General features: G+C 42.2%; 5 protein-coding genes and 1 non-coding gene across 6 annotated transcripts; 5 read left to right on the forward strand and 1 right to left on the reverse strand.

Annotated features, from left to right (window-relative positions):
- The first annotated feature begins 4198 nt into the window (after positions 1-4198).
- On the forward strand, positions 4199-24363 carry cplane1 (ciliogenesis and planar polarity effector 1). The gene is given in 51 exon segments (XM_030768047.1): positions 4199-4279; positions 4425-4560; positions 4655-4774; positions 4871-5103; positions 5189-5295; positions 5392-5548; positions 5654-5757; positions 5847-6029; positions 6825-7074; positions 7204-7362; positions 7544-8271; positions 8418-8608; positions 8710-8790; positions 8897-9049; positions 9306-9473; positions 9768-9996; positions 10333-10481; positions 10727-10944; positions 11089-11253; positions 11365-11500; positions 11655-11764; positions 11885-12031; positions 12112-12241; positions 12469-12787; positions 13071-13632; positions 13634-14050; positions 14311-14465; positions 14688-14876; positions 15134-15175; positions 16243-16429; positions 16581-16727; positions 16815-16982; positions 17095-17766; positions 17907-18061; positions 18281-18368; positions 18713-18764; positions 18947-19081; positions 19320-19391; positions 19516-19637; positions 19909-20128; positions 20358-20599; positions 20726-20810; positions 21823-21856; positions 21971-22102; positions 22545-22698; positions 22857-22912; positions 23052-23201; positions 23342-23490; positions 23627-23725; positions 23811-23997; positions 24252-24363. Coding segments are annotated over 51 exon segments (9237 nt in total).
- Positions 24364-27590: 3227 nt separating this feature from the next.
- LOC115807886 (tubulin alpha chain, testis-specific) lies at positions 27591-30567 on the forward strand. Its single transcript, XM_030769076.1, has 5 exons — positions 27591-27825; positions 28172-28320; positions 28416-28568; positions 29555-30082; positions 30274-30567. Exons 1-5 carry the CDS (start codon positions 27705-27707, stop codon positions 30565-30567), a joined length of 1245 nt encoding a protein of 414 aa, XP_030624936.1. The 5' UTR covers positions 27591-27704.
- A 1689-nt stretch (positions 30568-32256) lies between these two features.
- vps37bb (VPS37B subunit of ESCRT-I b) lies at positions 32257-35341 on the reverse strand. The gene is made up of 4 exons (XM_030768048.1): positions 35228-35341; positions 33145-33316; positions 32678-32760; positions 32257-32556 (listed from the first exon to the last, which is right to left on the reverse strand). Exons 1-4 carry the CDS (start codon positions 35339-35341, stop codon positions 32257-32259), a joined length of 669 nt encoding a protein of 222 aa, XP_030623908.1.
- Positions 35342-44717: 9376 nt separating this feature from the next.
- Positions 44718-44800, forward strand: trnal-cag (transfer RNA leucine (anticodon CAG)). The gene has a single exon. It is a non-coding gene; the product is annotated as a tRNA-Leu (tRNA).
- Positions 44801-52149: 7349 nt separating this feature from the next.
- npffr1l3 (neuropeptide FF receptor 1 like 3) lies at positions 52150-55150 on the forward strand. Its single transcript, XM_030768049.1, has 3 exons — positions 52150-52513; positions 53411-53510; positions 54199-55150. The coding sequence occupies exons 1-3, from the start codon at positions 52150-52152 to the stop codon at positions 55148-55150; spliced, it is 1416 nt and encodes a 471-aa protein (XP_030623909.1).
- A 7001-nt stretch (positions 55151-62151) lies between these two features.
- Positions 62152-64601, forward strand: bmp10l (bone morphogenetic protein 10, like). Its single transcript, XM_030770006.1, has 2 exons — positions 62152-62509; positions 63583-64601. The coding sequence occupies exons 1-2, from the start codon at positions 62152-62154 to the stop codon at positions 64599-64601; spliced, it is 1377 nt and encodes a 458-aa protein (XP_030625866.1).
- The last annotated feature ends 5963 nt before the right edge of the window (positions 64602-70564 follow it).

A 70564-nucleotide genomic window follows, 5' to 3' on the forward strand; every position in this document is an offset into this window, starting at 1 on the left:
CCTTTTATGCACATCAGTGTGGGAGTAACTTAAGATCTGCAATTACTTTACCTTCCAGAAAAACATACAGTGTACAGTGTATAGACATACAGTGTGCCTACAATAGCCAACTACTCACAAACCTTAAACTTTGTGGCTAGGAAAACAGCAACTTGTGGAACCTCAGTATGGTGGTATTTTCAAATCTACATTATATTACATTTCAGAAAATGTGCAGATCATATTTATAGCAGCCACGGTCTATTATGCACCAACCCCTCTAATATACAGTAGGTTGTATAAATCTAGAGCTGATGCCCAGCCAAGCACTGAGGTGGAATTCAGTAAGAACCAGGATCGAAACAGTCTTTTCCTTAGTTTCGAAAGACATGGTATTGACCATGATTCTGTTACAAAAGCTCAGACAGCAGTGCCAAAACAATGTATGGGTAGTACAGGTGTCCAACAATGTAGAGAATCCTATCTCTCAGTTTTAGCACATTCTACATCAACTCTCAAGTACTTCTTAGCTCATTGGAATCACTTTTCATCAATTTTTGATGCATTCAAGAGACTTGGGAAAACATGAGGAAAACGTCTGGCATATCACCTTCTACACTTATATCCCCAGTTACTTATGTCAGTGTTGTTCAGGGTACTAATAGTTTTATTAAGCACATCTTCAAAATGAGCAGAGTTCACGAAAATGTACATCAATTTAAGGTAATGAATTCATATAGATACAAACTGTGTGATGATGTGCCTGCTAGGAAAGTTGACTGCAGTAAATATTATACCACAACTATAAATGACATCTATGCAAATGCAAAAAAACAGCATTTCAAACCAGCAAAAAGATAACTGAACAGATAAAAAAAAAGCCTGTATCAAATATAACCACAGAAATTTCAGTAAATGAGCATGTTATGTTATGCATTTGCCTACCTTAGTCAGCGTGGGCTTTTTAGAACCAAACATTTACTAACATGACAATATTCTAATTGGCATGATCTTTAGGAGACACACACACAGAATATGTAGCTTAATGGCATTATTGCCACACCAGCCTTACATAATGATGTTTAGAAATGAACAAGTAACTCATAACTGGTATGTTGGCAAAAATATCAGACATGAAATAAAATGGGAGGACATACACAACTTTATTTCAGAACATACTACCATAATATCAGCATATGATAAGTATTCAGAACAACATCTGTGTGATTATATTTTTATAAAGCGGAGGGCCACATCTGTGAAAAGGAAAGTGTTTTATATGATAAAATTTGTGAGAACATCTGACATTCACTAAGAACTTATGTACACATTTAAGTGTAAAAGACATTCAAAGGTTAAAAGGGTTAGACAGATGGTTAAATGACTTAATTATTGATTCCTACCTTGAACTACAGAAAAGCAGAAAAAGTAAACCAAACACTGTACAGCAACAGTGGTTTTCCAGACCTTAGGTAATATTTACATCCATAATTATCATGTGTTATCATTATCTTCTAAACTAAATATTTACTGGTAGCTGTTTGATACAATATTTCCCCCATAAGCATTGCTTTGCACTGGGCATGTGCTGTTTTCAACTTTTGTGCAAAAAGAAAAACAGATGACATTGTTACTGTTTCTGTTACAGTAATGAATTCATTGTGCAACTTCAATTATACGTATAGACAAAACATCAGGATATTACCAGTGTACCTCAACCTTCAGTATTTGGCCATTTTGGGCGAAATTATAAACAGTTCTTTGCGGTTAGTCAATACAATTAATGTCAAAAATTTAATAAACAAAAGGACAACAGCAGTTGTGGGTCCTAGGTATGTTTATTTGCCGTATTATTTTTCGCAGGAATAAATCAAGTGACTGGTGATTTGAAAGAAATGTGCAATATCATATTAACTGATTTTGAAATGCTGATTTTGTTACATTAAATAAGACACGACCATGTGCAAGCCCAAAACATGTTGTACAGACAATTAAAATGTCACATACAGATTTAAGATTTAAACAGCATTGTGTATTTAATAGAAAACATACCACACCATTACTCTAGTCCTGCTTAAAAACTAGCATAGGCAACGTAATATTTTGAAATATCAGTGTCTGAAATATCAGATGCATTGCGAGTATTTACATGCTTTGAAACGAACTGAACATTTAGAATATGTGTTTATTCGGAATTTTATTACCATTATTATTATGGTCTGCTACGTGAACTTGAAGGCTCAGATGATGCCGAGAATTAAGCAACGAACTCTGAGAAAACGGCGCCCTCTGCTGGCAAGAAAAAATGCTTCATAAGTAGCACTATGCACAAAGATTACAGACTGTATATTTTCTTCTCTTTCTTTTCTATTCATGATTGAGGCACTCTTGAAAAAGTGGTTTCTGCATTCATCTTGAATTATAGACACTCAGACAAGGAGAGATGAACATCAGATACACAATACCAAAATTAAAGTTAAATTATAATCATTTGGAGGATGGTGTTAGGTCACTGAGTATGTAATGGAATTACTATCTGTCATGCCAGAAAATGGACAACTCTCATCCCCAAAAGAAAAAAAAAGTATGAAGAAATAAACTAAAAGAGAGGTTTGTTTACATTTTCTGTATGTTTGAGATGAAAATTACTGTGTGTTTAGTGACATTAAAAACTATCCTTGACTTCACAGGTTTTAAGGAACAGATAGGATTGTACATAAGAGGATGAAGACCCTGAGATATTCTACTGCCCACTGATAATCCTTCAAGAATGAACCAGGGGGACTGATTTTGCTTCAGATCATCACCCCCCTCTGGGAGTTTGCCTTTACACTTTGATGTATTTTTCAATAAATGCAATCAGCTACACTATTTGGTTTGTTTTGTTTAATTCTTGATAAGTTTACACTTGGTGTTAAGTTATACAATTTTGGGAAATTGTCATTTTCAGTTTTATGATCTGAAAAAATGAGAGATTAAATGAAAACTATTCCAGCCAAACCTTACAGGCTTCAGAATGCAGGGTTCATTATAAGGTTATGGTATGTGATTACCTATTCATCTGTTTCTTTGTAATATTACTTCAGAGGTCACAATGTTGTCACAAGTGCATGTGCCTTTGATCATAAACTATAATAAGATGTTCATTCAAAATATTGTAAGTCAAAATTATACAACAGAATTGTACAAAAACTTGTCACCTCTAATATAAGTTTGCATGTTAATATATCTGATATAGGTTCGCGTCTGGCATTTTATATTGGGGTTTTGGATTGGTTCACACCAAAAACACCAATCAGTATTTTACACATTAATAAAACAGCACTTTTAAATAAAACAGTATTTTTACACATAGACGTTGTTAAACATGTAGTGCAACATTTGGTATAGTGTGAAAAATTTAATGCAGTGCAGAAGGTGTCACGTCGGAGTCTGGGTACACATTAGCGATCAAAAGTTGATAATTCAAACAATGTTAATACCAGTTTTGTCAATAAAACCCCAGAGCCGGCTCTGTAAAAACCGAACATGTCTTGTTACCTGGCAACGTCTCTGGAATCATGGGAATGAATGACGCTTTTGTTAACTCCGGAAGTGGAGGGAGATTCGAATTATTTCTGTTAATAAAGGAAAAAGGCCAAAAGGTTTCTCCTTCTGTAGAACAATAGTAAAAATATTAAAATGGTACTTTTCTGGAAAACGTTTTTAGTTAACTGTTTCTCCCTTTCTCACTTGGTCTGCTTCACTTAACATTATTGCTAGCCTTCCTGCTAATCTCGCTAGCCTAGTTTGATGCGGTCCCGTTATAGGGAGTGTTGTGACTGTCAGACATGGGGGCCGGTGCTACAACACATGGTTACCGTGTTTTCATATCGGTTCGGGTTTTACAATATGGACTCTTTAAATAATACAAGGTAACAATGTTATTAATTTGCTGTTGGAAACCGTTGATTGTGATGATGGACAGCTGATGCGCCAGTCAGATCACATACCCAATATGTAGCTAGCTTGCTAACTTAGTGGAATGTCTTTCGAACAAACTCAGAGTTTATAGATCAAAACTTTTCAAAGAAACCCTTACTCTCAATCCGCAGTCTGGTGAAATCTCTTGTCTGTTTACAGACTACGTGGTCGTCTTTATAAGTAGATGACGCGAGTGTGTGGATAAAACAACGCTGAGGGTCTGGGCACGTTCTCGGATCTTGTTTCTCCGCTAAATATGAATCTGAAGTTGGAAGTTTTGTTGTCCTCTAGCATTAAACGAAAGAAACCATGGCCGAGGTTCTGTTGGCTTGGAATGGTGAGTGACATGGACAGAATCTGCATTGTAGTGACTGTCAGTTTGTTGTGTATGAATTAACGGAATTTCTCTCCCATACATGTTGGGAAGTGACTCGGACAAAGTGTTTGTTGAAAATATTAAATAGCTGCATTGTCTGTTTCAGGAGAAGGAAGGTGTCTTCCTCTTGGACGACAAGCGAATTAGTGAAATCATTCTTGTGTCGGGACACACCAAAAAAAAGACGCCAAAGCTGCAACCACTTCTACCAAGAGTGTTGACTATGTCCGCATCTCAAAATGGTGACCGAGTTTAGTTTAACAGCTGATGCACCAAAACAAATTTACAGTTATGCACTGATGAATCATAGTTTAAATGATTTATTTTCGTGTGCAGGTGTTTGGCTGAGTGGGATACTGACTTCTGGAGAGCTGTTTCTATGGAACAGGGACAAGGACTCCCTGAAGATGATTTCGTCTGTAGCAGCAGTTTCTCAGCTAGTCGCCTTTGCTCAAGGTCTGCATATTTGTTCTTGGCTTAGTCTGCAATGGTCTTCTCTCAGTGTCATATTTCAGCTTGGAAATGACTGTAGTCTGTCTGATCCATGTTTAGAGACGTCAATGCGTCTCTCTCTGCTGGTGTCTGGGGACGGGCAGAGGGTGCTCCTGGTAATGCTCACAGGACAGGTATTCCTTTGGGAGTGCTTTAGACCTCAAGACTTAAGTAGTGTTAGAGACACCGCTGTGGCCGGACGTTGGAGTCAGATAGAATCCTCCGGAAACACAGCATTGCCCTCATCGAAGAACAAGGAAACATCCCATCACAGTGTTTTTGTCAAGAGTCAGGTGAGCAATTTGTTTCTCTCATTGTGTGTAGAAGAAATTCCAGAACATTCTCTGAGCTATATTCCTATCCATTTTCTTGTACTAGGAGGTTGGTGATGTGTGTATGAATGCTTTTGTCTTCACGTCTGAAGACCAGCTGATCGTCAGTTTCCTGAAGATTCAGTGGGAGGAAGGCTGGGAGAGAAAACTCAGGTATGTGGTTATATGTGAAAGGATATTTAAAAAAAATGTTTTTTTTTTTATGGTGTTGGGATCATTTCATTAATGACATGTGTTTGTCCTTTGCAGTTCAGTGGGGTACAGTGTACACTGGGTCACAAAGACCTACCCGCTCAAGTGCCTCTCCCCGCCATGCCGACCCGTAAGGTCAAGAGGGGCGCTGGTTTCGGCTTTTTCCCCGGACGGTCTGCTCCTGGCCGTCGTCCTGAATCAGAAAGACCCGAGGGTATGATATCTCTTTAAGACAGAAAAATAATTATTGTGAACGCTCACATACGGTATAAGCCTTTATCTGTGGCTATTTTATTTTGTGTGTGTTTCCCCTTGGTAGGCTACCCAGGCGTTGTTTATCAGCACACAGAACTTTGTGTCTCTGTCCAGCTCCTTAGGGGGCTGCGGCAGTAAACAGCTCAACATCCCACCCAAGTATCTGAGGTTGGTGCAAAAACGGTAGCACGGCTAACCTTGGCTCTCCTCAGTGTGGGGGTAGAGGTTAACGCGATGGCATCTTCTCCCTCCTCCAGGTCCTACTGGGTAGGCTGTGTGAGCTGGACTGCAGGGGGGCTATACTTGGCCTGCGTGTTAAAAAGAGGCTCCCTCCTTTTGCTGGCCCGGCTGGGCGGACTGGTCACGCTGTCTACGACAGGATGCAACATTGAATTTGGTCCAGCCCACTTCTTGCCCCTTCATCCGCTGATCACCTATAGGTATTCAGCATTCTCACGGGTTAAATATCTCAAAGCTACGTGCTGCCTGACGAATTTTAAATACATTTAGACACATGTCATTTTCATGTGTTTGGAGACATTATTGAGCTGTCGTGTTTGTAAAATCATCAGAGAGATGAATATGTTTGGTGTCCTTTCAGGTTCTGGTAAAAAAAAAGAAAAGAAAGAAAGAATTGTGTGCTGTTGTGTCACTTATGCATCCCAAAAGACTCACTCACCTATGGGTGTCAGATTTGAGTAAAATCTAATTCTTTCTTGTTTGCCTTAAAAGCAATGCCTATTAAGAATTTGAAAAAAGGAAACGGATTCCATTGTGGTACATGATTTTCATCGGAAAAAAATCAAATCCATTGAACATTCTGTCATAGTTTACGTTCGCTAGAGTTTTTCCTTTATCTTGATCTTTCTTCGTTTCCCTCTCTTTCCTCTCTTTCTTGTCTTCCATCCCTAGTCATCTGATCTCTCTTTTTCTTCCTTCAACATGGTCATTGATTTTATTTCCATGTAAGTACTTGTGAGGACAGAGAATTGTTCTTTGAATGAGTGTTTGCAATACACTTACCCTCAGTATCTGTTACCTCACCACTGGCATGGCAAATCCCAGAGCAGTGCCCCCTTCTACTTTGTATGCCGTCTCACATGAAACAGATTCTACCTGAATTGTGCCAACACTCAGTTATGTATGCATGCATAGTACTATGCATGAGTAGGGAGGTGTTTTTAACAGTGTAATGATATAATGTGTTTCTTGTTTTAACACTGCTTCACCTTCAGACCTCCAGTGGCTTCACAACAACAGGATGGAGCCCTCTCCAGTTCCAGCGTGTCTCTCCGTGACGCTCTGAGACAACGATATTCGGTCACCTGGCACCCGCGCTTGCCCTATCTCATCGTGTCTGATGGGTACATGGCCACCATGCTGAGAATGCCAAGTCACCCCTCCCCCACCTCACTCATAAGTGCCCACCTGCTGGACGCAGCCGAGGGCTTGGAAAGAGTTCGCAAGGCCCTGGTGAACTCTGAGGTGAGAGGGGAGGTGAGAGCAGCTGTTGTAATATTTTAGTAGTATTTTGTATATACATGAGTTCACAGCAGTCATGTGACTGGTAACTGGTTCATCACATTGCTCTCTTTTATGCATGTTGCGTCACAGCCCCGAGTCAGGAGTCGGTTGGAGTCCATGTCCACTCTGAAATTCACAGCTAGTTTACAGTTACTGAGACAGAAGGAGATTCCAACAGCCACACTCCCCCTGTGCCTGCAAGATGAGAGAGGCAGTGACGATATCAGAGAAAAGTTAAAGAAAATCCTGGTCAGTGATCAAAACCTTTCCCAAATAATGTTTTCTCTGTTCCTCAGTTCTCAGGTGTACAGAGTCCATAGAATTACCAGGACCGTATTTGTATGACTGGAGTGACAGTATTTGTATGACTGGAGTGACAGAATTTAGATGCCTGAAGCCTTTATTTTAGTAACTGTCTGTGGTTTCACAGGTTCAGGATGAGGATGAATCTGATTGCAGCCAGTGTGCCGGCTCACGCTTAGAGGAGGGCGGCAGGCTGGAGTTTGCCTCGATGTTCGACACGCTTCATGCCCATTCGGACTCTCAAAGTGACCCTGAGGACCCAGAGTCTGAGGAGCCCTTAACTTTGCGGGGGGATCTAGAGGCGGTTCAGCGAAGTCTGCTGACAGCGTGGGCTCTGGGACTGTCTCTGGGTGGGGTCGCGGAGCAGAGAGAGCGGCTTTTGAAATACGCGGCCCGTTGCGCTGTGCGTCTGGCAGCCCTCCTCGGACTTTGTCCCCCTGGATCTCAGTCTGGTAAAAAGAAAAGCGGAACCCGGGCCTCAAACGTCTTTCACCTCCTTAAATCTCTGCTTTCTTTCTTACCCTGGGACGCTCCGCACACGAGAGGAGGCAGCTGCCTGGGCGTAGCTGTGGATCTTATCAGGCAGTTTGTGTTTCTGGTCCTCAACCCTTCTTCAGAGCGTCCTCTCTCCTCCCAGAGCCTTTCTGCAGCACTTCTCATCCTCCACAAGGCATCCCAAAGTCTGAACCTTACCTACAGGCTCCCACAGAAGGCGGTGTATGGTCCTCCAGACCTCCATCAGGCAGACGCCTGTCCCTCCGATGTCTTCTCCCTCCCACTGCTACAGGAGGAGGGAGGAACTCAGCTAGTGATATCGCAGGAGCCAGGGCTGGAGACACAGCTACCCTCCTCTAGGTAAATCTTTTGACATTTGAAGACACTGCAGGGCTCCAAAGCGGTTTACACTTACATCACGCAATGCATTTTGTTCAGAGGATCTGATTAAAACTTTGTGTTGTCTTCCAAAGTTTTAAGTGAAGTTGTTATGTTATGCTCTCCAGATTGCTTGCTGTGTGGCAAAGTGTGTACACGCAGGCTGTCCATTATCAAACAGAGCTATGCCAAAACGGCGGCTATGGCAGCAGAGCGAAAGAGTTGGAGAGAGTATCTGAAATTCTGTCCAAAATCCAGAGGGTTCTTCAGAGAGCTGGGAACCGTTTGGAAGACAGCCCTGCTCTGCACAGTTTCGCAGGTCAAGCTGAACGGTCGAGGCCTTTCACAGGATTACACGTTTATTTTGACATGATTGATGAGGCAGAGCAGCGCATTCAATTTGCACTTTTCTGTTTGCAGGAGAGCAACACTTTATTTTGGGTTCATATGGTGAAAGCACTCAGATATGGAGAGCTGAGCTTTGGGCAGAGAGAGAAAGATGTAAGTTTTTCAGCATGACAATAGCGAAGGCAAATGCATTAGACCTGTGCTCAGTGTCGTTAGTATCATGGCTCCTTTCCCCTCTGTCCTTTAATGTGTTCCACAGCTGGCCCAAGAACGTGTTTCCTAGAGACACGATACTGCCTGGCCTTACTGTATAGTCACCTGTTTCTGTATCGGCTGAGGGAAGCACAGGGCCTGTGTGACTACCTGGCCAGGCAGCTGCTGCCGCCGGCTGAACAGGGAGAGGACATAGTTGGTACGTTGTTCACTTTCCCAATATTGTGTAATGTAGAAACAGTAATATTACTAATGGTTACGCATAGCTGAGTTGAGTGATACTTCTCTCAGATTCTCTTAAATTGCAGTTAATAATCAGTGATCAACTACTGTGTATATAAAGAGCGTATTGGTATAATATACATAAATTCTCTGTACTATACTGATGTTACATTTGTGTAACTTTATACTGTGGATGGTTAAGAGAGTATGTCTGCCCTGACTTTCATCTGTAGAAGATGCTCTGGATGAGGGCTGGCTTCCAGGACAGGTGAACAGTGAGGCAGCCCGTGCAGTGGTTCAGTCTCTGGGCAGGTTCATGGCCTCTTACTTCACCAACCAGCCTCTGAGCATTCTCCCCCCTCACAACGTGGATGTCCTGCCTCCTCTGCACTTTCCTCAGAGTGAGTAAAACAGAGTTTATCATCATTTTATCAGCTCCCCAACTACTTTGCAACTATGACAAATCGAGGAGGCCATAGAGATGTGGTCTGTAAGGTATATTTGTGTGTAAAGTATATTTGTCTGTAATGTATATTTGTCTGTAAAGTATATTTGTCTGTAAGGTATATTTGTCTGTAAAATATATTTGTCTGTAAGGTATATTTGTCTGTAAAGTATATTTGTCTGTAAGGTATATTTGTCTGTAAAGTATATTTGTCTGTAAGGTATATTTGTCTCCGTTTTTTTCGTGTCAGCCTCGGGCCGACGGCTGGTGGTCTTGTCCCAGAGCCGCGTGGCGGGGGCGGTCCGCTCCCAGCAGCTCTCTGAGGTGTGGACAGTGGACTACGCTCTGGAGCTTCTCCTGCTGGGGGGGCTGCTGCCCGAGGCCGTGTGGCTGGCTCACCGTTTGGGCGACTGGAAGATGGCTGCTTCCCTCAGCCTGGCCTACACCACTTACTGCAAGGAGCATTACGACTTCAGCAAGTGAGTGAATTATTGGCCTAAATCTGGCCATAGCTTGGAGAATTGGGTCGCTGCGCACCTGTGGACCATAATGATCGGTTTGAGAAATACTAATCTAATTTCTATTGTCATGAATCTGGTTGTAATTAAAGGTTATGGACCATGGACTGCTTGTTCATTGATTTTGCACAGAAAATGAACTCAACATGGCATTTGATTTTTGCAACTATAACAGTGCTGGTAATGATTTGTTAGCAAGTGCAGTGTGAAAATTCTCTGGTAGCATTGATTGAGCAGTGGTTGCCATGGTTGTATGCATATATTGGCTATGCTAAGAGTGTGTACATGTGACTAAAGGTTGAAGTGGAGAGAACTGCATCTACCAACAGAGCTGCAGCCTGGTCACATCTTCCAGTGTCAGCTTAAGTCCTGTCTTGGCCAAATGTCACCTTCTGATGATGATGGTAAGTCACACATTTAATTAGAAAAAACTGACCTCAGTTTGGGTTTTGTGGGTATGGTAAATGTATCTCTCTTAATTCCTTGGTATATGTGTGGGTTTGTGGTTTTTGATATCATTTTTGAAAAGAAGTTAAATGCTCTGCACATCATTACGTGCTGCGATTTCTTGTCTCCTTGCTGACTTGTGTTGTTTATGTTGCATAGCGAACCATGGTGTGAGTTTTATAACCGTGTATGAGTTAAGGGTTGAGCATGTTCATTAGTGTGCGTAACTCTGTCTTCCTCTCAGACTCTGTGAATGCGGAGGATACTGAGCTCCTGCAGGTGTCTGTGCAGGAGATCCTCAAGGCCTCCGTCATGGCGGAGGTGGATGTGGTGTCTCAACCTCTTCGTCTGCTCCTGGACTCAGCCAAACAGTCGGCCTCCTCTCTTTCTCCCCTCGTGTGTCCCGGCCTTTATCTTCCCACGCCTCCTCTGTACTGTCCACAGCCTGCACCCAACACGCAGGTGCTCAACAAGTGTACCTCACCCACGGGTTACAAATAAGTCCCGCCCACGTATTAGTTAATTGGAACTTATTTAATGTTGTTCAGGGAACTCTGTAAAAACTGCTCTTACTGAATAATCCATACGCGTCTGCGTCTCCCGTAGGATTCCACAGGGGATTTGTCGGCGCTTACGGAGGAGGCATCCCGTAGGGGCGTATCTGGAGCTTTGCAGAGGGTTCTGTTGCTCTTGAGGGCTGCGCACTGTTCTCGCCCAGCCGCTGAGTGGTACGTCAGGAACCTGCGCCACTGCCAGCAGCTCTCACACAAGGTCAGTCCTGTCTCTTCCCCGTCGGTCGGTCTGGTCTCTTTGCCTTTTTTCAGTTTCGAAACGTCTTTTGAAAGTGTAATTTTTTTTAATGGCGTGTGAAATGGATGACAGATCCGGCAGAGGTTTGGTGAGCCCAAAGACGCACCGTTTTCTGAAGGACTGATGAAGTTTGCCGCTCGCTGTGGATTCTTCCGTTCAGGGGCCAGCGGAGATGGGAACATAGACGCCGTTACAAAACAGATCATAAGTATGTTCATTGTCGATGCCAAGCCAGTGTTATCAACACTGTACAATATTTTACTCGCATGAATGTAAGCGTGAGCAACGAAAGGTTTAAAGGCCTGTTGAAAAGCTCACTGGCTCAGGTAAGGTACATCACAGTGTTGTTTTCTTTTTCCCAGCATGCTTCAGGGAGCTGTGTGGACTTTGCTGGATGCTGCATGTCAGAGACCGGCTTACTGTTTCCTGCAGGAAGTATCAAGCAGCAAGAAACAACAGGAGAGACTCTCAGGTACAGGGCACGGACATACGCATGAAAGTACTAACATGAATTTTTGAGGAGGACACACTTAGGCATGACTGCATCCAGTGTTAAAATCTCGGAATGCGTGTGTGTGTGCGCGCGTTGCAGATAAGAGACGAAGATTTGAACGAGCTTTGTGTGGAGGCCTTGCGTTGGGCCTGCCGCCTTCTGCCATTCTCTCGTTTTCTCAACGCCGAGGAGATACTGCAAGACCTGGTCCTCAGCCTGGTGTCAGAGCTGCCTCCTATTGCTATGGTAACCGCCACACTCGCGTTTTGATCGGCCATAAACCGGGGCTCTGATGTGTAGCTGAGCTCTCCTGCCTCTGTGCCCAGGTGGCGGAGACATTGGCCAGAGTGTTTGTGGAGGAGGAAGAGTCTGTGCGAGTGCCTCTGAGAGAGAAGTACAACTCCCTGCTACACAGGTTACGCCCTTGTCCCGTCCAGAACTTCACCTCACTGCCAGGTAATACTCTGTCCTGAGGGTGTTCTGTCCACATAGGGCTGGATGGTAGAACGACACTGACAGATATCTGTGCTAGAGTAGGGATTTTACTCTTCTGTTTATGCCAGTGGCGCTTTATACCATAATACTACATTTTGAGTGAACCTCCCTGCCTGATGTCCACGTACCAAACCTCCTCTTAGCGCTGTATTTTCAGATTTTGTCCACGTTGTCTCCCATGCATACAGACGCACAGGCAAACGGTAAGACGGAGGCTGGGGAGCCAGAGACGATGCTCCTGCTGATCCAGGACGAGCTGAGGCGGCATCGGAGAGAGCTGAGGCGTTTGGGCAAACACCTCGCCCCCGTGGAGCTTCACATTTGGGAGAGGGAGGAAGATGACGACAGAGGAGGCGTTCATTTTCTGGAGCGTTTCTCTCTGGGCGCGAGCTTGAGCAACAGCACGCTGACGGACTGTGGGCGTCCTCAGGTGTACAGCGAGGGAGACACAGCTGAGACGCTGTCCGAACCTCTGTCTCCAGACCTTCAGACCAGACCTCCTCACAGGTGCAGTCACCCCATTAGCCGTATGCCCTTCCAGCCTCAGTCAGAGGAATATGTCACACACATTTCATGGCTTTATTGCATTAATTATGGAGTTTTTGTTTTTGACGATTGAGGTTTGTGCACCCTATAGGTATTGGGCAGATGTCGAAACTGTGCATGTTTAAAATTATTTTTAATTGAGTTGTCGACAGTTTGAAGTTGAGATTAACATTTTTTACAGCGTCGCCTGTATTATTTATTTTTATTTACTTACTTACTTACTTACTTACTTACCTTACTTTAGCCCGAAGAAGCAGCAGGACAGAGCAGAGAGATCAGCGCAGAGAGAAAAAGAAGATCAAATCAGTCCGGCCGCGGGTCCCGGTGGAGCTGACAGAGCCCAGGACTCTGCAGGGGGCACGGAGGGAGCTAAGGCTCCTTCTTTACCTGCCGTAGGGACGTGGATGTTTGAGCTGGAGGATGAGGAGTACGCTCGCTTCTTAGAGCTCTTCCTCAGCTACGTGTTGGAAAAGGACAAGTTGGACGGCGAAGACTCCGAGCTGCCTTTGTCGAGCGGTTTTTCGGCACGGCTGCGCGAGAGAGAGCTGCACTCTCCCGCCTTCGACGTGCTCACTACGCTCAGGCGGCGCCAAAGGGACGGGAGACAGGCCGCCAGGAGACGCGGCCCCCGGGCGCCCGTGTTCCGAGCTGGCCGTTGTTTCCGGTCTGCCCCCGACACCCCGGAACCGCCACCGTCCACCGTCCGCGCTCCGTCTGTCCAAAGCGATGCCCAGCTGCGCGGAAACAATGTGACCCTGCGCCACCTTTCAGGGCTGCACGGCGGGAAACAGCAGGGCCTTTTTGGCGTTCGGCTGCAGCAGGGGGGGGTCGTCGCCTGAGACGGGAACGGTCGGGGACGGTCGCGTAAGCTCACAGCCCAGTCCCAGCCAGAGCTCTATCCCCTGGGGTGCGCAGACGGAACGCTGGCCCTTTAAAACCGCGGCTCTCGCCGACACGGACCTCCAGCAGGATCTGGATCCCAAACTGGAGGCCCGGTTTCCGCGGCTCGGCAGGTTGCTGGAGTGGATGGTCCGTTGGGCGGACAGGAGGGCTGCGCACACTCAGCCTGCTCGGAGGAAGCCAGAAGGGCCCGGAGGTCCCGACGACGCCGTGGTCATGAGAGCCAAAGCCTCCACACCTGCAGTGCTTACTGCCCTCAGACTGCTGGAGCACCGATACACCACCGCCCTCTTGGCCCCGGACAGGCCCTGCACACACCTCAGGGTGAGTTTCAATTCGTTTTCTCATTGTTGGGTTGGAAACTTACCTCAGTACACAGAATCCAGTAAAAAAAGTTACTGTGTGTTCAGTGAAGGGTTGTATTGTTTTGATGCAGGTGTCTAATATGTTTAACTATGAGAATTATATGGAAAGCATGTAATCTCTCCATTTCTGTTTAGCTGAGAGTGCATCCTTTGCTGCTTTCATTTTCCCGTCTGTTCGTGCCTGCGTGAGCATCTGAGTCAGCGTCCATATCTCCACAGGTTCCAGAGAGGCAGTATACAGTGGCCCCAGTGCTACAGCCAGACACAGGCTGGAAAGTGGAGAGAGAGAGCAGCGTGGACACTGGTTACCCCGGATCAGCAGAAACACCCGTCACCCTGCCTGATCTAGACCACCAGCATGGACCCACACCCGAGTGAGTTACCCATTCTGCTTACTGTCCACAACTCTAGAGAGAGCAAGAGTGGACAGCAGGAGTAAAGAAAGATAATTTCCCCAAACATGTTCTTGTCCTCGTGATGTGTGTGTGCATGCGTGTGTGTGTGTGTGTGTGTGTGTGTGTATTGTTCTGTTGTGGTCATATTTTTGTCTTCTTTATTTGACATGTATTACTGTGCTCTTCTGTGTTACTCCACAGCACGTGCGATGCTGAAGGGGTTGAAGAAGAGCAGAGCGTGGTTTACCTGTCTGAAGAAGAGGAGATGACCCATCACTCAGGGAGGAAGGAAGGGGAGAGAAAACCCGCCAGCGGAGGCAGTGAAAGACAGCCTCCAGCAGAAACTAACGGTAACAAGCCCGCTGGGCTCTCGCTGTGTCTGAAGTCAATGTAATAGCCGTTCATAAATTGCGCCGTTCATTAAAAGCTGTTTAGCTAAAAGCAGCCTGGCAAAGTACTGAGCGGTTTTTCACACAGAAGTAAACACTTACGGTTCACTCATTTAGTCAAATCGCTGTTTCACGCTCCATTAATTCTGCATTAAGCTGAAATGCATCTGGTTACTGATATGATGTATAGGCGACAGCAGTGCAGTGGAGACTTGGGAGGTGTCTGCTTCTTTCTCTGTGCCAAACATCTCCGCTCAGATTAACAGCCACTCCAAGACTCTTAGTGGTCCCAGAGGCCAGGTGAGAACCTCTTCACCCGAGACACATTCCTCAGAAAACAAAATGTGAAACATATTAACATTTAGCAGACTAAACATGGCTATGAATAATTTGCTGTTCAGTGGGACCCAACTACGGTTTCAATATCTAAAAACTGTTTCTCATCACAGTGACATTAAGAAAAAAAAAAGATTTTTCTTTCATATGCGTTATTAAAATTAAACTCTTTGAGCTTCTAAACTGAAATGTTAATTTACGCTAATGTGAGCATTGCTGCGTTTGTTGGCGTTTTATTTCTGTAGGCCTTAACATTAGCTGATCTGGAGTGTCCAGGGACTGAAGAAAACTCTTCCAGATCCCTGTCACTGTGAGTTCTGTACTAAACCAGTCAACCAATCAGCACTCAGACACAAGCACTGCACATTCACTTTTAATGTCTTTAGCATGAATTCATTTTTAACTCAGATATTAATATTCTGCTCAGCGTAATCGTTGATTGGCTGCCTGTGGAGGGAAGCGTAATTGAGAAATTGCTGATGACTCATTATAAAGCTATAGCCTAACATAGAATCACACGTACAAGGCGCACAGATTTTAAAACATGAGTTGGACTAAAACGCTGAAGCTTGCAGGTTGCTATGGTTGGAGTACAAACACAGCTCCTCCCTTGGGACTGTGGCAAGTGGAGTGGGTGTTGTTTATGGACACCAAGCAGTAACTGACAGCTTTGTTTTCATATTCATGACCAAATGAATTGTTAAAATGAGTCTGTCTCTTGTAGAGCTGAGAAGAATGAGTCTTGTTCTCATACAGTGGACAGACCTCTATTGGATTCCACAGAGACAGCGCCTAATGAGTAAGTACAGTTTGAACTTAACCTTTGTAATCTTTTAATACCTGCTACCTTTCTTATTATACATTTCTTATAACCACTGCATAGCACGTACTGTTTTGTTGTTGTTGTTGTTGTTGTTGCTTCAGAAAAAAACATGTATCTCACTGTGCCTACAGTAGGGATCTTTAATCTAAAATGTTTATTTTATTTATGTTGGAGGTTATCTGATGTTGTCTGTTTCTCTGCCCCTCAGGCCCGAGGTGTCAAAGCAAACATCTCCTTTGCAGCCAGACCTGCGGTCTCTCCCTGTGCCAAACCTAGAGCCTGGAGCTCAGACGACCAGCCCTCCCTCCAACAGCACCCTGCCTGAGGGCAGCCCAGGCCGACAGGCTGACCCCGTCAGGCAGCTGCTTCAAGATGAGCTCTTCAGATTAGTACAGGTGAGAGTGGATGCTGCATCTTAGAGAGAATCACGACAATTAAATTCATAAGACAAACAAACAATACGTTAATCCTTCCAAGTGCTAACTTCCAGATGGCTTTTCTGTTGTGTGTGTTTGTTTGTTTGTTTGTTTGTTTTTTTATTCTTAGCTACAGCAGATCAACTTCATGAGTCTCATGCAGGTGGTTGGAGCCTCTTTTGCTAACCTGCAACTTTCTCATCCTAACACACTACTCCCCCAGGCCAGTGTCCCTTTAGTTCAACCTAGTGTCCCTGTACCTCAACCCAATGACCCTGTACCTCAACCTGCTATCACCACTTCCCAGCCTCTTCCTCAAACAAATACAACCCCTGTGTCAGATGCCCCAACCCATCTCCCTCAGCATAACCAACACCCTGGACCTGAGCCCACAACCCAGAACCCACAACACCCAGACTCCAGGTCTCAGAACGGACTTACTGACCAACAGACAGTCACCACAGTTGTTGAGTCTGCTGTGAACATTCAGAGAGAGAGGACTGACCAAAACAACGCAACACCCAACATGCGGGTATGCATACGGTTACTACTGTTGATACTGTCATTACACTTAGGAAACAGATTTGATTTGACAAAGAGGCTTGAAACGTAATAATGACTGTGTGACATGTATTGTTTCAAAGGAAATTCAGCCGTTGAGCATCCACTCAGAGTGGCCAGGGGAGAGCCAGACACAGGGCAGAAATTTCAGTCTGCCTTCTCATGGACTCCTTACCACTGCAAATAATCCTCCCAGCATCTCTTTGCAAGCGCCCCCCAGTGGCAGCTCCCAAGACCCTCCCATCCTCATTCCTAACATGAGAAGTGCTCCTCCCATACCAGCCACCGGCCTCCACCTGCTGCAGCTACGCCCGCCTCACCCAGCATTACTGCGCCCCCCTCCTATTGTCTCTGTGAGGGAAGCTTGGGGTCCTCATCCCCTCCACCCGAAGGTCAATCAGTATGAGCCCTCTACAGTCAGGAGAACTGAGGAAGAGAGGAGGATGTGGGCGGAGCCTACCATAGCCCCACCCACACCTCACTTCAGTCTTATCTCTCATCCTCCGACCCAAACCTTTGGAGCCACCACGGAAAGAGGGAGACGCCATGAATCCCTTCATCTGGGCCCTGCTCCTCAGAGAGCAGCTCCACCCTTGGCGCTGCTGCGCTTTCACCCTCCCCAGCAGCCCCTCCTTCTCCCTCAGATCCCTCTCTCCGACCCAGCAAGGACGCTCGCTCCCGCCCCAACTGCTGTGGGCCACTTCCCCCGACTCCAGCTTCTCCAGAGGGACCCTGACCCCCCTAGCCCAGTAGGCATAACTTATTGAACGGTGTCGCTGACTGCGGACTTAATCAGTCCCAGTGTTTTAAATCACGAATGCCGTACCGTCCGCTCTTCTTCAGACGATTATAAACGTTTCTGTCGCGTCCTTTGCCTCAGGTCACGCGTCGTAACACGTCTCCACTGCGCGCTCCCCGTCTCATCCCGCTGGAAAAGCTGATGGAATGGGCTGCAGCACGGCAGCAGGATACGGAGGTCAAACTCCAGCTCCTGAAGACAGACAGACTCAGCGAAGGCAACGTCCCAGGCACCACACTGTCCAAAAAAAGGTGGCCAGTCTCCAGAAGTGCCCTCGACCATGGGGCCTTCAACGCCGACCGATTTTACCCTAGCACCTGTTTGTTTCTCACTACTATACATGTCTCTATGACCACAAACCGAACTGTCTGATACTTCATCTGTTCCCAGATTTGTAATGTTTTTCTCTTCGTTTATTTCATGTCAAACGTCTGTTAATGCTTGTTTTTCTACACATGTACTGTATTCAGACAGAAGAGAAGGGAGGAGAAAAAGAAGGAGGAGGTCAAGGTTGGGGTCACTTTCAGACCAGAGGATTCCATTATCCCTCCGTCTGAGGTAAGGGGAAACACGCACACACACACACACACACACACTCAAACACACACACATACACATACACAGGGCAGCAGGCAAAGCTTAGCCCTTGATGAGAGAAAGCAGTGATATTTCATGCAAATACATCATGAAATGAACTATCATAAAAAAACAAAAAAAAATCCCTCTTGACCTTTTGTTTGAAGTAGACTGAAGATGAATTGAATGACTGGCTTTATTTTTGTGACTCTTAGGAGGCTAAGTTTCATTTTCATGCTGAAAATGGAGTCGTGTGAAGAGCATAGCTATTCTTAATTGAATGCTCTGTCCTCTATTTTTTTTTCTGACCTACAAAAATGATTTAGCTTGAGGAGGAGGAGGAGCCCACCCTGAAGGAGAGTCATGCTATCCCCTTAGGTGAGTAAGCGCCTCCCAGTATACACAGTCTTAGAGTCCTTTTGGAGGAAAGGGAAAACTTAATGTTTTACATTAGTGCTGTGTGTTTTGCTTACTCTTTTAGTGAATATTAAATTTAGCACATAGCTGTGTATACAGGCATTCATTATGTAAGCAAGCTCTTAATATGCTTTAATCACCAGGGTCGTTTGATTCAATGCTGACTGGCCAAAGTCTGCTGGACAAGGCCCACGCTACTGCTGCTGAACTTCATGCCTTTGCGTCCACTCAGAAAAAACCTCCTGAAATACAGGATGCCTGCACAAACACCGAGCCAGGTGTGTTATGTTTTACGACATTCCTGGACCGTGACCTCACATAGAAATACTTTTTCGTGTTTACATGCAGCACGCAACACACAACACGCATGTTTATTGTCTTGTTCATCAGCTAGCATTTTGCTCCACTTACTAACCAAGTTATAGAACTTAATCTGAAACTTATTTGAGTTGGTTTATGTGTATGTGTATAGCTGTTTTGGACTGATGTATTTTCGCTCTCTGTCTGTTTTCCCAGCTTCTGCACGTGCGATCACAGATAAAGCCATTTCAGTCCATTTGCCTGTGTCTCCAACCTCTGCTCCTGGATGTAAGTTCTTCAATACACTGTCTTCTTCCATTGCTATGAAACCGATCTTCATTGTCTGTTACCACTCTTTAAACCACGGCCTCTAATTGACCGAGCTGATGTTGTCTTCGTGTTGTTCTGGCAGCTGGGCTTGTGGAGGCTCCAGCAGTTGTGCCTCCGGATATTTTCCTAAATCTGCGTTTCTCCAAGGACTTACCTGCAGAACGACCAGAGAGCTCTGGTCCTGCAGAGCAGAGGCCAGACATGGTAAAGAAATCCATCTCAGACTCTCCCAGTACACTGTGCAGGTCCACGACCTTTGTGTAGTCTTTATGAGTGGTCTAAAATATCTGCAGAAACTGCAGATTAGAGGAATGTATTAATGGATGGAGACATTGTAAAGGAAAATGGTGGGGATAAGTCGTGGCCTCCGAACAACATTTTCCGTCACGACTAACAGGAGAATATGCCTCTCCAGCCGTCACCTGAATCACCAGAAATCTGTCTGTCTGTTTATCTTTCTGTCTTTTCCTTGCAGGAGGCAGAGGTCCGGCAGTTTATCAACGTGATCGATCTGGAGGATGAGGCTCTGCTCCATGACCTGCCCCCCCGCCGGACATCTCCAACGCGAACTGCCCCCGACTCTCCCCCGTCATCCGCCCAGCTCCATCTTCTAGCAGCTTCTGTCACTAACTCTGCTCCATCCCATGTACCTACTGCGGAGATCATGACAGAGGAACCGACAGACAGTCTGCTTGGTATTTCCATCATTTTCATGTCTTTAAGAAGAAAATCAGCGTTAAATGAAAGGCGCTGCGCTGTAACCTTTCAGACAGACACGTGCAACTTTTTCTTTCTCGTTTTTTCCATTTTAGTGAAGTTACACTTTGCCGAAGGCTATTCATTACACACAACTGACCTTTCCTGTCTTTTCTTTTGCTGTCAGTGGTCACTCTAATGTTTGTTCTTTTTGGCGATTTCCTCCAGGTCCTTCCCTGAGGGTTTCTCCACCTGCCGTTGCGCAGGGTGACTCAGAGCCCAGCGGGGACCCTGTCACAGTCAGAGTGCTGATGGACGTCAAGGCTCAGGACGTGGAGGTGCGTTCACTGGAGAGAACAGCTTTGTCCAGGAGTCAGGTCTCCGCCCGACTTTCAGAGATGGATGCCCAGCTGGCCGCGCTGCAGAGCATCGCTGATCACATGGATAGAGAGTTTGCCAATACCAGGATGGTAAAAGACAATCTATAACAACGCTGTGTTTTTTTTTGTTTTTTTTTAATTTCGTTTTTTACTTTTCGGCATATGTTGTTTCTCCTTTCTTGATACCAGTCGGTTTCTATTTGTGCTGTCCCACAGCTGGTGAGAACTGTTGAGACTTTGAGCCCTGCAGTGATGGCTGATGATGAGTCACACTTCCGCAGACCTCCAGTAACACAAGAGGGTTAGTCATGTATGCCTTTGTCTCTCCCATCAATACGTAGAAAACCAAAAAAGTCTCATGTGGACCCAGTGTAAAACATTATTTCACATTCATGGGGATATTTATGGAAGAAGGAAGCACAATGTGTCGTCTCTCACCGTTTTTTGGTTCTTTTTTTTCTTTTTCATTTTCACAACTAAACCTGTGTACAGTGAAATACTCACAACCTGCCCTGCAGCATACCAGAGAGTTGACAGACCTCGAAGAGGAAGATGGGGAAGACAGAAATGCGAAGTTTTTAGCCTCTACTCCAAGAAAAGTCAGTCCTCTTTTCCAAAGGGGGCGCCAGTCTCTCTGTCCTCCAGCTGCGTCCGCCGAGAGCTCCATCTGTCAACGCCCACCTTCAACCACAGGTTTATATGGCCCTACCGTCCTTTTGTCGTTAAACAGGAAAATAACTAGGCGTAAATTCAGCTTAAAATGATACGTATGCTCCCATTCATCGTAATCTCAGTTGTCTGTTACATAAGTATATTTAATAGTTTCCTGCAAGCATCATTTGGTATGCAGGATATGATTAATCTTGGGAAAGCTTTTTCAGCTGGGTTTACGCACAGTGAGGTTTTACTTACGTGGCCTCGTTTCGCCGTGACCTCATTCAAGCCTCAAGGTTGAACAGAATCTCTCTCTCTCCCTGTGTGTGTGTGTGTGTGTGTGTGTGTGTGTGTGTGTGTGTTTGCATCTGTTTCCAGTGAAACCAGAGCAGGCAGCATGGGATACTAATGAAGGTAAAGCACTATTTACCATTGTCTGTCTGTCCTAGCTGAGGTCACAGTGCTATAGTGAACACAGCGGATGCACGCCTGTAACTCTACCCTGGCTGCTGATTTTTTTCTCAGCTAAAACATGTAATGGATAGAGGCACTAACTGAGAAAGGAGAGCATGTCTCTAGTGCTTTAGCTCTCTCAGCTCTACATTGTTACAGCAACTTGTGTATCACTGCTGGCTTATGTTTCCCACCCCCTTCAACAGATCTAGCAGAATCTATGGTTGAGAGTTCCGGAAGGTAAGTTTTGATATGGTTTTCGTTTAGAACTTTCCAGTGCTATTAGCTTGTTATTACATTTGCATTTCCTGCCTCGAGTATATTTGTACCTTTCCGTTGTCTCTCTTGTTCCAGACCAGTGCAGGAGACTCTGGGTCTGAGTGGACTGAGTGATGTTGCTGACATCTTGGGGGACTTAGTGAGGGACGGTGCCATCTCTCCCACTGCACTCGGTCTGTCCTACAGCAGGGCAGCCCAGCTGGACAGGTATAAAGCAGCCACGTGTGGGCTAAAGAAAAGCACATGCTTAAACTGGGCGGAGAACGGGAATATCGTGTCCTTTTACAAGTATGTTTTAGGTTTAGCAGTGTAACTGACAATGTTATTGTTCCTCAGCTTTCGTATGATGTCAGTTTTTTCTGGAAAGAAATTTCCATTAAGTGTTTTAAGACATGTAGATCATGCATCTGCAAATTGACACAGTAAACATTAGAACTATTCTACATCACTGTTAGCTGTTGTACAGTAATGAAGAGAGCATATTGACAGCTTTAACAGCATCACTACTCATGTCAACTGAGAAAAAATAAATCGACCAATCACATGTTGAACGAAAGAAAGCCAGGAATCTTGAAAATAAACCGCTGCTGTAACAGAAGAGCTGTCTGAGTTGAGACAGTTTGTGTTGTTGCCACAGACCGGAAGAGAGGCAGAGACAGAGGACAGACAGGATGGAAGAGGAGAGAAGAGAGCTGAGGGCGTGGATGAGGAGAAAACAGCGGGAGAGACTGGTGGAGTACCGCAAACAAAGGGAGGGGAGGAGAGAGATGGAGCGCAAGCCATTTACTCCCACCGTCACCACCGTCCGTTCCCCTTACTTCTCTTTTCTCCTCAGGATGACTTAAAACAGGAATCTCTACATTTTTAGAGAGTTTATATTTACTCAGTCTTTACTCAGACATGCACGAATTGACTTAAAGCAGTAGAGTTTATAATAAAAGAACTATTTCATTCTCGACAGAATCCGAGCTCCAAAGACCTAACGGTCATCAAACAAATCAAACGGGAGAAGGACAAGTAAGTCCGACACAAGCTTCTGTAATCAAACGATCAAACTTTTTCGTCCGTAGGGGTCGACATTTGTGAACGTATATCTAAACACACGAGAACGTGGCATGTCCGCCTCGCACATTCACATGAGTCTGTTTGCTACCAGGACGCTGCTGTTGGAGCACCATACTCAGAGGGCTCGTGAAGCCTGCAGCCTGATAACAGACTTACTCACTGCCCCTCTGCCCCTGCCCAGTGGAACTGCCTCACAGCACAGTCCTGGCACCGCCCGCAGTAGCACCAGGTCAACATACAGGTACTGTAAGCCTTTTTCAAGTCATACTGCTACATTTATTTTGTTATCAAGAGTAATGACAGGGACGGCTGATCGTTTTAGCAGAGAAATGGGAGTCGGGCTGATTTTTGACCAGGTCTGCTACGTTCCAGGAGTCGAAGTCAGTCAACAGGAAGGAACAAAAGTCCCAAGGGTCAAACAGGAAGAACGCGTTCTCTTTCTTCCCCGGGAAGGACGGTGGTTTTGCAGAGGGGCGGTGCAGCAGGAGGAACTGGAACTCTTAGAAGCAGATTAGGCCTCCACAGACCAGGTCATTGGTCTAACTATGTTCTTTTCTAAAATTTCCTCTTGTTAGCCTTACTCTTTGAATGTATACAGAAGTCTTCTCAAAAGAGACTTGTCATTGAAAAACTCATCAGTGCTTTATATTATATCTTGCCTTATAGCGTGTGCACTCCCAGGTGACCGTATGTCTCAGGTCACACGCCGGGGCATGATAACAGACCTGAGAGGTAGAACAGGAGCAAAGACAAAGTCAAGACAAAGTGAGAACTTTTTTTTTTTCTTTTGACTGCTGTGCAGTTTCTAACATTGTGATACTAGAAATGATTAAATCTCGTCTCTCTGTAGACCAGAGTAAAGTGTTGAGCAGGTCCCCAGCAGGACACAGAACAGTGAAGGAGCAGGAGCAGAGGGAGGAGAATGAAGAGAGGGAGGTGGTGAGCCCCTGGAGTCCTCCTCTGGAAGTCCGCAGACTCCTCAGGACAGAGAACCAAGACACAGGCCAGGTGAGAGGCCATGACATCTCAGTAAGACTGTTATAATGCACAGCAAACAGCACAATGCCTGTGTTCAATAATTTTTATGTCAACGTTTTTGCACAGGAACATATTTCACGCATCATTACATTTTCATTTTGATGAGGCTTAAGATCTGTACATGTCTGAAAGTTTTGTAGATTTAAGTGTATCACATGAGAGTTAATCCCGTTCTCACGATTCTCCTTTGCTGTTTCTCTGCCTAGGGTCTGGTGGACGACAATAGAGAATGGATGCACAGACTGGCAGGGAGAGAGCAGGACATACTGGAAACCATGTCTGAGAGCACTGGGAGCATTCTTAGCAAGCTGGACTGGGCAGACATTGAAAGAATAGTCGCTGAAGAGGGAGAAGGAGAGCTCTGACCAATGGCATAGACAATCAGTGAGGGGGGTGTGTCATAAGAGAAGAATATCATTCCCTCTGTCTGTAAGAACAGCACTTCAGCTGAAGAGTGGCGGCAACACCAATGAAAACTAATTTTGTGCTCAGCTCTTTGTTTTTCATTTTTGCAGCTATTTTCTTAAAGAGTACTTATCCATTGTGTGTGTGTGTGTGTGTGTGTAGGTAACTTAATACAGGAAATGCAGAAAACCTGCACCTAATTTTACGATTTCTTATATTTATGATAATTCTGTTATTTGGATTCAAAATATGATTCAAGTGCCACATCAAATGCTGGAAATGACCTGAAATGGAAACAAAGAAACAAAAATGTAATTTTGTATTTGTGTAAGTGTGTATTTGTGTGCAATAACTCTCTGTAGCTCATTGCTATACAAACATCAAAATAATCTGATTGTTTTCTAATCATATTTATTTTGTTTAGTAATTTGATAAGTTGATAAATGATAATAAAATTCTGTATACTGACTGTGCTAAGTGCCACTGGTGTCAGCAGTTTGCTCCTTTGAGTATTTTTTTTTTCTTTCATAAGTTATTTTAGTGTACACGGCAAAATGACACGCTTAATATATACAGACAACGGAGTTATTCGCCGGAGAGCAAGTGCGATCCAGCCGCATCCTGGCTCACCTCCACCATTTTTATACGGCCTAGTTCCCACATGGAATGATGGCATGAACATGAACAGTGATGTGGTTGTTCTGACAAAACCTCACTGCAGCCAAAGTAGGATAAATTCTCAGCCATTGAGAACACAGTAGTACCAAAACTTGTCTAGTGCTGACCTAGCATTGGGCCATAACACAGCAAAGATGAGGTCCAGATGTTTATTTTCACTTTATCTCTAACCCCATCCATGCAATAAAAAACAAACAAACAAACAACTTACAAACTGAATTCAATCAGTTTATTGATTGATGGCGAAACAATACATAGTGCCAACAATCATGAAAAAAATGCTTTTGATTTCAATTTCGATTTAATTTACCTGTACATTACATTTATTCATTTTGCAGACGCTTTTATCTAAAGTGACTTCCAGTAAATGCAGAGTCCAAGCAAATAACCATCAAGGTGCCGATTGTTGCATAAGCGCTACCGCTAACTTTAGGCTAGATACACACGCAAGGAAGTAAATGGAATAATACATTCAGCGACAAGCGATATAAACTATCGCGTGCCAAGCATCGCAGTTTAAGTGCTAGACTGATCTACATCATAAAAAGCATCTGTGCTCACAGATCAGTTTAGGTAAAAGTGCCTTGTAGGCTACACATCATGGATCATGGAGTGAGAAGTATTGCGTTAGAGAATAGAGAGAGTCATTGGCGTAGTAGACAGGGGTCGAGTATAATTGGGTGATTTAGTTAATGCCATGTGAATTTCATCACCAGAACCAGTATGCTTCCAACATTTCATTTTCTACAAAGTTACCTAAATTTAAAGCAATCTATTATGAGCAGCATGGTTTCATTTTCAATACACGCAATGTTAGAAACGGCAAACAAGAAACAAACAAGAGTTGTTATGATTAATATTAATATACAAAACAATATGTAAGGGATAATGGCCTATGTCAGAAGAAAACTGCACAGTGATTTGCGATTGTTTTTGCATACCAATGCATTTTCCACTTTCCCGCGCGAGCAGGCAGACTGCTCGAGGCCGAGTTTGTGGCGGTTAACCTGAGTTGAAACTGTTAATTTTTCTCCTGCTAAAATCAGCCAGCTAACGTTTGAGTTCGAAAAATGCTTTTTAACAACCGACAGGCAGCGAGGGACGTTACTAACCTGTTTCCGTTGAAAAAGTTGACGTTTGAAAGATAGGGACAATCCAATCATAAACTTGAGAAATATGATAGACATACATTTCAGAGGTGAATCAGACATTTATCCAATTAAATAAAAAGTGGGCGGGGCTGCTCTGCCATTAACATATATAAACTTTTGATTCGGCCCTTAATTGCTCTAGGCAGTCAAGTAACCTTGAGAAACGGAGGTCAAACTTGCGACATCAACCATAACTAAGACGATTAATTGATTTGATCGTTAGCACCATATATTTATATATATTGAAAATCTGATAAAATGGTAAGTGCTCAAGCTGTAAGATGCGTTGATTTTTAGATTGCACTCCATTGTAGCTTTTTGCTAACTAATTGCCTAATGGATTTTTAATTAACGTATTTGTACTGAATTTATACTCAATTTATTTTGTCTTAATCAGCAGTCGCCTTGTTTTTGATGGAAATGGAATGACACTGCTCAAAATTAGCTTATAAAATAATCGCAGCTTGTCAGTTCTCGAGTATCAGCTAATAATTTGCTAACCTCTCATGTCTTAAATACACAAACTTACGTTTTCGGTCAGAGCGTTGTAGTTCGGGGTTTGGGAGGTAAGGTATTGCCATAGGGGTCGATCGAGCCATTTCTTGCTTACTTGTCAGTTTATAAAGCTAAGGCAGCCTGAGTGGAAGGATATTTCAAAGTTGTTCAACGGATAACCGATCCAACGGATAATTACAGAAGGAAGCAAAAGAAGGAGGCCTGTGTTTCTTTTGTCTTGATTGAGTGTAATTTTCGGTTTATTTATTAACTATTTTTAGCTAATTCACCTCATGGTCTTAAAGTTCTGACTGCGATTTTAAACGAATCGGGGTCATGGTCTTGTAAAGTTTTAGCACGGTTAGCTGTTCTGTCTCACTTGGCCAATTTGAATTTGAAACTGAGGTATACTGTTTTTCCCCGCCACGATACTACGGATCCCCCAGACAGGACGCGGAGAAAAATGATGTTGCGTTCCCGCGCAAAAACCTTTGAGTTCCCTTGCTAATGTTTTGTATTCTCTCGGTATTCATGCATTTGCCACTTACGTTTGCTTTTGTGTTAAATTGTAGAATAGAACAGTTTATTGAATTTAAGTTTGACCCTTGGTCTCACAAAGATATCGTGACGATTGTCGATCGCAACAAGGTAATGTAATTATCGAATGCTCTGAAACGTTTTCTGAGATCTTAAAGGAAATAACACCTAGTCTGTTATATGCTCTCTTGCCTGAAATTAAATAACCGCTTTTGAGCCAGGATGTATTGATTTTTGGAAGTAACAATAGTGGGCTAATTTTGTGAGTGACTGGAAAGATTTCTATTTTTTTTTATTACATTCATACAGCTAGCTTACAATATTTCCTGTTCTTATAGCGCGAGTGTATCTCCATTCACGTGGGACAAGCAGGTGTACAGATTGGAAATGCCTGCTGGGAACTCTACTGTCTTGAGCATGGAATTCAGCCGGATGGGCAAATGCCAAGTGATAAAACTGTTGGTGGAGGCGATGACTCATTCAACACCTTTTTCAGTGAGACTGGTGCAGGAAAACATGTGCCCAGAGCAGTGTTTGTGGACCTCGAGCCCACAGTTGTTGGCAAGTACAAAATATCCACACTGCAGAAATATATGCTCATGTAAAATGATACAGACTCCACATACAGGTACATGGTATATTTGTTGGCTTTGACGCACATCCCAAAAGAGACATGTCCTTAAATGCTTTTCATTAAAGCAATGCTCTATGTAATGGAACAAGATAAGTGATAATTTCATGAAATTTGTCAAAATATTTCCACAGAGGAGACATTTAAACCTGAATACAATTTAAAAGTGTTTTGTAAAGAATACGAAAGAGCTTAGCTAATAGAAAATTCATTGTTAAACTACTTTGAGATGACACAAGCTGCCATGTGTATGCTTGGTCTGGTTTGTCTGTACAGATGAAGTTCGTACAGGAACATACAGACAACTGTTTCACCCTGAGCAGCTTATAACAGGAAAAGAGGATGCTGCAAACAACTATGCAAGAGGCCATTACACCATTGGCAAGGAGATTGTAGACTTGGTGTTAGACCGTGTTCGCAAGCTGGTGAGAGTGTTGTCCTGTTTTGTTATTATCACTGCACAGAGGCCACACTTTTAAGATCAACTAATGACTTTGTACATGTTTTTGAAAATTGTCAGTCTGACCAGTGCACAGGACTCCAGGGCTTCCTCATCTTCCATAGCTTTGGTGGAGGGACCGGGTCCGGCTTTGCTTCTCTGTTGATGGAGAGGCTGTCAGTGGACTATGGCAAGAAATCCAAACTTGAGTTTGCCATCTACCCTGCACCTCAGGTTCTGTTCTGTTGGTCTTTTTCTTATCCATTAGCCTTCGAACAAAAGTCTGAAAGATATTTTAAAACGTGTGGAACAGATTTACTCACATGAAGAAAAAGACTATATAAGAAGATAGTAAAAGTATGGAGTTTCAGTTTGTTTTAGATTGTTAAATAGCTGTAAAACATTTTCTGCTTTCATAAAGATTGACAAAATTGTAAACAGTATACAAGGCTTCTACTGTCATGTCAGCATTTAAGTTTAGCTTTAGAAATTATATATTTTAATGACTTGCTCTCATGCCATTGGAAAAGGCCATGGTTTTTGGACACTGTCAATCAAGCAGCTAGTTAGCCTCCCTATGATCTGATAGAAAACATAGGCGTTTATGACGGTTATCAGCCAATGAGTAGAAAGGGCAGGACTGAAGCCCAGCAAGCTAGATTTACTTTGTGTACTTTGAGCCATAGAATTCTAAAGTGAAGGCATTGAAGAGAATTAATCAAAATTAGTGTGGCTATCAGTTTAGTTCTTGACTGATCACATGTGTGTGCAATGCACTGTGCTATCTAATGCTGCTAGTGAATAGACTGTCAGGAATGCAGCTTTCACATAAAATGTGTGGAGCTCATCTTTCCTCTGTTCCACTAACCTTAAGCTCCTTTCACACAAGATCCACAGCATCAATGAATTACCTTTTTTGGCAGAAGTGTTCCCAGTGTAAACCTGGAATGCATGCTAAAAAGTCCACAACTGAGTGCTCTCAAAGTTCCAATGATGTTTAGAAAATTCTGTCTTTTTTTTTCCCAAGAGAGGATTTCTCACAACTGCTCTCTTTTCTTAATATGAGTGCACAGTAGTCAGTACATGGGCAAATAATTTGTTATTGGTATTCTTGATCATCTTATGTTAATCATGCTGAGATATGTTTCTTAGATACTAATGTTTCAGGAGCCAGAATGTGCATTTCAATGGGTTTTTTTCTGTTTTGCTTTGTTTGGCAGGTTTCTACTGCTGTTGTAGAGCCATACAATTCCATCCTCACCACCCACACCACCCTGGAGCACTCTGACTGTGCCTTCATGGTGGACAATGAGGCAATTTATGATATTTGCCGTCGCAATCTAGACATCGAACGCCCTACGTACACCAACCTTAACAGGCTCATTGGCCAGATAGTTTCCTCAATCACTGCGTCCCTTCGCTTTGACGGCGCTCTCAATGTGGATTTGACAGAGTTCCAGACCAACCTGGTCCCTTATCCACGCATCCATTTTCCGCTGGTAACCTACGCCCCAGTCATCTCTGCTGAGAAGGCTTACCACGAGCAGCTGTCAGTTGCAGAGATAACCAATGCCTGCTTTGAGCCTGCCAATCAGATGGTGAAGTGTGACCCTCGTCATGGAAAGTACATGGCCTGTTGCATGCTGTACCGAGGTGATGTTGTTCCCAAGGATGTCAATGCAGCCATTGCCACCATAAAGACCAAGAGAACAATTCAGTTTGTAGACTGGTGTCCAACAGGCTTCAAGGTACACTTTTGGTTTCCTTTTGAGTGTGCTAATCAGTATTGAAGCTAATTATTACGGTAGTGTTTATCCTTAAAAAAAAGAAAAGAAAAAAAAAAACAGCCCCTGGAGGAAATGATTAGCTTTCTGACCATAACATGCTGAACTCAGTTGAATTGTTTCGGCTAGATGAATTTGTGGTCCTTTTTCACCAGGTTGGCATCAACTACCAGCCACCCACTGTGGTCCCAGGGGGTGACCTGGCCAAGGTGCAAAGGGCAGTCTGCATGCTGAGCAACACCACAGCCATTGCTGAAGCCTGGGCCCGTCTGGATCACAAGTTTGATCTGATGTACGCCAAAAGAGCTTTTGTCCACTGGTATGTTGGAGAGGGCATGGAGGAAGGAGAGTTCTCTGAAGCCCGAGAAGATCTGGCTGCACTGGAGAAAGATTACGAGGAGGTGGGAGTTGATTCAGTGGAGGGTGAAGCCGAGGAAGGAGAGGAGTAGCACAAATGGTCTCAGACCTCAAGCATTCGTTTCTTGTTCCCACTGAATGACAATAAAATGTTGTCTGATGCATTTTGAGTTCAACTGTTCAGAGTACCCTCTTAATTTGACAATAAAAGGTATTAAATGCAGTGTCCCTTTTCCTCATTATGAAGATGAATGCTTATAGGAATATCATTGTATCACTATAGTTGGTTTTAAAGCAGATGCTCTAAAATGAAGAAATGGTCCCGCAGGTGTAATGAAACTCAGACCCAGCCTTTAGGGGAAGCAAACTGTCAGAATAAAGGTGACCAAGAGAAAAGAGGAGGCACTTTTTAGTAATAGAACTTTTATTCATTACAGCTAAAAAAGTAAAGAGAATTTTACAGTGCACTTTACACTGAGAGAGTAGCAAGATTTTGTTGCAATATAAAATGGTTGTAATGTGCCGTTTACTCATATGAGTGATTTTGGTTGGACAATTGAACACTCCCTCTAATTTAACAGAAAACAATGTAATAAATAATTTATACTCTTTTTAAACCCCAAAATGAACTTTGAACTAAGTCATATATTGATTTTATAATACCTAATCTAATGATCATAGGAATTTAGTCTTTTATTATATACCAAGGCACATTTGAGATTTAGTTAACTAATCTGAAAACTTCCAGTTCAGTAGCTACCTTATGAACAAGTTTTACCTGCATTCTCCAAATCCTCAAAGAACAAATGAACTTTTGAATGTCAGCATGTTATACACTCACTATTATATCATCACAAAGTTATGTTTCAAGTTACACAAAATGACATGAGATTTCTGGGCAGAATCAAATGTTCTCATGGCTCACTGTCATAAAAGTATCTCTTCATCCCCAAAGAACACAGCACAAACCATGCTGCTAGTCAGATGTGACATGTGTTCACAACTAACAGGGTTAGGTTATAGTTTGTGGAAGCTCAGTATTTCTCAGCTGGTTAGATCAGTACTGAGGGCTAAAGAGTTTGAAATATTTAGTCTCAGAGCAAAACATCTGAAATTACCACATTGTCAAACAGCTGAATGTGTCTCTTTTTAACAAAAACTGCCCAACAGATCCACTTCTGAAATAATCTAAACTTTACTGTTTGAAACAGTCTACTACATGTAACCACATTTATGGTATAAAATTAATTCAAATATAGATTTACTCAAAGAGCAGACTCATGACAAAAGCATGTGAACTACACATCAAAACTCTTAAATCTGTTTAAAATGAGACAGTCAAACAACACATTTCCATTTGTAAAAGAGCACAGTATATTTCCATTTTCTGTAAACATTTAAAAATAACACCCCAAACAACTTATTCATGTAATTTAACATGGTCCTGTTATAATGTGTTTTGACAGGACAATCAGCAAGAGAACAGAATGTTTTTTTTAGTTAACATAATCAGTTTAAGGTCTCAGAGCACACCAACTGGTCTCCAAGTAACGAATGAGATACCCGGACTTGCATATACAAGGTGTACGTATTTCCCATACATAGTTATTTTTTGAACGGGGGAAAAAAAAAAACAAGTGTAAATAGCAAGATAACGTTTTTCCACTGGAAAAGATCAAAAAGCTCATGTCCGTGCATGATATAGCAGGTCCTTGGGAACACACCCGGAGATGGCCTTAAAGGAAGTGCCGATGAACACTGAGGCTCTGAGGAACCGATGGCTATGGGATCGCCGGATAGGGTAAAAGTGCCGTTTGAGACGTTTGTTGTGACAGAGGAGGCGAATGTCGTGTTCTCCTGGGGGCAGGTACAGGGGTACCGTTGGTAGGCTGGGTAGGTGACACGTGACCTTCCTGAGGCTTGGTAACAGGGGCACAGGGTAGCTGGAGGCCTCTCAGCACCACATCCTCCAGTTTGTCGATCTTCACGCGACGCAGATGGGCTAGCTTCCTCTTGCTCTGGTATTCATCAATGAAAGAGTCCAGAGACAGTTGCCCTTCCAGGAATAAATCTGCCATATTCTAAAACATAGGGTTCAGATTGAAAACAACAATTGATCTAAATGATCCTGATCTGCACTGAATCATAAGTACCAACTTGTGCACCCTGTGTAATGAACAGGATCCAATAAAGAGTGATTACCTCAGTCTCTTCTTCAATTTTTGCTCCTTCAGCTTGTAGAAGTGCTAAGAGAGTATCCAGTGAGCTGTTTTGTGAATTACAATCTGTGTATTAAAAAAAAAAAAAACATCTTTCAAACAAACTGACAAATCCACGCACTACGGTTCTCTGGCAGATCAGACATACATTCAGATTATGTTGGAGTAACATGGGGGCTGGTGTCATATACATTAAAACATGAGCATTCATATGACTTCCGGCTGTATCACAGCTAGTATATATGGTCGAGGGAGCAGGGCCAGCTTTTGTGGGCCAAAGTATCTGCTGGTTACCCCACAGGAGAGAACAAATATCACAACTATAAACTTTATACATCCCACTATTTGCTATCCTCATTGTGCTTTTTTTATTTTTGTGTTTATTATTATTATTATTATTATTATTATTATTATTTAATCAAAGTATCCCTTGTAGAAAGATGTGTTTACCAAAAGTGGACTTGCGGAACTGGTAGGCCTCAAAGAGCTCCTGCAGACACATGTATCGCTTGGTTAACAGGATCCTCTGTTGATCCAGTGCAGGTTGAAGGCTGAGGTTCTGTTCTGCAAGGCTGCGGTTACTGGCAAGTGTCATTTCCTTAGTCTGCTGGACTTCCTGTATCTGAATGACCACAGCAGCAATCTGTTATCAGCTGTTCTGTGTACTATGTATTTCGCTGCTGATGAATATATATGCATTATTATATATGCTCTATGAAAGAGCAAAGCGACAATCTAGGAAATTCCTCAGCGTCTTCAACTGTTATCTGCATACTGAACTGTTGCTCAATATTTACGTATGCTGTAAATCAAGTAACACTACACTCAGAAGCTATGGCGACAGCATATAATTATTCCTGATGGTACACCTGGTAACGATTAGCAACTGAATGCTTTATGCTCTCATATTAGAGATCAGATTACTTAAAATAGATTCCATGCATACTGCTACCTAACCCCAGCTATTTAATCTCACATATCAGACTATACTTTCTCTTTAAGAGAATGAACGCAGGTTGTGCATCTCATGCACATGCTTTAATTATTGTTGTTCATTTCTCATTTCTTAATGTAATATACCGTAAAAACATTCGAAAAAGTGGTGATCCCAATTCATTTTGTCACCAGTCATCTCTCACATTTCTGGGAAGGGATGAGGCCAATTTTTGGAATTAATCTTAAAAAAAAAAACCAAAAAAAAACGAACTATTCTTTGTTCCAAACTGTTTTGAAGTCTAAATTAACTAATAAATAAATAAAGCAGATAAATTAGAGTACCCAAGTTAAATGAAAGAGATCATATACAGGTATTCTGATAAACATTGTTTCTCAGTCTCATCTCATTGAGTATAAGGAATGCAAGTGAAACTCATAATGGTTAAACATTAACTGTAAGTTCATAGAGTGTACTTGATATTTGCCTGAAGATAATGAAAGTCATGTTTTAAGGTGCGTCATGCAAAAAATGTCACGTGCTGACTACTGTATATTTTAGTACCTCTTACATGACTCAACATTTCCCCTTTGATCACTGCATATTCCTGCCCTTGATACTTCAGACAATTAACTTTAATGTAGTATCTTTAAAGAATGTTAAATGATAAAAGTCATCTGTCTCTTACAAAAGCTCCGCGCGAACACACTCACCTTGTCTGTTATTGTTCATGCGCAATCGATATAACTGTATACTTCACCCTACGTGTATACAATAATTATGTCAGTCAGGGAACATGACTGGACTTAGCTTACAAAAACAATTCTATGTGTGAGTAGCCAATTCTATCACGATTTCTTGTTATTGTGTGTTGTAACGTGGCTTGGTTTTATTTTGTGAATAAAATGTTGAAACTTGAGGTTTAGAAGTTGTAATGTAACGAGACGTCATACCCTATTGCATTTTACTACTGTTCCATATCATGCATATGAAACGAACGATTTATTTACGGGTTTGGGCGAAACAATTCACGAAAGAATGTTGTCTAGACAAACATCATCATGACTGTTCTTTTCTCTTTTCCGTCTGAACAGCAAAGAAGAAAGCAGAGACCTCGTTTCAAAATATAGGAACAAAGCAGAAACTTCGCCTAAACTTGCTTGTGAGACAGACATGCAGCGCACCAATCACACTAACAAACGTTTTGACTCGGACATTTAACTGTATTTACAATTCGGAGTAGATTACATCATTAAACTGAGAATATTTAAGCAAATGTACGGTGATCTGGTATGCGTTCGATAAAACGCATACTATCAACATGTCTGGGAAAAGACAGCTTACAGCATGAACATTTTATGAAATTTCGAACTGATGCCTTCAGATGAATCCAAATGAGTGTCAGTATTGTGTTTATCGATTTTCTGCTTCTGTAGTCGACTCCATACCGAAGACTCAGTATGCCCGGGTGCCAGGGTGTCGGGAGTTACCATGCACGACCGGTTTTTGAAAACAACGAGATAAAATTAAACAAGAGGCCTGCGTCCCACTAACTCAAACACAGTACTGGCTTGCGCTTCTTAAGAATAGAGCACCTACCTTATCCGTTTCACTGACAATTTTATTGAGCTTGTCATCATCTTCAAGCAACTCGTTTAGTTGTGTCACAGAGTAAGAGCTGAATTTATTTGCAATTTCAGGTATTTCTCCCATGGCTTTCTTTTGAGCGCTCAGTTGCTAGAAGGTAGCGCTCTCCCTACTCCTTATGCGAATCCGGAAGTACTGTGCATGTCTTGCCAAATCAGAGCTTGACCGAGAGTGACGTACTTGGCTATCTGTTCAATCCAGGCTGTGCACTTCCAGACGACTGTCGTCAATACCTCAAATTAACGCATGCGAGACGGCTTTACGCTGGACTTGTATTCACACCGGACGCATCACCCACAACGCATTTTTCTCGAGAAACAAGATAACATCTCTTTACTAACAGAGCGCCTGGCAAGCGGACTTTTTCACACGATATCACTGTGGGAGGTGCCTCCGGAGTGAATACTGGTTCTGCGCAAAACCATCTTCCTTGCCGCATCCAATGTGAAACAAGTTCAAGGCACTGATATTTTCCAGATAACGATTCGGGACAGGTACTGGATGCGGCACTAGACAAGAGTCTATGACCCAGTACCTGTCCAGCCGCCAACTGTCTAACAGCGTCCCCTTCTTTGGTGACACACCCCCTCGCAACAAAATCAAGCATCAGCGCCACGAAATGAGTGAATTATTCTACTGTTTATATCAATGCGATTTGCACAATTCCATAATTCCATCGTTTTAGGTCCTAAATCCACATCGTCTCATTTAAAGGGGACTCTTGTACAACCAATGTCAACTACGTTTTGAAATGAATGTGCCATCTACTTCCTGATGATACTAGACTATAGCCTATTGTCCAAAAGTGTCAAACAGAACATTAAATTCTGAGCACAGTCTCATCGTTAAATAGTAAACGTGCTAACCAGGTTCATCCAAATTCCTTGTAGCCTGAACTCGAACTTCAGAGTAAAATGTTATCATTTTCGCAATATTAAAACAAGGAAATTAGCATTGATCTAAGTCTAATCAGTTTGTTTCACGGTTGTGATGAAAACGACATAGCCAATGGTTAGCAGTGACACACCTACAGTCTGAGTACCACGGCTGAATAACGGAGAGTGTCAAAGAATCTGAAATAGAATGCAAACGCATGGAAGCCAAAGCATTTTTTAAAGGCAGTGTCAGTTGGTAATCTGTCTCACACATTGGGTTAACTTCTGTCAGCGTTTTCTTCGATCAGCAAGCTAAATAGCCAGATTATTCGTTCTTCAAGAGGGCCAAAATGACGTTGATTACATCGAAGCCATACAATGTGCCGCGGAAAGAGAGAAGGTTTGATGACTCAGGCTTCATATCAATTTACTACTTGCACACTAAAACGGGCAGATTGTCTCTAAAACAGCCACATGAACGTTAACTTTGTTCAGTAAAACGACATCAGTGAGCCAGCAGCTTTTTAAAACCTCAGATTAGTTAAATACTGTAAAATTACATTGTTTAACTGCCTGTCAAGCTGCTGTGTCGGCTTGTCAGTTAATGTACTGAGAATATTTCAATATTCCTTTTTTAACAGGGTGCATGGAATAGGAGACTGCGCAAAGCGGCGTTCACGCACACACGGTAAGGATTTTTCTGGTCGGCCCACTTGAAACCCAGACATCCAGTAACATCAATTTAAAATCCAATAAAGTCCACACGTTGTTAGGAAACTTGCGAATCACGATCCGACGCAGCACTGCAGACACTTAAGTGAGTGAGCAGACCAAGAATTTTTCCGGTGATGTTGTTGGTACTTCTGTTATCTCACGGCTTTCTCAACAAAACATATTTGATTGATCTGAAGGCCAGTCTGTCAGCTGCATTTAACAAATAAACCACCACGTATGTAGGCTACATTTAAAATTTAACGGTCCAGTTGAGTCTCCTGTATTTATAGAAGCAGCTATGCTTATGACTCTGCAGATCAGTCATCGTCTGTTTTCAGATTTATGATCAAATTCTGGGTAAAGAAATCGTTCAATCCCAAAACAAATTTGCACGGGCCTCATTCCCCCTCAAAGTCACTGACATCAGTCAGCCACATGGCACTGCCAGCCTGTCCCTGGGTGTCTCAGGGTCTCAGGACTGCAAATAAAAATGTACAAGTGGACAATCTCATGAATGCACAATTAGGAGAAAGGACAGTTCTCGCATTCTCAGAACTCATACGCGTTTCTTTGTATATATATGTGCAGTCATACTGTTATCAATTTTTATTCAGAATCCCTTTCTTGGTCAGTGGGTCAGGAAAACCTCAGATTTAAAAAATAACGACAAGTTAATACTTTGATCTTTGATAAACTAATCTTCTACTGAATCAGTTGTAGAGTTACTCTTTTATTAAACAGCAGGAATACTTGGTGAAATGCAGACATTTGACCAGAGAACATGTAATATCCCATATGTAACTACTCATATTTGGTAGTAACTTAATCAGTGTTAAGAGTATTTTGTACATTTTGTATTACTTTCAGTTTGAATTATGAATATTTTTCTGTTGGTAAAGATGTCTTAACATAATTGCTTAATTGTGTAAATATTTTAAAAATAGCACAAGTAATCAAACAGATTTTTAAAGTGGTCAAGTAGTTAGTACTTGAATTACAAGTGTTTGAGTCACAAACATACCAAAACAATTGACTGTGTTGAAACACTGAAAATTGTACAAATAAAAACTGTATCATGATGAGGATCAGTGGCTAAAGAAAGCAATGAATTTGACTGGTCAACCACTCATAGTACTATGTAGTCTGTTGAAGAATGTCTACAACAGCATTTACAAAGACAGACTATGGGAAACCCACCCATGATCTGCGGCAGACTATATTCCATTGAATAACTGTAACATACCAGTTGTTATTGTAGTAATTATAATGATTCCAACACTGAAAAGAACATATCACGTTAAAATGTCTGGGTTAAATGAGAAAGCTGTCAATGAATTGTAGATCTCTGTTCTCTGTGCACCACAAAGCATGAATGCTTAGTATATTTTGGATGCAGAACTTGATTCAGATATGAGACTGAACAGCTTTAATGATGTCTCAGTCAAAGCAAAACTCTTTTTTTTTTTACTGCTCAACAAATTCCGCACTGCAACGTAAAGCTAGTTTTACTCTCCTATACAGATTTCCCGTTGTCAAGGGACGCTGGTGTACAAGGCCCATCTGCTGCCACGCGTTGCAGTAACACACCATCTGGAAACAAAAAGAAAAAGAGCGGTCATGTCAGACATTGCCAGCATTTTCCGGCAATGGACACTGTACATTTAGCAGAATTACCAAGCTGGGAAGATGCCCTAAGTTCAGAGCTCCCCTACGAAAACCTCCTCCCATCGAGAAGAAGACCTCTTCTACCGTCACGGCATCCGCCAAAGAGAATGAGCCCGCTTTCAAGTGTTAAAGAGAGACAAAAGTGTAGAGCGAATTCAAAGTACTACAGGACTTCTGCCAGATCGAGATGGCTGAAGAGTCAGTCAGATCACTTGAAAGCCCTTACTCCCAGACCCCAAAAACCTAAACCAAAATCGTCACCGGGAGGGTCCAAGAATCGACCCAAATCTGTGGCTGGTATGCTGGAGGGTGCTGGAGATGCGGGCTGTACGTCAGTCTCTCGATCGATTAGGGCCCTGCAGCTGTGCAGCTCCAGCTCAGAGTCATCGCCCTCACCTCAAGCCAGTCACGCCACTCCATCAAACAGGCGGCACTCCTCCAGACACATCACGCCGGCCTACCGCACCCGCCGCTACAGACACCAGTTGCGGTGGTATCAGGCTCTGCAAAAAGAAAGGAAGATCAGACAGCACAAAAAATTACTGGCCCAGTTAGACGCAAAGGTTAGTGTGAAATGAAATCAGCTAATCAGTCCCATCTTTGTGTGTGTGTGTGTGTGTGTGTGTGTGTGTGTGTGTGTGTGTGTGTGTGAGTGTGTGTGCGCACATGTGCATTTTGTTTCTCTTGTTGAAATTGAGGCTACTGACTTTCAGGAACAATTTTATTTTTGAGGCTATGTGTTTTATCATGCTACTACATATGTGATGAGGGTTGACTTGGTGTGTCTATGAACTATATCTCCATTTGACGCTAACAAACTGTACTGCAGTTTCAGTTGCTCCCATACTTCGGGCGCAAGTTTTATTGCATTTTCAATATCTTATTCTCTTGTAGGATGTAGAGATCTCTGCAGGGCATTCAAGTGTAAGAGGTATTCCCTTTCAAGACTGATTCAGACTAACAGACAGTTCAACAAAAAGGAAAGCAGTTGTCATTTTTCAAAGACTTTCAGCTTAGTCAGCAGCTATAACGTTAGAATATCTTAGTCTGCATTGTACAGTTATTAATTTCATTGTAGCATCTGTATACGGATTGGTGTGAGCGTTAAGAATGTTTTACAATGTAAAGCTGGCCACAGCATCCCCAGTGTTCTCCCAGATAAAGCTTTGTTGGAATTTTCTGCTTTTTTTCCAAGGTTCTAACGGTGTGTGTGTTTTTTTTGTTTTTTGTCTTTTTACATCCACTTCTGACTCCTAAGATAATCAGACTGAAAGGAAGAAAAGAAAAAGAACCTCAGGGTCAGAGAGAAATTCCCGAGCCAACAACAAGTTAGCAAGAAAAACTGGCCGTAGGTCTGGGTGTCACCAATTGAACTGTAGCAGTTCCGATTCTCCTGTGTCGGAAGACAGTAGCAACGTAACTCCAGCCTGTGCCCGTTCCATTTCTGCCTTCGGTCCTAACGTTTCAGTCAGCTCCATTTCAAATGAGACCCCAAGGACCAAATCTAAACTTAAGTCACCCTTTACAGTCACCCCATCTGGAGAATTTACCATGAAACTCAAAATGCAAGCTTGTGTCCAGACTTCTGAAAATACTCATTTGGGACAAAGTCCCTTCCCAAACACAGCTTCTGTTAGAAAAGAAAGTCAGACTGGTCAAGGCCTCTCTGTAAAAATGCAGTCTGTCAAAAGCAGTGTTTTGTTGTCAGCTTCAAAAAAGCAACCAGTTAAAGCTAAGTCCCGAGTTGTCACAACCAATAAAATGAAAGATTCTGAAACATGTAAAATTTTATCAAAGAACGTTCCTAAAACACCCAAAACTCCAAACAAACAGAGGACTAAGTCCTCTTTGCGCCTGAAGAATTCACTCTCCCCTCATGGGTCATTTCTCACATCAGCCACAAGGACAGCTCATCCAGACAGTGAGGCTGTGTCTGCAATGTCTCTTGTACCTCAGCCAAAAAAACAGACTCTTTACTGTAGTAGCAAAAAGAACTTTTCAGAGAGCCAGAAGAACAAACTTATCCCAAGGCAAAGGGCAGCTGTCAAACACTCCAGTGACCTAAAGACTGGTACAACACCCAAAGGACTTCATGTTAGTCAATCTATGTCAAAGTTGTCTTCTTTAAATAAGGTTCTCCTTCCCTCTGAGGGAAGTACACAGAATGTATTGCTGTCTCATTTAAAACCTCCCCCATCACAGACAACTATTAGACAGAGTCTCCTTTCCTCTGAATCAGCACAGTCCAGTGAGGGATTTTCTCATGTAAAGACGCCAGGCAGTAAGACTGCACTTTCAAAACGGCAAGCATCTCTAATGCGATGTCAGTGTACACCCAGTAGCCTTTATAATGATTGTAAAAATAGAATGTGTAGGAATAATACCAGAAATAGCGGCCAGTGTGAGATGAGGACATCCTCCCAGAAGAAATCACTGACCTCACCCAGAAACCGAAAACTTACAAGCACCGCGGAGTTGAAGGTGGCTACCACAAACATAAAGGACAAATCAGCCCTCAAAATGAAGCCAGGTTTCAGAAAACCAGACACACCAAGGCCAAAGAGTAATCCCAAAAGTAGAAAATGCCAAGACACCAAGTCTGATGAGATTACGGTGAGGAAGCAAACGACGTCAAAGTCTACCTTTAAGAGTCTGTCCACTGAAGAAGACATGAAGTCACAAAGGACCACCTCGTCTCTTCAGCAGACGGCATGCCCCACTGCAGACAGAAAACAAGCCTGTTTGTGTGTTGCGCCTAAACAAAAGTCAGTAACCCCAAAATGTCCTGCACTGCCAGTTGTAAATACACAGAGGCACCTTCTCGCAGATAGTTCAGGACACTCTGACACTCAGAATAAATTGGTGAAGAAGAGAGAAACCAGTACATCTAACACCCTCTGTATACAAAGCTGCATGCCAGGTATATGTCTGTGCGTGTGTGTGTGTGTGTGTGTGTGTGTTTACATGTGTGAAAGAGAGGGAACAGTCACATTCTGGCATATTTAAATGAGGTATTCTAGTAATTTGGTTGTCTTTTGGTCCTTCCTTTAAGCTAAGAGCCAGGAAAAGATAACGGAGAGCCGCCAGCCAAAATCGCTTTGCCCGGCTCAAGACATCCGAGTTTCCCCATTACACTTTCCCGCTCCCAGCAGCCCGGAGCTCAACCACGTCATACTGAACGCTGTGAGCTTCATCCTGGGTTTAAAGCCCGCGGAGCTGGAGTCTGGTCCCGTCCAAAATTCAGCGTATGCCTCTCCTAGAACGGATCCCTCCGCTCCGCACGTGGACCCTAGCCAACCCTCCCACAGCCAAATGTCAGCTCCGCTAAGACGCACGATATGCATCACTGCTGAGCCTCTGAAATCTACACAGTCGTCCCTTAGATGCGAGTTCTCCTGGGACAGCTCTCAACAGTCTGACAGCCTCCAGCCCTCCTGGCCCGAACAGGTAAAAAAAAAAAGAAAAGAAAAAAAGTAGACTTAATGAAGATACTGATACTGAGTAAAGACGATACATTGTGTTAAGTCACTTCAGTTATGTTGTCTCCACTTAACCCACTTTTATATTGTTAGGTTTGTGAATACTGAAATGTGCTACTTGCTGCAGGATTATGTAACATACATACTTATGTACTTAGGGAATGACTTGTGATAACGGGAGCAGCGGTAGAGCTCTCTTATGTAAATTAGAACCCAAAAACCTGATACATCAACTCCAGACAGATGGCGGATGTGTGTGTGTGTGTGTGTTTGTGTGTGTGTAATACCATGCAGAACTGATTTTCCTGGCTTCACACATGAAAACATATGAAAAGACATGACAGTGGTTCCCCCAAAACGTACGTGTTTGAAATATACAAAGATATACATCTCTGGGCAGCCAGAAATCAATATTGGAAAATGTTCCCTCCAACCTGATCTGGCGTCAGAGTGAATCCGCATGAGAGACACTCGGACATGACTGTCTTCATTCTGCTGACACAAACAAAATTGCTCGGTGAACACTTCTGCTGTTTTGCTGTTATTCCGTTTTTTTTTTTTTAAAAACTGTTCTTGTTTGCAGAGGGTCAGCAGCATCATGCAGACATCCACAGCGACTGTTAGGATACCAGAGCTGTAAGTGATGTAAACATCTTTGCATAAAACTCCCCCTGCACTGTCTCTGTCAGCTTGTTAGTGACACTCCAGAAGCCGTCGTTTTGCAGACAAAATAGGGCAGTACCCGTCCAGTGGCTTAAATATGTAAATACCAAATGGGATGAAAACATTGCGTACCAAAGCATGTAGGGTTAGGAAGAACAGTTATGATATTATTAGAGATAATGGTGATTATGAAATGTTTAATGTTTTTTGAGAGTAATGTTTGGTCAGAACAGTAGGATTGATTGGTATGGAACGCACATTGATAAAGAATATTTCAGACTTTATCTGACACTGTACAGGTATGACTATGTTGTAATTATTTAACAAATGAAAGATGATTAATTTGTCACTGAATGCTCTAGACTTGTTTTTTCCACAGTGAAACTGTGAAAAGAAGAAGTATGTGTAGGTGGAGGACAACCCCAAAACAGATGCATTTTACATCCAGGCTGTAATAAATTGACATGTTTAAAGAGAGTTTTAGACCTTGCTTGAATTTAGTGTGAGAAGTAAGATCTGGTGAATGGTGCTTCATAATTTTTGGCTGTAACATATACCGAGAGATGCTGGATGCGTGGGCAGTGCAATCTTTATTCCAAAATGTAATCCAAATTGACAGTCAAAACAGGCAGAGTTCAGTACATGATGAACAGCCTATGAGGTCTAAAAAGTGAATCAAAAGTCAGGAATCAGACTATGGTTGATAACAGAGAAGCTAAACAGGGAGACTAACAAGGGACAGGTACAACACAGCTCAGTGCACTCAGATAAATGAGAGACTTCACAAGGGACTTATACAAGTGGCAATGAGACAATGAACAGAAAACAAGTGAACCTGATGATTAGACAATGAGCTAGTTGGACTGGTGTCTAATGAGTTGGCAAACTGGGCTCTGATTAGCCAGGAGGGAGGAAGGTAGAGAGAGAGGGAGAGAGAGAGAGGTGACATTAATCTTATAGCTTTGTCCATATCAAATATAGTATTTTGAATGAGAAAACATTTTGAGTTGGATGGGTTTTCATCTAGAGACTGGATAATATAGCTTTTATTAGTATTTCGTTCATGTGTAAAGATTTCTTTTAGTTTGGGAACTACTCAGCCCTACTCTAAATTAGGACAAGACCCCTTCCAAAGCATAGCCTCTGTAACAAAAGAAAGTCACACTAATAAAGGCATGTCATGCAAAGCAATCCTGTCTATGCAAGGGGAATGAGTAATCGGGTGACAGTAAATAACCATACAACCATGCAAATTGTATTTTTCTCAGACGCGATGTCAGTGTGCGCGTGCCGCAGACAGAGAGTGTAAGTGAGGAGCTCCATGAAACCCGACAGCGAGGGGAAAGCGAGATGCAGATCTCAGCGGAGAGGAACGGAGCTCGGGCTGAAAAATGAGGGTTGCGTGAACCATGAAGTGTGACAGAAACATGTTGATTCATCAACAAACACGAGCGTCCCGTTCGGTGCAAGGGAGGATGCGTTTCACACGAATGACCACATGATGGCAATGTTGTGTCAGGTCAAGGCTACATTTGAAAAGATCAATGGAATAGATATCAGATAATATTTGTCATGTTTTGTTGTACTTATTGTTAAAGATGTGTTTTTTGGATGAAATAAAAATGAATGAGTCAAGTGCTGCATAAATTCTTTTATGGCTCTCTGATGCTCAGTGCTTTATTGGGACCTTGATGTATTTTGGACTTTAGAAATACTGGATAGCTTTTTAAAGTGCTGTAGTTATATGCAGGGTCAACTTATGAGTGTGCAGCATAGATATTAATAAGATCAGGCAAACACTCAACTTTATGGACTTGATTTGTCTTTTTGCTTGGATTACAGCTTCCTCTTTGATTCTGTAACTTCTTGGCCTGATTAAATTCATGTATGAGTCAGAGACATTCATTTATGATTCATTTATCAATCTACAGTATTTTAAGTTGGAACTAATGTACCATCTTTTCATAATAGTAAATTTTAGTTTTGACTATACTGGCCCTTTACGTTCCATGCATCTTGTTCAGTATTACAGTACTGCAGCTGCATGTCAGGATGGCCGAGTGGTCTAAGGCGCTGCGTTCAGGTCGCAGTCTCCCCTGGAGGCGTGGGTTCGAATCCCACTTCTGACAGAGAGTGTTTTGGGACCAAAAGTTTGCCAGTTCAATCTCCAGGATCGACAGGAAAAATGCAGGCAGGAGGAATGAACAGTGCTTTCCCCTCCCTCAGTGGGCATGGCTGAGCTAGACACCTAACCCCCAGGTGCTGCGGCTGTGTGGCTGCCCACTGCTCTGGGTATGTGTGCTCACTTAACCCATCCAACACACCAGTAGTAAACACACACACCAGACACAGGAGCTGTGGGGCGCATTGCTTGCGCCTCGGGGGCACTGGGGTTAAGTGCCCTGCCCAAGGGCGCACAGCCGCGGATGTCGGTCCTGGGAATCGAACCGTCAACCCTTTGGTCATGAGCTCGATTCTTACCAGCAGTGAATGCAAGACAGGAGGTTAAAACAAAGTTTAGGCTCAAGCTCTAAAGTGAAAAAAAGTAGGCTCCCATGAATTCAACAGCTAAGATTATTTCTGTGCATATTTTTTTTTTTCAAGGAAGTGCCTCAAATTTTCAAACTGGATTCAGTTAAGATTTACACAGGTCAGATGCTGTGTCTGAAATTGCCCTCCGCTCACTACTCCCTACTCACTATTTAGTGTTTGGTACATAGAACACTCACTGGAGGGATACGGGCAGACAGCTGTTGATACATTTTGGACACTATTTGGATGTTACGCTGCTACATAATTATGCGCTGGATATTCGTAATGTTTTATCTCTGTCGCATAAACAAACGGCAGATCATCTGCATCTGATTGGTCTGTAAAGACTTGCCTGCTTTCGCGAGACAGGCCGCAATGCATGATGGTTTTAGTCAATCAATGTGCCCTACTGCTGTGCCCTACTTTTCACGATACATTGTGGGATACTCTGGGTGAACTATATAGGGTATAACAATTCTCACTACACCTTTGGACAGCACAACAAAATGGTGGACTCACTGTATAGTGCCCTATGTAGTTAGTGGTGAGTGGTTCCGGAAACAGCGAGAGAATACACTCACATGCTTTCGTTTCAGTAGTCCATATAGCTGGGTTGTTGTAACAACAGTGTTAGGCCATACTTGGTTTTACTAATCATGTACTCAGGTAGACTGATCCGAATGTAGTCATCCTCTACCATCCTAAATGTGACATCATAAAGTAGTGAAGATCCCCGATAATGTGCCCAAGGGTGTAGAAGTACTACCCTTTCAAAGAGCCAAGCTCCAAGCTCTAGGTAGTGGTAGTCATTGAAAGACTGCCTGAGGAAAGATATTTCCATGGCTACAACACAGTACATCTTGCACAATGCTCAAGTAGTCTGGAAGAGCATGATGTTCACACGAGCTTTTCCGCCGAGGTGCTTACAGTTAGTTCATTCAGGAAAAACTCAGACTTGGATCTCTCCATTAGTGACCAGCTGCTACATCTGACATGTTGTTTCTGTGAATTAAAAGTGAGAAGGTAGGAGAGCCCGGTCTCTAGATCTCACACATGGCGTCATTCCTCCAAAATGTTTGATAGTCATTGAGGAAGTGAACACACTCCAACGAGAAGTAACAACGCATGTCTATTTCTGTGGTGTGGTTGTGGATTTGGACTGCTCACATCTGTTTAAATGGGGCAGTAGGAGTTTCAGAAACTGCTTCCCCAAAAAAGAGAGATTAGAGCCATAGTAAGAATAGTGTCCATTATTTGGAGTAGATAATGGCAGAGAGAGACAGTTTCCCCCAGAGTAGCTGACCTTCATATTACCTCTGTGCTTTGATGTGTGTTTGTGTGTGTGTGTGTGTGTGTGTGTGTGTGTGTGTGTGTGCATGCGTGTGTGATCAGTCTAGAGTGCAGAAAGTCACAGTTTCATAACACAGAGATGAAAACTGTTGTGCTACTCTATGCAATTAATTCTTATTTTTTGACCTCTTTTAATCTTATGACTTAAGCCAAAGTAAACATCATTCCAAACGGATAATTATACTTACCCCCCCCCCCCCCCCCCCCCCCCAATGCCCTAGACACACACACACAGGGTTGGAATTATGGGGGGGTCTGACCCCCCCGAAAGAGGTAAGAGGTCTGAAAGAGGTCTGACCCCCCGAAAGAGGTAAAAAAAATACTGTAATCAGCACTAAATATCAACCAAAGTATCACACGTCAGCAGCTTGCCTCGCCTAAAAATGAACTCTCAGTTCATGACTTTCAGATAAAGCAACTTCGAGTATATCTCTTGCTAAAATAAGCATCAGAAACAGTAAAAATATCCCTCAAGATGAGTGTACTCTTCACTTTTGTATGCAGTACTCAGACGCTAATTCAGATGATGCTCTGCTCTGAAAATTGTTTTTAGAAGAAGTCTCTTCTTGGCAGCCCCGTCACATTCAAGGACAGCTGGTCGTGGAGAATTTGTCATGCAGAGATGTTGGTTTGTTTTGAGGATCTCCAACATCTGTCCACAAATTTGCTCTGCTCTCTGAATTTAATTTCTTATTGGCTGTGGTGTAAGACACATCTCTGGCTCTTTTGTACAGGAACGGCACATTATACTGAACAGAATTTTGTTTCTCTGGTTAAACATTTGTGGTTCTGTGAAGGACAGAGCCATCAAGTTCTTTCGGCAAACAAGCCCAGCTGGCAAAGATTACACAATTAGGGCGTAATTTATTCGCCAAAGTACTGCTAGGCCTTTTAGAAATGACTCTCCCTGACAGTGAAGGAAGAGAGGACATGTGCAGAGAGTTAATGACCATGAGAGAATCTTTGAGCTGTAAACCAGTACGTTTAATTTTACTGATCCGCACCCATCGAAAGTCAATTTCAATCCTGTTTTGTATGGAGAAAATAAAAAAATAAAAAAATAAATAAACACTTCACCAAGCCTGTCTCCTGGACACTTCAGTAACTCTTTAAAAAAACAAGGTAAACTTCATTCATGTTATTTTTGAGGCGGTTTACCTTTTTGCCATGTAAATGGGCTACAGTTGAGAACTTTCCTCTGGTGTTAGAGGGAATAAAGCAGAGACAAATTTAGAATGACATTACAAAATGTGAAAATAGAAAAGTAACCGGTGAAAGATAACGCTGTGAATAACTCTTATTTGTTCGATATGTAACTGTACAATAATGCAGATCCCTAACATTTGCCTCAAATTCAAAAGCAAAAGTGAGGCTTACTGAGAGTATATTCTGATGAATATGATATTCAAAACATATCTCATATCATAAATATTAATGTTGCCTTGAACAAATTGCAGGAATCGTTTGTCAAGTATCATTTTGAAACTACAAACCTCAGCATCTAAGTGCTGGAAGCTTCATGTTATTGGCTCAGTGGAAGTAGATGTGAAGTAAATGGCCATGATGAGGTTACCTGTATGTTTGGAGTCATCTTTTGTACCCTGCTACACTCTACATCAAATCAAACCTTCAGAATTTACACATATTACCCCAAAGGCATTAATAGCTTATTTTCCTGAGAGTTATCAAAACCTTGAGGCAGAAGGCAGGCACAAAATATGATATAAAACACAAAATAATTTAAAAAAAAGAAAAAAAAAACATTGAGGAAACTGGCCTACTGATCAGAGTTTCAGTGCTTGGTGTTAGTGTGCAACACACAACAGCTCTTGAGACAGTATCGTGCAATATCAGTCAGCGATTTTGATTTGAGTGTTGCATTATTCAGTATTCAGTTTGTGTGACTGCAATCCTAATCATACCTTTTTAAAAAAATTTTCAGTACATCTCAGAGCAATATCTCTAACTTTATTAACTGTGTATAACTGCAAAATCAAATTTACAGGTAAAGTACCCCAACTGCGATGCAATAACGGGAGCCGTTTTTATATAAACATATGATATTTAAAAATGTGTCTACACAAACCTCAGACATAACAGCTCGATGCTGATGTGCCTATGAGCAAAACAGAGAACCTCAAAGTTTCTCCAGAGGAGCATGACCCATGACACAGACAGAAATAACTAATGAATAAGTCAGCAATAATTCTCTTTGGATAAGAACATCAGATCACAGAGCAAAACCTTAATTGTGGGGCAGATCTTGACAGTATTATTACTGAGATGTAGCTACTTTCATCTGCCTAATGTGACATCTTACACAGAGAGTTTCCTTTTCAAAAAATTAGTGATCTTTTAAGAAATCTGTTTGACATTCCACCCTAAGGGTCAATACCCAATGAAACATTTTATTGTAAGTGGTGATGTATCGTTCACTTTATTAGGAGCTAAATCACCAACAAATTTCTTGAGAGTATGGCATTTTTCAGAAATTAACATAGTTTACTGCACTCTTAAAAAAGATCACTACATGTCTGACAGCCTAGCTCACTGGAAGATGCCAGAGTCTTGGTCACTATGACAATTATCTGTAATCTCCCTCGAAACAGCCAGGAAGTTACCCTTGTCCTTAACTGATATAGGATTACTTAATATGTGAAATATAGTAGAACATGGAAGCATTGAGTAAATTAGCTTAATCGTGCATTGCTGGAACTTTTTTGTCTTATAATCACACAAAGTGCGATTAAATTCTGACATGCTAGCTTTTTGACATGTTAGGCCTAATGGTTCACGAAATATATCACTGCTTTGTTTACTGTTTTGCATACATTCTGGATTAAAATGTCTGTTAAGCAGAACTCAAAAACATTTGTTTTATGTGACAATGAAGACCGAAGAGGAAGATTCGGGAAATTCGTATTAGATTTGACTACAGCTCTTGATCTCGCGCTGTTCAGACTTTCTCTTACGCAAAGAAAAACCTACCGCTGAGTGTGATGACAGTTAGTACCCGGCTTTCTCATTAGATGCCGATTCTTGGATGACACATTTTGCCACGGATAAAGATCAAAATGTGTGTAGTGCATTCTGAATGAACTAGTTGACATCAAAGTTAGTTTGCTGTCAAATGCAGCCGAATATTATATATATATATATATATATATAACCTTAATTAATTCCAGTATTCTTGATGTAGGCTACTGCAGTGGAGATGTCATATGCGTTTACCGCGGAGGTGGTGTTATTGGAAGCGTTAAATACGATTAAAAAAATTATGCTAACATATTAATAGTGGCAGGAAGCCAGGAGCGTCAATTAAGGGAGGTAAACAGCTATCTAAGTACACATAAGAATTTCCTGGTGATATGTCAGATAATATTTAAAAAAAAAAAAAGAAATGAGCGCCAAAAACTTCGCAGTACCAGAAATGCTTACCGCATCACGCATCTTTCATTAGGGCCAAATTTAGAGTAGAATTTTCTGAATGTGCGTGCGTGCGTGCGTGCGTGTGTTTGTTTAACATGTGCACTGTGATTAGCAATTAATTCCGCCAAACCCGCATAGTTCCTGCAACTGCTGAATGTGGGCTGGGACTACAGAAAAGACCTTAAGCGATGTTTGCTTGTCGTGCTGACACATACGCGCATTTGATAACTATAAGTATCTTACTTTTTTCATCCCAGTACGTATTTGGTATAATTGGTGAATGTACTTTAACATGGAATTTTAACAGTAATAGGCAGAAAACAAATCCTTTTGTAGCTGTCTGAAATTAGTCATGACACACGAGTTTTCTCACTTTGTGTGAGCACGCGCGCGCACGTTGGCATTATACGGGGCTGGCGTGTTGGGCAGTTCAGACCTTTACCGATGTTTGGTCATGCAGTCTCCCTGTACATAAGATAGCCTGGTCATCAGACGGAGCTGGCTTCCCTATAGTAATGAAGACATGAGAGATTATTATCTCAGCTAGAGGCAATTAAATATCTCCATATGAATACATGACTGAGCAAGATTCAAACTTTTTTCAGCGGCAAATATATCGCATTTCGTCGTAGTATTTTATAACCGAAGGGTTATAAAACAGGGGGAAGGAACATCACCTCAGACCATTTCCCAAACATCAGACTTCAGCCGCGTCAAGGTAAGATCTTTTCTTACTCTGTCAAACAACCTGAAACTTACATACAAGGACTGATAACTCGATTCCTGTTTTCCACCCAGTAACCAATAGTTGTCAAAAAATTGATCGTAGTCGTCAGAGCGTTACGGACAGAACATTCATGAACGTCAAATAATTTGCCACAAGAAAGCATTCGCAGATCGCCCTCGTTGCCTGTGGTTCAATGGCTTAGAAGTATTCGCATTAGGGAAATTATTCATAGTATTGAGTCCAAAAAACCCTTAGATTATAGAAGCTGCCTGACCTTTACGGAAAACAGAGGGAGATCGCAAAACAATCAGTAGTGTCAGTTTTGCTGCGACTTGACGGATGGCAATTAAATCAGCGGGTCGCTGACATGATTTTTAGGATATTTGATGCAGTAGAAATAAGTAATTGCCAGATTATTATTTTTCTGTTTGACACCAGCTCGAGCCGTTCTCACCTTGACAAATTGTGTTAGACTGTCTCCCACTGCTCCGTAAACAATTAAGCAAAAGCGCAAACCAGACTAGTCTAAATGAACCCGCGCATTATGTCTCTCATGCTTAGTATGTGTGTTTTAGTGGATTAGACCGGCTGATTAAGTGTCGGAAATATGAACTATACCCTCTGTGCGTAGATTTAAGCAGTGTCTCTCTAACACTGTTTCACTTAAACAAGTATGTTATTTGCGACAGAAGAGTGCGTTTTTTCCCCCTTGTAGTTCAGAACGGTAAACATAAACGAGAAGCATGATTAATTGAGACATTAGAATGCTCAGTATTACAGGGATGTATGTTCACTTTTATACGTTATCGGTCAAGTGTTGTATGGGATTGGCTGAGATCAAGATATTTACTTTATTTGGGCAGTAAGGTCACCAGTTACACCGAAAGAATTACCTTGTGATTATTTTTAAGTTTAGACTGAAGAGCAATTGACAATAAGATGGCATGTCATTTCATTTTTTCAGAGGTGAATGACAACAAAAAAGAAGAACAGAAACTGAATGATTGATGCTTAATTCTCCAGTGATTACCACTGCCTGGAAATCTTATGGTCACATCCATTTTCATCAGTTTATGGTCCCTATTTTACTTGTTGAGCATAACATATATAAGTCACAAATTATATAATTGTATGCCAGTCTGTGTGCGCCCACTCCAGGAGCTTTGACAAGAGATGGGTGTTCTATAACGAATCGTCGAGCGTCCAGCAGTGGTAATACGGCAATGTAATTGTACATTCAAGGGAGACAGCAGGCTTAAAATGTTCGCCCGAGCTTGTTTACAGGGTGTAGGAATACTTCTGTGCCTTGCTGGCATTAATATGAATGTGTATTAGATGAGGACAGTAAGAACAAGTGGTTGTTTAAATTTGTGTGTGTGCGTGTGTGCGTGTGTGTGTGTGTGTGTTTCTTATATGTCCTTAGATCCACTGTTTACCCCCATGGAGAGAAGCCCAGAGAGGGGGTTCCAGGAAATGGAGGACACATTGGACTTGCCCATCCAATATATGATTCCAGATGTCTTACCCATCAACCAGACCAATGCCACTAACTCCAGCGCCTTGACCGGCATCATCCTGTCTCCTTATTACCAGCACTCATTCGCCATGGCGACCGTCCTCACGCTGGCATACCTGTTCATCTTCCTGTTGTGCATGATAGGAAATGGGATGGTGTGCGTGATTGTTCTAAGGAACCGTCACATGCGGACCGTCACTAATATCTTCATCCTCAACCTGGCCATCAGTGATCTGCTAGTGGGTGTCTTCTGCATCCCAACAACTCTTGTCGATAACTTAATTACAGGTAACTGTCACCGCAACTATAAAATCAAATGTAAAAGCTATAAAACCCTGGCAGATGCTGGATCAGTATTTTTTCAGTCAGAATATGTTTATGTGGAGTAGGGTCCCCATGCCATTGTGACCATGTTACAGCACGTCAGAGCAGTGTCAGTGTTAGAGCAGTGTTATGTAGAACTAATGAAGACAGATGCCAGTGGCTTTTGATTTCTTCATGGGTCCACCTTCGAAACATTATAAAACTGTGAAATGAAGCGCTCACTTCAGCCAATCTTAGTACTTGAAAAGCTGGAAAATATATTTTAAAAATTGTGCAGGATGAACATTATAGTCATTTTTCTTTTGATTCTTGAGCTTGACACGATATTGTCAAAGAATATGAACATCACTGGAACGCCACGACATGATAAAAGCTTAACGACTATTTACCTATTTAAATAATGATTTCACTCTTTAGACAGATAGAAGCACTAAAAATAGGCTGACAGCTTGTTTGGTTGATGTGCAAAGCTAGACACTGTAATTTCCTACTAAGCTTTATCAAATCGTGCCAAAATTCAATGATTGATTGTCATGTGATTTCCATTAATACCGAAATATTTTTAGGATTGGATCGTAATGTATAATTTCTAAATTTCACTGCAGTGAACCCGTGGATTTTTTTCTATGCGGCACTTTCTATTAAGCCTGTGATATTCATTGATTTTTTTTCTTTTCACCAAACCAAATCCATTCAAACCATGTAAAAAAAAAAAGCAAAAAAGCAAATTTGAAACTTAACTTAGACAGGAAGGCCTTGATACACTTCACTTCCTTGTGCACTAGACGTGATAAGAGTGGATTTTGTAATATTTACCTGCAGATTTCACCTTCTGTGTTTTATTCTGTTCTTAATGGACAGGATGGCCCTTCAGCAACATGATTTGTAAACTGAGTGGTCTTGTTCAGGGGATGTCTGTATGTGCTTCGGTTTTCACCTTGGTGGCCATTGCTGTGGATAGGTAAGTAGATAAGGGCTTTTTTTTTTTTTTTTAATCAATGCAATAAATAATGTTGGAGCACAGAGTAACACACCGAATGAACCGCTGTTTTTTACACACTTAGTGTGAGTGTAGGAGTCCTGAGACTTTATAATCTGGTGCTGTGTCCCATTAATCACACAAGCATAAATGTAATACATAAATTTGTTATATTAGACATTAGTCACCTCATGATACACGGTCATTTTAGTACCAGAATTGACACTCCATGTGCTGCCCTTGTGAACTGCAAATTTGCTTTCCCTGAAGTGAAGGGACAAAAGATCATGAAATGAACTGTGGTTAGTTAAGTGTAACCGAGAAATATATTTTTTTTTTCAGCCACATGAAGTTTGACAGTTTGTAAAATATAGCGATTCAGGCAGAACTGCAGCTTTTTGAATATCGGCTTCCCAACTTTTCAGCACGTCCTTGTCACATCTTCTGTTAAAGTTTTGATGAAGCCTAGCTATGTAAAGTAGGGGCAACTGTGGTACTGTAAGTGTGAAAAGACACAGTAGGTGGATTAGCATTGACATCTGCAACTGTCATGTATCCTTACATCAAGGGCCTCTAATTGTATGAGAAAATGTAACCAACCAATCCCCTTTGGATTTTCGACTAACTTTTATTGTTTTCTTTCTTCCCCCGCACCAAATTTCAACCTAAGGTTCCGCTGTATTGTTTACCCTTTCAAGCCAAAACTTACCCTCTTTGTTGCTAAGGCAACCATAGGGATGATATGGCTATTAGCGTTGGTGATAATGTTTCCATCAGCATTGATGTTGACTGTCGAGCAAGAGAAGGGTCACTACATGGTTCATAACGACGACTACAACCAAACCTACCCGCTCTACTACTGCTACGAGACCTGGCCAGACCCAGAGATGCGTAAAGTCTACACCACCGTCCTCTTTGCTCACATCTACCTGGTTCCCCTCACCCTCATTATGCTCCTCTACGGGCGTATCGGAGCCAAGTTATACTCCACCACCGTCCTGGGCAGCGCAGAGCAACCCGACACTCCTCCTCAGTGGAAATCCCCGATATCTCAAAGGAAAGTTAAAGTCATTAAGATGCTGCTGGTCGTGGCTCTTCTTTTCATGTTGTCCTGGCTGCCGCTCTGGACCCTAATGCTCCTGACCGATTACGCCCGTCCCGAGGGGGACAAGCTGGAGCTCCTAACCGGCTACGTTTTCCCCTTTTCCCACTGGCTCGCGTTCTCCAATTCCAGCGTCAATCCCATCATTTACGGCTACTTCAACGAGAACTTCAAGAGAGGCTTCCAGGCTGCCTGTCAGCAACAGACGTGCTGTTACAGAGAGCAGGAGCGGTTAACCATGAGAAGGGGGAAGAGTGACATTCAGGCTGGTGGGTCCCAGGACGCAGTTCTGGGGAGCAACCTTCTCAACCTGGGAGTGAGGAACAGAGTCTACACCGACAGTGACTTGACGGGATGCGTGCACCTCGAGATGGAGCACAGGAGGGTGTCCATGGAGACGAAAAACTCGAGAGTTGAGGGGGGCAGCGGTGGAATATTAATCAAAAGGGAGCTTAACCTGGAAGACATAGAGAAGATTTCTCCTGCAGGGGCTACAGTGTACCAAGCCTGGGAGCTTTGAGAGCTCCGAGACAGCATGATATCAGACTGTGCTAATGGGAGATGTTTATTGTAATGTATGGTGAAAACGATGAGACAAGTATAAAATTGGTAGAGGGGCCTGCACAGTTAGGCTCGTCTAATCCAGTTGAAGGTGTCTGATAGTAGTCGTTCCTACCTCAATGAGAGCAGTGCCCTGAATGTAAATCGAAAGAGAAATGCTAATGGGTAAATGATGATACCCCTCAAGTTGTTTTTTTTTTCCCCCTCCTCCTTATGGGAATTGGCACATTTTCATACCTTGAGCACAGCCTTTCAGCCTCATCCAATGACATCTCCATTTACATTTAAATTCATTCATTTAGCAGACGCTTTTACCCAAAGTGGCTCACACGTTTAGTCGGTAAAATAAGTTCAGGTTCGTTCTGGGTCACAAAATTCTGATTCAAGTATCAAAGCTCATGCTACTTAGAACTATTACATCTGTCCACTGTTCACTAAGGCTACTGCTACCGCTTTAACTGCTTCAATATCATACAGTGTCACGTTTTGGATTCCTGGCAAATGCAACTATATGGGAATGACTCAGCCTTTGAATCCTGATTGTCAACATTTCTAACACTTTTTAAAATAAATTTTAAAAAAAGAAATAAAAAAAAAAGACGATATGTGCTAGTACTTCAAAGGGGGAGTATTGATTGGATCAGTGAATGATAAATGAGAATACAGTATTTTGACCATTCACATGATTTCAGTTTGGTGTGGACATATGGCAGAGGTGTTTTCTTCAAGTTATTTTGTTATAAGACACCCGCCTAAATAGGATATACCTGCTTATTATCATTTCAACATAATAGTGCATAGACTGACATTAACTCAAATTGTAAATGAGAATGACTCATGTATTGTTTTTTTTTACGGCTTTGTGTAGTCTTTTTGATGTGCGGATAATTGTTGTCTTATGAAAAATGTTTCTAAATATTTCTCCCCTTTAAGCTGCTAACTTTTTTTTTTTTTCCATTCATGCAGTCTCTACTGTGAGGCATATTTGAATGACATTCTGGATATCAAGTTGATGATGAAATTGAGAACTGACAAAGGACAAACTGTGACCTCCAATGGACAGTGTATGGAATTGCAACCCAATCAAGTATTCCACGAAAAGTTGCGTCCTAAAGTAACTTTTGTCCGCATGCTCGGTGTTTCAAAAGGCAGACAAGGATTCTTAAATCCATAACACAATATCTGTGTTGTGTGTATTTCGGTGACATGGATGTTTTGATCTAATAGCTATACTGAAAGAAAGAAACCCAGCCACAGCTGTGATAGCTGCGGTGTTTACAACAAGCATTGTTTGTGGGGAAATACTATTCATGCCATTGTCCGGTAAAGCTTTTTTTTTCATCCTCGGAGATGAGTTTACTGTTGCTGTTTTTTATTGGAGTGTCATCTTTCATGGTTTCACATGCTGTTTCCGTTAAAGCTCACACGTAGCTGGAGAGATTCACACCGTGTCCCAAAAGATTTCCACTCCGCGGCTGGCCCGACATCTCTTTGATTTCCTGCTTTGATAAAGAACATATAGGAGCTCTGTTCTTTCCCTTTTTCTGTTATTGACTGGTTTGCTCCCTTGCAACTCATCTCAATTTTGTTTGTCTCAGCCACGACACAGATGTATCGTATCCCTGCATGACTGCTTGTCATTCTTTAGACCCTCTTCAGTATGCTACTCCTGCTCTTACAGATACGGTTAGCCTTTTATTAACACAGTCTTCTCCCTGTCAGCCCGGGACACACAAACATAGACTGTTTTGAAGAACAGCAACAAAACATGAAATATTGACAATATTGCTCTCGGGCCAGAGCTAACAGTGGACGGGACGCCGTGTTCTTGCGCGGTCAGTGAGGCCTTTGTCCTGACTAGGTAAGCTCAGACAGAAACAATTTACTCTCTCGATTACGGTTCTAATGATGACCTGAGAAAAAAGTTCTGAAAACAGCAGCAGCAGCTGGCTTTTCCAAAAATGAGCGCATCTGTGTGTGATTCAGCTACGTCTGGTGTTTCAGTGGGCTGTGTCAAATGTAATAGTGTTACACTGTTAGTTGTTTGTATGTTTTCTACGCGCAGAGCTTGTCAACTGTGAACTGCTCGTCCTAAAAGACGTGAAATGAAGTGTTGATGTTTTGTTTGTTTTTTTTAACCTGGTTTGTTTGTGTGTTGTTGATTTCCACGCACTGATCACACCGGTACAGTCACAATACTGCTGTCAATGTTGCCGACAATGATGTATATGATATGTAACACTGTTTGCATCTACTGTAAATAATAAACACTTAGTGAATTGTATTTTACTTTATGTTGTTTGTTTTTCAACGGTGCAAATAACTTTCTATGCAGTGAATGTACCTATGTTAGCTCTGGACATTTATGTGGTCCCAGATCTCTAGAGTAAGAGAACAAAGATCAGAGTTCCCCCAAGTTCAACCATGAAGTGGCAAAGTTCTGCTGGATTAACCAACCACTGTGATTTTTAACTGGCTGAACGGTGTACAAAGCTCTGCACTCGGTAAAAAAGGAGCTTTTAATGAAGGGGTTGACAACAAAAGGCAGCAGGACTTTGACCTTCAAGGACTGCGTTTAGATATCCTGGATGTAGACTCTCCCGGTCTTGAATTCATTTTTTCGGACTAAATTTACCATCTGTGAACTCGCTGTGTGATTTCTCGAAATGATTCGAGATGTATTTTCTTTTGCTTCTGGGCTAAAATGAGTTACGTCTGTGGCTGATAAGGTGACATGTTACAGAATGTGTAACCTGTGCTAGGCTTTGTTAATAAACATGTAAATCGTCTGTGCCCCCTTCTAATAACGTTACGCACAATACACTGCTCGACTTTTTTGTCATGTTGGTAGTTTGTTTGAAATGATTCCAAAATACCATAGATGATCAAAGGTAGCTTGTTACTTGCAATATGATTACCAACATATTTAACTCTTCGAACATGTACTTTTATATTTATAAGTGTTTGTGAAAAAGAGAGTGATTGCTTCCAACAGCAAACGTGAAAAATATTTAAATGAATCACTCTTCCTAGTCTGTGAAAGTGCTGTCCCGTCAAACGAATCCACAACAGACTCTCTGATGTCCAGAATCCTGGGATTTTAACTAAGTTTAATTAGGTTGTGATTCAGCCTGGTGTCTACGTTGAAAACAAGACAACACAATAAACAAACTGAATGCAAATTGAAAGTGATCAAATCTAAACAACAACAACAAAAAAGTATCAAATCAAAACCCCTGTTTGTGCGTTTATCTATATACGCAGTAGATGAACTGATATTTGCTTTTCCACAGTGGTTGTGTGTCGTCCCCCCTTGTCAATTTTATCAGATTTTTTCTGAATGCTTCTCGTGTCGGATCAAGCTCAGACAGCAGATAAAGCACATCCGTCACTGTCACACAATAGGTTAATGTCCCCTCTTTTCCGTCACTCATTTTCCCTGCAGGTTTGGTAATTGACAGCCTAGTGCCATTTAAATCAAGCTGTCTCCGCAAAGAAGTATGAGTTGAACTTGTTCTGTAACCCGCTGCTCAGTGTGGCAGCGGACTTCCTGCCTGCTAACTGTAGGCCATGCGCAATGACTAATGCCGTTAGCCTACAGTGCTTTTTGACTTCTTCCTAATCACTTGCCAAAAAAAGAAAGAATAAGGAAACCTTTTTAAAGTACAGCCAGTTTGCACGTTAATGTTAACGATGGAAGTAATTGGAGTTTGTTCTCAAGGTTGTTGTTTTTTTTTTATTGATGTTTTTTTTATTGGCAGGTTCAGTTCCAGTCATGATATCAGATATCATTTCAATCTTAATCCGCATCCGCTGGCTGTGAATTAAGAAGGTTTGTATTGACAAAACAAAAGCATTGCTTGGGAAAGTAAGCGCTGCATTTGAAAGGTTCTGCGTGTGAAAGAGTCTTAAGAAAACATACGGAATCAGGAAAGCAGGTGGTTTGAGGTCATGCGTGAGCGCCGTGAACGTGGATGGTGTTCTTATCTAAGAAGACACTGACCATACATCTGAGCCAGTGTCCCGACAACAAATATTTAAGTGTCGCAAAAGAGCCATTCAGCGTTGTTACATGTTGTTTTACTTTATTTACACATTTCGTTTATGTGCTTCGCGTTGGTTTTCGTCACTCCTGGAGTCATCGAATCAAGTGTTTACAACAGATTTTGGAACGGCATCAACAAGCTTTTTTTCCTCGAGAGAAAGATTAAGTTGGTCTGGGGGTTAGTCTAAGGTTAGTTTCAAGATTTACGAAAACCTCAGAGCAACTTACAGAGAGGCAACGTTTCTTAAAAAATTAATATCCCTATTAAAACTTCAGCAGTCTTCCATAGCGGGTTGTCATGCAGCTCACATGGCTGATGAAACGTGTGTGTGGTACAACCACACGCCCGGACCACAGTGTAGGTCCATGCATTTTTCACCACCAATTTCAAGCTTTAAGAATCACAACATCTGCATGTGCTTTTCGTGTTCAAAGCAAATAGGGGGAATGAGTCATCATACCAGGAGACTCAAACCTCTGGAGCATACTGTAACATAAGCCTAGGGTAGAAAACTAGAATGCTCTGTGTGTTGTTGTAGTTGTATGTTTTCACGTAGAACTTTATTCGAGCCATAAAATCGATAGGGGAAAAAAATGAATAAAATATGAAAACTCAGGGAAGAAAAAAACAAAAAAACATTGCCTCATCATTTCAGCTGACTCAGATGTTGTGCAAGACACCTGAATGCAAATGTATGCTGTTAAAAGCAAAGAAACAATAGAAAGAAATAAACGATAATAAATAAATGAAGAATAAATAAATAAATGAAATAAATGATAATGTTGTTGTTGTTTTCTATCTATAAACGTGATTTATTTTCTATAAAAAGTTCACTCAGGTCTGAATTGATGGAAACAAAAATGTGCTCCACAGATATGAATCAGTGTTTATATGCCGGTCTGAATGACTGCACTCCCTGGAGGCAGTACAAAGACAAATTGTTCAAGACTCAAGAAAGCAACAATAGCCGTAATCAGATGATTGCGCAAATCAAATTGAAATGATTGCTTGATGGCAAAAGTATAGCTTGCTTACCACTCAAGCACTGGAGTCAATTGGGACACGATTTTCTCCCCCCCCCCCCCCCCCCCCCACCTTTTCTTTTGTGTTTCACAAGAAACAGGATATGTTGTTCCATTATATTTTCTGAACTGACATAATAAAAAGAACGATTGAATTCATGATACAGTGTCCATAAGCTTGACTGTATTTTTTTTTATGTCTGTGCTGATGTTGCAGGACCATATGTTAACCTATCTTATCTACTTTCAACTTTGTTATCCACTGATGACCGATTGATGTTTTCAGTTGAACTGGAGGGACTCATGCTTAACTACTGTGGGAGGTTGGGGACGGCTATACAGGCTCCTGATTAAAACACCAATAGAACTCTAATTAAAAAAAAACAAACAAACAAAAGAAACCCTTAAAGATATTTTGATGTCTCCCCGGCCCTCAGAGTGGTGTCTATCCATGGAGCACTTGGTTGACGCTGGGACCTCCTGCTGAAGGTTTCTATTCCTGAATCCCAGAGATCCCAGTGCTGTCAGCCAACGGCACGGCAGGAGGGAGCTGAAAGGCCTTCAGTGTGGTGTAATGTGCTCGTGGCTCATTACCGCTGTCAATCCCGCCGATGCCCAAACTCACCTCAGTTTATCATTCAGTTTGGAAGATCTCTTTGCTTCTGAAGTCACTTCAATACTGTGAAAACTGTGAGGTCTCCTCTTCAACTGCGGTCTTCATTTCTTCGTGTCGATAAGCCAAATGCCTTGTATTATAAAAAATATCATGAATGGAATACAGAGCGTGCAAAACGAAAAGAAAAAAAAAAAGAAAAGAAAAATTACAATGTCTCGGACCGATGCACATGCATGCTTTTGCTCTGCCCCCCTGTGGATGGACACGGTTATTGCAGGGATCTGTTCTCATGCTGCATAGTGATTCTCTGCACCCCTAGACTTTTAAGTGTCCTTATCAAGTAAAACGAAAGTAAGAAATAAAAATACAGCTCAGCTTGAAAACAGTGATAAGATGTAATATAGGGAGTTAAAATCTGTTTAGCACACACGCCAAATGATTGGGAAAAATGAGAAAAGTAGGTCACTGATTATGTGACTGCAACATGGATATGGTCTAATTTAAATCGTAATCATTCAAACTCACAGTTACTTTCAGTAGAGTAACTAAGATCTGCAAACAAGTCCAAAGACATTAAGGAACATGAATATAAAACCTCGTTTGACCTTTTCATGTATGAATACAAAATCCCGTGTACTTCAGTCTGACATTTTGAAAGTCCATTCTGAGTTGTAACATAATAACACCGCTCTCAATATCTGATAACATCAACTTTTAAACACGCATGACACTCATTTTAAATGTGTTGTCTAAAATGAGAACATTTACGGTTCTAAAATGAAGCTTAGGAAAGGCTATGTGGAAATAGTTGGATAAAAACATCAACATTAAGACCGAAGAATGAACAGATTAGTAATCCGTTTGAATGTCTGATCAATAGACGGGTCTAATCATGCGGCTTAAGTAAAAGGTTCCTGTATAAGACTGGAGTTTACTTTGAAAGGTATGCATGGAAAGAAGATACAAGATGAGTGGAGGACCACACTGTTAGAAGGCCGGAGATCCAGAGAGAGAGAGAGAGAGAGAGAGAGAGAGAGAGAGTGGCAACATCTCCTTGTCAACACAGGGGGTTGACAATGTAGTCCTGCCCTCTGTACCGGATCACAAGATTAACAAGTGCAAGGCTGTTTTTCCTCTGCCCCCACATCAACCTGTCAGCCTGAAGGCAGAGCCACTGAAGGACGGGTGCACCCTCGCAGGTGTCCAAAGCTGAAGATCATACATCACATTTCAGCTTTACGGCTTTCCATATTGGCACACAACTTTTTTCTGAGCTATGAGTGGTAGCGAGGTTTCCAGGCTTAGGTTCATTTACACCTTAAGTCTCTGCGGTTTGCTTTTACCTTGCTGGGGTCAGTCTAGTCCAATTACGTCCCCGCGGGAAGGCCGGAAGGTCCCGGGAGAGGGAAACGCGGTGGATCCATCTGGTTTGGAGCAGTATGAGGATATGGACATGCATGAGTTTCTGGGGCAATTCTTTTACATGTTCAATCTAACAGAGCCAGGCCCCCGGCCAAGGCCCCCCGCCACTCGCCTCGAACCTCCAGAGTACATGCTGGAACTTTACAACCGCTTTGCCAATGATCGCAGTGCCGAACCATCAGCCAACATTGTGCGCAGTTTCAAGAATGAAGGTAGAACATAACATATGTTTTAAAAAAAAAAACAAAAAAAAAACAAAACTGCGGTATACCTTTATATCTAGGGAAATGGGCATGGTTTTGTACAATAACTTGATTAACATTATCTAAACATACTAAAAAAAAAAAAAAAAGAAAGAAAGAAAAAAACCTTTAACGCTCAGCACTATTGTTTTTTAATTGCAAACACAACACATTTGGCTCACTGTGTAAACAGAAGACTGAAGCACACTGCTCTCTTAATTGCTTGTTAATGTTGATTTATGGTATTACGCCATCAATACCACACACTTGCGCTCTACTTTTGAAGACTGTTGACATAGAAAAAAATGCCGTGTTGACAGAGGTATAAAGCTAAGTGTACACTCTTGCCTAATTGTCTTATTCAGTTCCACCTTTATATTAAATAACGTTAAGTATGCCCTCATTTATACAATTCATTTGTCAACAGTCAGAGAAAACCCTGAGAAAATCTGATTTACTGAATTTATATTTATGAACTAAAGCACCTGAATCAGCCGTTTGATAAAAGCATGGTATCTAAATTTGTGTTTCACAAACAGTTTATCATATTGAAATCTGCTTAAATATCTTCATATGGAATATGGTATGCAATATTTACCGAATAAACTTAATTTCTTCTACTTGTTTCAAGGTCATTGATCTGTTCTTTCGGGCTAACCCTGACCTTGTTCTTGTCAGAACAATATTAATGCAATTTTAAGGTCTTCTCAATAACATTTTAAAGTGTGTTTCTGATTAGAACCCCTAATTATGGGCGTTTTTTTGGTAATGCAATGTTATTATGACATACCTCACTGAACATCTAATTCTCTTTTTTTCATTGGTCATAAGTGGTCACAAATGGTGGTGACATTTGTTTCAATATCAACAAAAACAAATGTATCTCTTTGTTTGACATCCACTACCAAAAAAGAACTAGCCGTAATACACTAAAATAATTATAGTGTACACGTGGAAGTTTCATTATTGCGCAACGTTTAAAAAAATAATGGTGTATCTTGAAAAGGATCACAACTGCGTATTTTTCCCATCTCACTCTACAGGCTCCTCCTTCCACGGTGTGATGAGCAGAGGTGTAAAGACACACCCACTCCTGTTTAACGTCTCCCTCCCTCATCACGAGCACGTCATTTTGTCAGAACTACACCTATACTTGCTGGTTCAGCAGCACCGACATCGTCACGCCAGAGTAAACTGCAAAATCACCATTTTTGAAAGGGGAGAGGGAGAACTCTGGAGAATGAGAGGGACGAGCAGAAAAGATGAGGCGGATCTGGAGGACGTGGAGGAGCTGGCGTCGAAATACGCCAACGTTAAGGACGGCGGTTGGGAGGTGCTCGACCTGACGGACGCAGTCCATCGCTGGAGAAAGTCAGAGAGCACGACCCATTGGTTGGAGGTGCGCATTGAGAACTTAAACGCGGACGGTAACGAGTCGCAGATGAAAGGGGATGAGTACGAGAACATGGCGTTAGCGGACCTAGACGTCGACAGGAGCCCGGGGGGGAAACACACACCGGTGCTGATTATCTTCTCAGATGATCAGAGTAAAGATCACCGAGAGGAAAAGAGGAGGCTTAATGGGATGATTACAGAGGAGACAGCTCTGCGGGGCGACAGCGACAAGTGGGAGACGGCTGGCGAGGAGGACGAGGAGCAACAGAACGAGGAGGGACACCTGACGCAAGTGCGATCCAATCCGATCTACGACAACACGCCCCGGATCCGTCGTCACGCCGCGGGAGACCACTGCAAGAGGAGGTCCATGTACGTGGAGTTTAAGGACATAGGCTGGGACAAATGGATCCTGGCTCCTCCGGGGTACGAGGCGTACGAATGTAAAGGGGTCTGCTCCTTCCCGTTGCCTCCAGAAGTGACGCCCACCAGGCACGCAATGATTCAGGTGCTGGCCAATCTGAAAAGCCCTCAGAAGGTAACAAAGCCCTGCTGCGTCCCCACCAAGCTGGACCCAATCTCCCTTCTGTATCAGAATGACAATGGTGTGGTCACTTACGAACACAAATACGAGGGAATGGTGGTCGCCGAATGCGGGTGCAGATAGTCTCAAAACCCAGAGGACTTGGATGTTTTTTGTTTTGTTTTGTTTTCCCCCCCCCCCACCGAGACTCTTTCCTCAAAAATGTGAGATCGGACGAGATCAAGTGCCCGTTTGAAAAAAAGAAAAAAGGAAATGACATCGATTACTGTTACAATCAAAGACGCCTCCTTCTTTGTGTGGTAATAAACACATCGTTAAGCAACTACTCATTAATCTATTGATCTTACACTTCAAGAAACAGAGTTTGTTCATGTAGCTTTCATGAAAAGAAAAAAAAAAACACACGCACTGCTTCACAGATAATGTATCCACACACTCTACACAGTGGCTGAGTGAATGGAATGCTGCCAGGGCATGACAAACAGGAGGGGCCTTTTTCTTTAATGTATATTTACTATTTGTAAATGACTTTGTTTTCTATTATATGGAAAAGTATGCTTTATTGTAACCTCTAATGCAATGCTCTCATCTAATATTTAACAAAATAAAGTGAAAGTAGAACTGCCAACAGCAATTGTCAGACTACTATTACTAATAATCTAAGAATAGTAGATTATTAGTAAAATTACAATACACATCAGCAATGGGATACAATCATCAACAATTTTTCACTGATCTTTATAGGTCAAAGGTCACTCTAGAATGATCTGGAAAGAATGTGAGTGCCAAATTTCCAGATTGCTGAGGAAATGTCCATGTCTCAATAGAGAAAGAGTACAGAGAGGAAGTCAAATCAAGGGGAATTCATGAAATGATTGGTCGTGACGTAATAGCTCTCTGCTGACATTCACCACACAATAAATACCGAAGACTTCAGATTATTATCAGGTGATGTGCATCAACATAAATCAGTCAAAAACATCTAAAACCATTTCCAGGATCTTTTATTCGTTGACAGTTTTTCATTGTTAAACTGCATCTATGAAATACCACGCAGTAGGTTATCCGCGGTTCATCTGCCCAATCCCCTGCCAGAAAACCAGAAAACCAGAAAAAAGGGCCCGGGCCCACTCGAGCGTCCACGCAGAAGTATCAAACCCGTATGCACCCAAATAAAACTCCCTGAATGGTCAGAAAGCTGAATGGACCTTCAGACTCTGTTGTCCCTCACCTCCTGCTCTGATTGGAAAATGCTATTGAGAGCCACATGCCGTGCGAGCCACTGCCGTGCTCTCCTCCACACTGCGGTGATAAGGAGGTGTCAGCATTGGGAAACTCGCGGGCCATCACTCAGGATGAGACCCCACTCCAAGTGGGGAGCAGTTGGGTGAGAGTGTTGTTAGATTCCTGAGTACCAATAGCAACAGTCTCCACATTGACGATTAAACCTCGCGAGTGGTCACCAACCCCCCCCCCCCCCCCCCCAAATCTTCGGCTGGGCCCTTCTGGCCCCAAACCGCTCGAGCTTTTCTTGAACCGTGACCGTCGCACATATGTGCTGTTGAGACTTACTGGAGGATGAAAGAGGGAAAAAGGATGACTTTTCGATTACATTTTATCAGAAACTGAAACCTCTCTAAAGCTAAGTTGATTTGGTATATATTCACGTGTCAGCCAACTTGAGTTTAGCGAGTGCAGATGCCTTGCACTGTTTTGACAGTTTCCGGAATAGAACGACCTCTTACAAAATGTTGTCAAATTGCCCTGTGACAAAAGATCGGAATAATAGTGAACCTGAAACACGTTGCTCACCAGTAAACGATGATTTATGGCATTTCCTGAAAAAAAAAAAAACCCTAAAATTTTCTTTTCATCAAGAAATCTCCATACTTCCTTATTCATAACCATCCTTTTCATTTTGCTTTTGTGTCTCCTAAAAAATACACCACAATGGCAGAGCAGGCCAGACTGAGCTTTGCCTGGGTCATTTTCTGCCAGATGCATTAGAGCCAATTAGAGTCATTTGAGCCGGGGCAGTAATGGCTTAGCGGTAGCGGCAGGGGCCTATTAACCAAAAGGTTATGAGGATGAACTCCAAGTATAATGGTTCATTGCTAGTGAGCCCTTGAGCAAGGAGCAGAAACAATTGTCAGTTGTTCTGGAGAAGAATGTGTTGTGAATAAGTGCATTAGATGTTTAGTGATGGCCAGCATGAGAATGCTCCCCTCTTCTTTCCTTTTTTATATTTGCAAAGCCCATGACGCAAAACATATATTAAAGATTCACAGCTTCGTCGTAGTTCGTAACCTTCCAAATCTCTCTCATCAAAACTATGTTAGAAAACCATATCCAAGAAGCTGATAGGAAATTAACTTTTTGAATAATTTATGAAATGTTTTTGTTTTGCAGATGTGTTTCTGGATTTGAAATAATGCGGTTCTTACAAGATGAGCGAGAAAGTTAGAATGGGTTTTGTTTTCAAAGAAGCCAGAATATGCTGCAATCCACACGTCAGTGAACGACAGCACAAGATGTCTGGAAATATCTAGAAAACATTAATTGCTTTTCTAACATAAATGTTAGAAGCTGCCTACTCAAACTAATTCCCTCCAAGAAAAATCACGATCAAATTTAGCCATGAAGGCTCAGTTAGTGCAATTTAGAATTCATAATCACTGTGCCGCCAATAATCAAGCCCTTGTTTTTTGCTCTCTGTGTTATTTGAAAGTACAGTCTCATCACAGATAATGGAACAATTACAGGGCTCCTGGTCCCTGTGGTAGGGTAATACACAAGAGAAAACATCGCAGGGGAAGTTCATTTGAATCATCAAGTTTCAAATCTGAAACATATTCCAAAATCGCAGACCAACATTGCTGACTCGGCGCTGTGTCCACACGACATTTTCTAAAGAGAGTACATGCTCCAGTGTTTCTTAAAGGTCTTTTGGAAAGAATACTTCTTCTAAAATCCTTTTTTTGGCTCGCTTGGAAACGTTTTCCCCCATTACCCTGTAAACCACATGAAATTTGACAAAATTTACCTGTACCTGTCGTCACCTTTATTTGTTTTTGTTCAGTTCATCTTAACAAGCATATTCACGGACTAAACTCAATTATCAGTTGCCTTGGTGACTTTTAAAGTGGTGCACATATATAAGGAAAGCTGCAGCATACGAGTGTTAGCAGTAATAGCCTGTGAGTGATTAAATAACAATAATTATTGAGTTAAATACATTTTTGGCCATTACATAAATTTCCTTTTAGCTGTGGAAAGGCATAGTCAATAGGGAATATAATTGGTGCTAACTGAGAATAACCCACTAGACCCCAGTTCAAACAATTTAAGCCCTTAATAATATATAGCATTTACCTTAAGAACAAGTTTCTCTGTGTTATCCCCTATACATTTGGATTTGTGCATTCTTCAGGATTGAGTATAGGGCCGCATATAGGGAAAGAAAGATAACTGATACATGAGGAGCGACTGAAGCAAAGTGATGCTTGGCTATTCCAGAACAGAACTGAAACTACAGCTGCAAATTTTGAATATGGATATATGTAGAAAAATATGGTTTTAACCCTGAGGGTACACTCATACTGCAGGGAGCGAGCAAAGGCAAAAGCTTGGAGGATGCGCAAGCTTGTGTTTGACAATTTAGACAAAGTTGTAAAAATATAAAGATTAGGCAGTAAGCCCTCAGATGCCATTCTGTGTCAGCTTGAAGAGCAAATAACTCCAATGCTTTTGTATCACAGACAAACTTGCAATTGTTGGGGCTGTTTAGCCCCTGTGGAACAAGGGCACCATCACCAAGTTCTAACAGTCTCAGAATGTTGAGACGTGTAATTGATGATATAGAGCAAGTGGGTGAGGTGGCGTTGCTTTACAATGTCAGCCCAATAGCATTAAGTACACAAGCCCGTGGGGCCAACTCTCGGAGCCTAAAGCCGGTGCCAATGGGCCAGTGACCTCGACACGAAAATGCTACCCTGATTCAGTAGTGTCACCTGGTACTGATGAGGTAAAGTCAATAATAACGGCCCTCTTCAAAATACAACCAAGGTGCGAAATGCAAGACCTAATCTATTTGTTTCCCTGCCTGCAGATGAGCAGCATGTGATCGTGGGACACATCATACAACACAAATCAGAAGTGCATAGGCCCGCTCAGCGAAAATGAACGGATGTTCCCAGGGTGTGTTCCCAAGCCTTCCACTGTCAGTTTCAATATCTGGCGTCTGTATGCTAAGAAGATGATAAATGATGCCACCCTTTCAGCAACAGAGAATCGTCTTTGACAGCCTGTGCTCCTCAGCTCTCAGTGTTGCCCTCTGTGCCAACCAGAACACAGCACTGACAGTATGCTTGCAACAGCTAGACAGTGCTTATGGCAATGTAACTGATGGAGAGGAGATGCACATCCAGTTCTTCAAGACTCATCAGAACGCTGATGAGAAAGCCTCTGATTACCTGCAGATTCCAGATTCTCCAACAGGACTCAGTGGAAGGGAAGGGGCTGGATAGGTGACATGCAGATGCTCAGTCAGTACATCAGTTTGTTTAAGGTTGTTGGGATGATGCCTGAATAGCACATTGCACTTGAAAGATTCCTAAATCGACCTGCATATTAGATATGTAGCTTTCTGGCCCCACAACTGTTGGAGATTAAATCCTACAAACAGAAAAGCAAGAGCAAGCAGGAGCTCATTACGAAAAAAAATTCCTCATTGTCCAGTTGCTGTGTGTCTAAGATCCAAGAGGACGAACAGTCAGTGTTCAAATCCCAAATGGCCTTTTTGGAGTGCCTTGGGAAGGCACAACATGGAGTTCAATGCCACTGCCTTATCGACACAGCATCGCCAGTGACTGTTTTGTCACAATCTTTTTTCATCGACGACACCTTTCCCACAGAAATTGTGTTCTGCTGGTGATTTACTTCATACTGAAGATGCAGCGGGACAGATGGTGCCTTACCTGAGAAAGACTGAAGTCGATGTGCAGTTCCCTGAAAGTGTTTGTGGAAAAGTCAGGAGCTTTTCTGTCCTAGCTTCAGTGAGTCCTGATCAGTTTTACAATTAAAAAAAAAACAAAAAAAACACTCTTTTGGTTGTCACAGATATTCTCAAACACCTCATGCTGGACTGTAAAAAGAAAGGAAACTCTAAATTTTTCAATTAATTTTCAATTCACAGTTAATGGGATGTGGCTTATCAAGACTGTTGCCAAAAGCTCAAATTTAAATTGGAGAATGTTAAAGACACTTTATGTGAGGCTGAGCAGCAAGGTGCCGGTCTGCATAAAAAAGAATGAAATCTGTTCACTTACTGGGACCTGTTATATCAGATCAATAGGTGACGAATTTAAGGCAGTGGTGAGAGAGCCTCAAGAAGGTCCATCCATAATCAAACTGTTGATGTGAAGCCAAACTCCCATAATAAGTTCAGACTCGTTATGAGAAAATCCTCCAATCATGCTTCCTCCAAAATCTGTTATTGCAGAGTGCTCACCCATAGACTGGGTCGTGACACTATCACTAGCATGGGCTAATTACAACGGTAATAAGAATACTGACCGAGATACAGCATGTTCTTTACTGGTAGTCCATATTGAGGAGACACGCTGTGTTTCGGTGCTGTATCTGACCTAAAGTTGGATTTTGAAGAAAGTCACATTTCACTTGAATACAAGACATATACGCTGTAAAGGATGTGCCTCTTGCCTTTTAAGAGACATGATCCAGATATTGGAAGCCTGTCTGGCATCACCTGCTTTCGAGGAGCATACAAGTATATTGCATACTGCAAACTTTAAATGTAAGTTTCAAACTTTAAGTTTAAATGCCACTTGCAAGAATTGCTCACCTGTGACATCATTAATGGTTCCAACAAACCCTTATGCCTCCCCAGTAGTTCTCGTACACAAGAAAAATCCTAACGTCAGAATGGCTGTAGATTACTGAAAACTGAAAACACTTGGTGTGGTGTACGGTGTTGGTTTCAAAGTTCTAACAGACAATAACCCATTAACTTCTGTGTTGACTAGTGCCAAACCAGATGCTGCCAACCGTGGGTAGCTTGCTGCCAC

The sequence above is a fragment of the Chanos chanos genome, chromosome 3, assembly GCF_902362185.1.
Source record: "Chanos chanos chromosome 3, fChaCha1.1, whole genome shotgun sequence".
In the NCBI taxonomy this organism is placed as follows: domain Eukaryota; kingdom Metazoa; phylum Chordata; class Actinopteri; order Gonorynchiformes; family Chanidae; genus Chanos; species Chanos chanos.

Coding starts and splice junctions, on each gene's coding strand:
- vps37bb (XM_030768048.1), bottom strand. CDS start 35,341: ATGGGAGAAATACCTGAAATTGCAAATAAATTCAGCTCTTACTCTGTG. Junction 32,761..33,144: donor GTTCCGCAAGTCCACTTTTG/GTAAACACATCT, acceptor TTTAATACACAG/ATTGTAATTCACAAAACAGC. Junction 32,557..32,677: donor AAATTGAAGAAGAGACTGAG/GTAATCACTCTT, acceptor CCTATGTTTTAG/AATATGGCAGATTTATTCCT.
- bmp10l (XM_030770006.1), top strand. CDS start 62,152: ATGAGTGGTAGCGAGGTTTCCAGGCTTAGGTTCATTTACACCTTAAGT. Junction 62,510..63,582: donor GCGCAGTTTCAAGAATGAAG/GTAGAACATAAC, acceptor CTCACTCTACAG/GCTCCTCCTTCCACGGTGTG.
- npffr1l3 (XM_030768049.1), top strand. CDS start 52,150: ATGGAGAGAAGCCCAGAGAGGGGGTTCCAGGAAATGGAGGACACATTG. Junction 52,514..53,410: donor TGTCGATAACTTAATTACAG/GTAACTGTCACC, acceptor CTTAATGGACAG/GATGGCCCTTCAGCAACATG. Junction 53,511..54,198: donor GTGGCCATTGCTGTGGATAG/GTAAGTAGATAA, acceptor TTTCAACCTAAG/GTTCCGCTGTATTGTTTACC.
- LOC115807886 (XM_030769076.1), top strand. CDS start 27,705: ATGCCAAGTGATAAAACTGTTGGTGGAGGCGATGACTCATTCAACACC. Junction 27,826..28,171: donor CCTCGAGCCCACAGTTGTTG/GCAAGTACAAAA, acceptor TTGTCTGTACAG/ATGAAGTTCGTACAGGAACA. Junction 30,083..30,273: donor GGTGTCCAACAGGCTTCAAG/GTACACTTTTGG, acceptor CTTTTTCACCAG/GTTGGCATCAACTACCAGCC.